Genomic DNA, 72089 nt, shown 5'->3' with positions numbered 1-72089 from the left:
TTGGAAAATCAACTAGTTTGTCCTCCATAGATGTTTAGATAAGAACATAGGATATTTTGGTTTGTAAGAGACCTCAGGAGGTTTCTAGTCTAGCCTCCCTCTCAAAGCAAGGTCAGCCCTGAGGGCCGCTCAGGGCTTTACCCAGCATGGTCTTGACAGCCTCTAAGGACCAGGTATTACACCAACTTTCTGGGCACCCTTCTCCACTGCTTGACTACCCTAATGGTGCTTTTCCTTATATCCAATTTAAAGGCCTCTCCTGTTTCAACTTGTGTCCATTGTCTCTCGTCCTCCCACCAGGCACTATTGTGAAGATCCTTGCAGCATCTTCTTGATGGCCTCCTTGTGGATATTGTGGGCTGCTTTGTAGGTCTCCCTGAAGCCATCTCTTCTCCAAGAGGAACAAACCCATTTCCTTCCATCTCTCCTCATAAGATGTTCTCCAGCCTCCTGTCTGTCTTGTGGGCCTCTTCTGAATCAGTTTACCTCTCTCCTTCCTATATTGGCAGCCCAAAACTGGACTGATGGGTAGAGGAGGATAATCATTTTACTTGATCTAAAGCCTATATTCCTCTTATTAGTACAGCTCAGGATGATGTTGACCTTCTTTGCTGTCAGGGCATGCTTCTGAATCATCTTCAGCTTGCTGTCCACCAAGATCCCTAGGTCCTTTTTAGCAGAGCTGCTCCCCAGCTGGTCATTCGTGAGCCTGTGTTGTCTCAAGGCGTTATTCCATTCAAGGGCAGGACTTTGCATTTGTCCTCGTTGAATTCAATGGAATTACAAAACCATTCAAAAAACCCAAAAAAAAGCCAAAGCAAAAAAAAAAAAAAAAAAATCCCAAGACCCAACCCCCCCACCTGGTGGACCTTCCTCTGGCAAAACACTCTGATGCCTTAAAAAAAAAAGTCTTAAAAAACAACACATATTGCTTAGGGCAAGTCATAGCTGCTGAATGTATCTTGCATTTGTGTTTAGAAACAAAAAGTTTTATCTATGAAATGTTAATTTTAACCACAGAAGGGCCTTTTTCATGCTATCAAAATTTCTGGTGTAGTTGGTTAGATATGGAGATGAGGTCAATTGCATGGAAATATAGCTGTAACATTTTTGGTGGAAGAAATGCTGCAGTCCTAGTTTGAAAGTAGATGCTTAATATTGCTATTTGTTGCTTCAGTGGAGCATTTTGACCATTAAAATTTAAATTACTACTTTGAAACTTGAGTAGTACTAATCTGTTAATTCTGTAAATGTGCCAAGGCCAGTATTAAAATAGCAGGAATTTAAAACCGAAATAAGCCAAGAAAGCAAAACCCCAAAAACTCAACATTAAATTTTATATGTGATATTAAATTCAAACAAAGCCATAAATCACCTTTCGTGCATGTTATGTTGGAATCTATTTTAATAAGAAATTGCTGCCCCTTCTTAAGTAGCTAAATTACTACTTTAGCTGATAATCCCCAGGTCCAGTTGCTTTTTCTTGGATTTCCACCTAAAAAACAGGGTTAAAAAGGTTTCTTGTGCACTCTGGAAAGTCAGTAGGTTGGGACTGGTTTATCCCAGAAATTCAGAGGTCACAATTTGGAGTTTGTCAAGAAAAATATCCTTCCAGCAATCTCCTTTCATAAATAGAAGCTGTGCAGCTGAAGAGAGCCCCAGCAGTGTGCAGAGGAGAGAGGCTTCCTGTGTTACAACCATATGAAGCCTTAACGTTGACCGGACAGACTCCTGGAGGAGCTGTGGAGTTGTGTTCTGTAAGATCTGCTGCCATCTGCTCTCTCAGTTCTAGGAATGAAGCTGCTGCCTGCTCTGAACAATGTACAAATCCAGAAGTGTATTGTTTGTTTAAGTGCATTATTCCAGACTGGGGTGGATAAAAAGGGTAAGGAAGAAAACAGTCATGTGAAGGATGCTTATGTGATGATTAAGCATTCAGCTTTTCAGTCAGCTTTGTTAAAATCTCTTCCCAACTCCACACACCCAGTCTTGTAACTAGTGTTCTGACCGACCTGCCCTCTGAAACATCCTCACTCCGTGGCAATCCTTTGTGGAACAAGGAGCAAGCTGCTGGGAAATGATGGGGCAGTATTGGCTTAGATGCTCCTCTGTTGGAGTAGATTTGTTCCGATGCTTTAAATGAGAAGCGGGCAAGCGACTCTGGCTGCTGCTACTTAAAATTTTGAGCACCTAATCAGCTGAATCAGTCCCATACTTATCTTTCACCCCCTCATCGTGACTAAAAGTGAAGCCAGATTCTTGTCTTAACCTAGTATTGCAACAAAGCAATTCAAGATGCTTTGTGTCATCGGTGGTTATGAGTGAGAAAAGAGCTGCCTTGCTACTGTTTGGAAATAGAAATTTTTCATAAAACATGAATAGTCTTGTGCAGAACACTTAATCTAATTAAAGACTCAACCCCAAGATAGTTGGGAGGGTAAGATCAGCCATTATAAAGTAGTAACTCAGTTCTTTTTTTTTTTTTTTTTTTTTGAACTTGGGCATATATCTCAGCTCCATTGTTTGAAAAATGAATGATGATCTCTGGCCGAATTCTTTTTGACAAAAAGTCGCTAAAGTGAGTCTTTGTGCTTGTACCAAATGATACATTTTTCTAGATTATTTATGCTCTTATGAAGAGAACTGCAAATGAAATGAGGAGCTTCCTATGTAATCAAGTGGTGCTGTTTCCTCCATCGGGAATAGCTTTGGTGATTACTCACAGTCGCTGCGTTCGCATTGTTGCCCTGAGCGTGGAATAAGAGACTGAAGCAGTAGGAGGGACAGAAAATACAGTGGCCGTGGCTGAAATACTGCAGTTACAGGGAGTGGCTAGCTTTTTCCTCCCGCAGTTATGAGGTGCTTTTGAGTGCTGCTTTGTTTCAGTGACTGGTGGCACAATTAAATGTTACATTTAGCAGGTTTAATTGAGCTTTTTTAAACATGTGTAACTCACCCTATCTCTGGACTGACTTTCTTAAGTAAGGCTGCTTCCTCAAATCTTGTGGTGTTTTAATAATTTTCTTTACTTTCCTCTTCTGGCTTGTTTTGTTGAAATGATGCTACTGTGATCTCTGCAGGACCTGGGAGACTCTCAGGACCATAAAACTCAGTTAACATCTGTGTGTGGACAACGTCTTGGACAACATCTGATGTAGTGTTTTGCAGAAGGTCTCCTGGCACCACTGAGTAATTCCTCCACCATTTGTGTCATTTTTACTTGAACTGAACCCTTTGTCAGTATTGTCTTTTTATGCCCAGGACATGAAAAATATTTCAGAGGCTAGTGTTAGCAGCAGGTGATTGTAGCTCTAACGTGCTCTGTACTCAGTTGCTATTTTCAGTAGAAAATAACATCACCTTGGTATTTGGTAACTTCAGTTATTATTTAGTTATTTTTGGTTGAAATAATAGAAAGCTGGATGTATTTTTTATGCAGTTCTACTCTCAGACAGTAGATGCTATGTCCTGTAGTATTATAAACAAAAATAGGACTTCTGTTCTCCTCAGTTCAAGGATTTACTAATTGAAATAAACCTGATTTCATTTTAATAGCCTTTCTTCAGCCTTTCATACTGAGTTTCAAATACTGTATTACTTTCATGATGTTTTCTTTATTGAGCCTTAGCCAAGTGAAATAGATGTCTAGATGGGGATGGTGAATTCCCCTAGATAACCAAGTTATCACCATTAGACGCTGTTAAAGCTAGCCTCTAACCTGCTACCAGTTTGTTGGGGTTCTGGATCTGCAGAGGTGTTCCTTGCTTCTCTAAATTATTGTTATTGGTTTTGAGTGCCAATAGCTCCGCAAGGGAAAAGTGTGAAGATGAGCTTTCATATTTACAGCTTAAGCTAGTAAAATGGCTTTCTAGCAGCTAAAGAGTTCTCCCCTCACCCCTTCTTCAGCTGAGCAGTTTTTTTAATCCCTCCTTTATGCTAGCATGGGGTTTCACGTGACTCCATGGTGAAGTTCTTAAGAAAGAAAGCTGGGAGCTAGGATTAATTCTCCTTGGGTTTTTCTCTCTGAACTAGCTCATTAGAGTTCACCTAAATGCTTGTGTTGAGGCAATTGAAATGACATGTAGCTGGAAGGGGGGGGTAAAGCCCCTTCAAATGTAACTGCTTGTTGCCTTTGGATTAGCTTAATGTCATTCTCTCCCTCACTGCCCCAAAAACACGACACGTGGAGTAATTTTTCTTTTGACGTAACTTTACCGTAATCTGTAGTTAGGGATTTTTGGGGAATTTATTTCTAGGTCTATGTGAATAGTGCATTTTCTGTTCTAATAATAATAACAACGTGGAGGATACATAAAAGAAGAAAACATTCAGGAATGGAGTTTTTCTTGTTAAATGAACCTGGTTAACACAGCAAGACCTCTCAGTCAATGAATTCGCTTCCAGTCTGGTGAAACAGAGAGTATGGTAGAGTGGAGTGAGTATGAACCCCTTAGGAGAACAGGAAACTGGCAGGGAAATGGGAAGGTGAAATGCTTAGTGAGAAGAAGGGTGCCAGCTGGAGTACAAAGCATTGAGGTGTGTTGTTATGTTGATAGCTACAGGGTATCTTTCTTTCAAATCTGAAAGTAAACAGAATAGTGAGAGAATAAAATCAGAACCAAAGCAATATTTTGGTTGTGGGAGTGCCTTAGTAAGAAATCTGTTTATATGTTCAGGACTCCTTTGAACTAGCTTTTGTGTTGGAATGGAGGAATTTGTTTGTAGTAAGAGAATAGTCAAAGCTTCACAGAACAGTGAATGCAAAATCACTCTGTCTGAAGATACTGTGGATAGTGTTACTGCAGAGAAAGCCCTTTTTAACTTGTCAGCAGTTGTTTGGAAATGCAACTAACTGAAGCTGAATGTCACTCGGCAAGCACAGCGCTTGATGAAATTGTTGCCAAAGATTATACAGCAGGATTAAGTAGACTTTGCAGAGAGAAGGCTATCAACAGATAAATTTTACCAAAGTATTACAGCTACTGTGAAGATTTTTTTTATCCGAGCTATCTGTACCCTTGATAGTCGTGTCAACCAACATAAAGATAACCAATGGCATAAATAAGATGCTGTGGCGGTTTTGAGAAATTACCTGATTCCTTTAAATAAACCAAACAAGTAATTCAAAACAATAATTCTGGAGGGATTTGTGAGTGATTTTAAAAAACCCCTCCCTCCAGTTTGGAAGTTGCAACACAGACCCAGTATTTCTTTTACGTGTTCAAAAAGGTTACAGTTAATGCTGCTGATCATGTCTAAAACTGTGCAGCGTTTTCATGTGTAAAAATCTGTTGTGATTGTATCTGTGGTGACTGAACATCCTTTTTCTGGATATATGGTGGAAGTAGATGGAAGGATGTCTGAACTGTGTGTATATACTCAAGGTGAAGCTGCATATAAGCGCTGTGGTTGTGCGTCTTTGGCTATGACACAGCTGGTCTTGCTCAGTTTCATTCAACAGTGCAGATTTTAGGTTTTGGAGGGTTTTTTTCAAACTAATACTGTAGATGTTGATGATTATATAGGCCACAGTATGGTTGTTCGCTTTGTTCTTAGGGTCAGTGTTTCAGGTAGAGAGGAAAAATAATAGTTCAAAAAGTGTTCCTTCTCCCTATTCCATTGTATTGTTACACCAAAGATTTCATCTAAGGCCCCATTTGGAAATGCTAGTATTCCTTCAAACCTGCTTGATGAACCTAGTTTACTTGGAAAATTTTTGAAATCCAGTCAGATGTTGGATTTGAATCAATGTGATCTGGAATGTGTGAATTTCATGATTGTAGAGTGAATTCCAAGACAGTGCAGCAATAATTGTACAACTGGAACAAACTTAAATAGTGCACATTAGTGTCTCTTGAGGTTGTAAAACGGGTAATAAGGTTCATAAAGCTGGCAAGAGACTGACAATATTCCTATGCTATCCCGTTGTTTTTTGGCAAGATCTTGACCTGCTATAAAACCTTTATCAATGTCAATTTGTCAACAAGGAAACACAGGTTGAGAAGGGACCCCTTTCACCCCAAATTTATGTGCACAATAATCCCTTGTAGGCCTGCCTGTTCTGCATTTTGCCAGGCAGCATCCTCTTGCATTTTGTTTGGCTGTATAATTCTTCGTATCCTAAGGTCTCCCAGAAAAGAAGTAAATTTTTTTCTCCTTTTAAAATATTTTTAGAGTGAGAGCACCCTATCTCAGAGGATAGAGTGGGACATTTGGGTCTAGTCAAGAACAGATTGTGTGTTAAAAGTGTAAGTGCAATTTGGTGTGTTTTTTTGTAAAGTCTTCAGGTTTTTTTTCCAGTAAATTCCCTGCTAACAGTTTCTCTGCTCCAGGAGAATCAGGTGCTTGTTTCCTATTATTCCTGCTTTCAACTCCTGACTAATGAGACTGGTTGCCAGAGCACTTGCATGCAGAGGATCAGGTAGCACCCCTGTTTTTCTGGTTCAGTCAGTGTAGCTGGGTGTCTTAACCCTGTATGGTGCAGATTATCCCACAGGACTGAGAAACTCATGAAACACCATCAAGTTTATCGTTACAGAGTAGAAGTTAGGTCGGTCTTTCCTGGCTGTGTCAGCAGAAAAATAAATATGATCTGACCCCTGGTTGCACTGTTGAAAAATGACCCTGTACTAGCTGTCAGTTTTGGTTTTTAGTTGATCTCGTGGTTGTTAGGCTGAACCTTCAGCCCACATCAGGAGCGTGAAGTTGCCGCAGTAAGTGCTCAGACAGGGACAAGCCATCATTTAGTGTATATATATATATATATATACACACTGTATAGTATGTGTACTTCTGGACACTAGAAAATCCGCATAGGAGGGAAATGTTAGGAATAATTTGCTTTGCGCCACGTGTAATAAAACAGAGATGAGCTTCCGGAAGGACAGCCACACGAAACTGGGCTTCATGAGCTTTGGTTGCTGGTGGAAATGCTTGTTTCAGTAATGCAGCTTTTTGTCATAAGTAGATTGGTGTTTCTGTTAGAGATCTGTTGCTTCTTGGGTGGAAGTTATCTTTTCAGTTTTTCGGAGTTTCACTGATTAATTTGAAGACTAGTTGTACTGTCATTTGTTATGGCTTTAAGATGATTTCTAATAAGTTCATCTATGGAAATTTATTCTAGAGAACACAATTTGATCTTTCTAAATTGGAGAGAAATAATTGTGTAACTCCAGTATCCGTATCCAACAACTCTTGCAGTCTGCCTGTTATGGAAATGCCCTTAAGACTACAGTATTCTAAACATTAGTTTGTAACTTTAAAAAATTGCTTATTTTTCTAAATGTCATGAGTTTGTGGAATGAGTCTTTAAAATGTTTGAGAGATTTGCCATTCCTGTAGCAGGCCAGAGTTTCCACTTAGCTCATCAGGACTAGGACACTGTTCCACCCCATCACTGTCAGCATCCTCAAGTAAACTTTTTTTGATGATAATACCACCTTATAAATGGGCTAGAACTACTTTTCCCTTGAAAAATGGCCATTCAGATCTTCACTTTTTACACGCAGCAGTTGAAATGTACCTCTGGAAAACCTGCTTGCCTCTAGCTTTAAAATTCCACTGTACGTAGAAACGACTTATTGCTGTGCTGTTATACTCTTAACTGTTCTTCAGAAATGTATAAGCACAGTGTGTCAGAAAACAAATACAATTAAGTGTAGTCTGGGGGCTGCCAGGTCAACCAGATGTGCTGGCTGCTGTATCCTGCTCCCTTCTTTGGCTTGGTGATTCTCTGACCTCTGCAAAGACTTCAGCCATGCCAAGCCAGCATAGCCTGAAAGAGAAAAAAGTAGTACCTGCTGGCTTATGATGGTGTAAAGTCATCCGGTGTGTCCCGATGCTAGTGCAGAAGCAGGAATAAAAAGTCTGGCTTGGCAGCGGTTGCAGCTTCATGGTTCCTTTAAGGTAGGACAAGGTGCCAGCAGAAGGACACACTCATCCGACTGCTGGCTCTGACAGCTTCCTCCACATTGAGTGGAGTGGGGGGGAAAAATAATACCTTCTGAGTTAGCTCTGTTCCAGCTGAAAGCAGGACTTTGTGTGAACCTGATCTGTGTACCTGTGGAGCTGCAGGATGCTCGTGCCTGGCATAAGGGAGGAGGTGGCAGTAAGCCTCTTGGTATGAGGAAGGGCTTTCTGCAGCAGCTGCAGTTTCTGTTGCCTGAACTGCATGCCTACGCTTGGGATGTTTAGGTGAGTAAGGGCAGTCTTCTTTCTGGCCTGATTGATGCCTGAAGATGCTTAAATGCAGGGGGTGCAGCTCTGCAGGTTGCTGGCGACTAGCAGTGCCGGTGAAAAATCAGACTTCTAGTGCCTGAACTTTCATTCTCCCCCTGACAGTTTTCCTGTTGTGTTCTGGTCTGAGGTGGATGCAATAATGTGTTCCTCTTCCTCCAAATCCAACTATTTAAAAGGAGGATTCTTTAACACAATAAATAGTGTGAAGAATTTGGATTAAATGAAATTTTTTTAAAGATGTATCTGAAATAAGCTGTAGTGGATTGTCTGTCCTATTTTTTTCTTCTCGTAAGTTTTCTGGAGTTGTTCATAAGCATCAAGTTGTTAGTTCTGCAGCAGCAACAGGTTGTAACTAAGTAGTAGAAAGGGAAGTGATGTTTTCTTGAGGGCCGTCACTATTTGTTACTTTTGTTCTTGCTTTGAAATATGTATGACTATTTCAAAGTAGGCTTTGTTTTGGTTTTGACTTTTTACCCAGTTTCAAATTGATTGTACTCTGCCTGTATCTCTGTTTTGTTGTTAGAGACTTCCAGGATAACACCAAGCATGTGTCAATTACTTTCCTTTTTTTTTTTTTTTGTCATGTCACCTCATTCAAACAATTTCCCAAAGTATAATTTTTTTAGTGGGTTTTTTTTTGTTTGTTTGTTTGTTTTTTTCTTTTTGGGGGCATGTTTTCAAAGTATCTCTTGGCAGTGACTACCAGACCCTTAGTGTTGTGGTACTGGGAGAGTCACCGAATGGCTGTTGCATCAGCATCGATATGGTTTATAAGGGGGGGTCTGATTTCATCTCCTGTAGCTTTATGTGTTGCATTTTGAATTTAAGCAACCTAGTTTAATGAATAAATAATAGTTGTAGAACTGTTGGTAGTCCTTATTGTGGAAAATATTTTTGTTTTTCAGTGAACTGTTGTAGATTTTATTTTGTAAGAACAATCTACATTTTCTCTGCTTAGTTGTGAAAGGTTAAATTATGCTGTTCACTGCAGCTTCACAAAAAGCATCTTGCAGGTGGCAGACAGTTGTAAGTGCTAGTAAGATTTTCCCAATCACTTGCAGTAGGTTTGAAAATTAAAGAGTTAGAAGGTTAAGCCCGTAATGCTTTTGGGGAGCATCCTTGGCAGACTTTTGTTTATTTTTAATGGTAGCTGCTTTCGGAGTTGTAAATTTTGCTTGAAGACACTTCGTGTTGCTTGTACAACAATGCCTTTTGTATAAGGTTATGAAAACTGAAGAGTCTTCAGCATGAAGCATAGGTCCTGGCTGCATGCTGAGTCTGGTGGCTTTGGCAAAATACACATCTGAAATCAACTTTTTTTTTTTTTTTTTGCTTTGAAGTAGGCAGGAAATATTCTGGTTCATCTGCCTCGCATAGGTGGGTCTGTTCTGAAGTTTAATTTTTGGAACTGTAAGGTGTAACTCACCAGGAAAATATCCAAGATTGCAGTAGCGTTGGTTTCATCCTGAGAGTTATTATAATAATCAATTTTAGTATGTTGGCGGATAAGTAATGGGAAGTAGGGAGAATACATATAAGGCAGAATATTTATATCAGTGATAATTTAAGGTTCACATGGGCATTCAAGCTGCATTTATGAAAGTAAATCTTTTTTTTAGAGTATGGTTTAGTTATGTTTATAGACATGAATTTTGGCCTTATTTTATTTGATTTGTGTAGCATTTGTCATGTACTGCAGTGAGGTTTACATTTCCTTCATTACATTATATTTGTATTATAAAAGTGTTTGTAGTATCTCTTGGTTTTGATCTTGAGGCTTTCCTTCCTGTTGTAGCGGGGCTGGTTCCTAAGATACCATTTTCTTCAGGAAAATAAACAGGATTTCATTTAGTTATGCCCCTTGAATTGTGGGTTATTGATAATACTCTCTGATAGAAAGCTCAGCTGTTGGTCCCACTTCTGTGAGCGTTATGGTGTGCAGAAATTGTTGGGGCAGAATGAGTCATTCTGGAGTGAAAAGTCTTTGTTGATCCAGGTGTCAAAACGTTTGGAAGAGGAAATAGAGCTGGCGAAAATTATTTTTATAGGAGCTGTTTTTCATCTGTATTGTTCTTCCCCTTTTGTCTTGGAACCTTTTAGGGTATTTGATCCTTAATCTTGAAGCTGCACTTTTTGAACATGTCGGAAAAACTGTAGCTTAGCAAGAATATTGCTTTTCTCCATTACATGGAAAACAGTTTAACAGTTAACAGGATTTTTTTTTTTTTAAGACTATCTGGAATTCCTTTTTAATAGTTGGCTGTAGAGTCTGTGTACAAAAATGTTGTCTATCCTTTAGTTTCAAATTGAGAATTCAGTGCTGGGAATGTATGCTGGAAACCTGACCCTCATGGAATTTCGATGTTTACTCCCTTAGTGATTTAATATGTTTGGGGTTTAGAATCTTGTAGGAATTCTTTTTTAATATGCATCTATTCATTAGAATTGCACGGATTTGTTGCACACTTATGGCTTTTGAGAAGCAAAGGAAGCAATTCCGTTTTACTCTGTAGACTGACAACGTGTCAGGTACAAAGACATTTGGTGGTGGTTCAGAATATCCTGCAGCGATAATACTGCTGTTATGCTGACCTGTTCTATCAATATTGTGACCTCAATTCATCTGAAAGCAACTCAGATTTGCTTTAATTCTAATTGTTGCACTGTGAATTGGTTTTATTGTGATTTCTATTCTATTAGCAAAACTCCCGAGCAACAAGTTCATGTATGCGAATAATAATCACAGCTTAGTTAGGAGTTAGTCTTCTGTAGGTTTTTGCCTGTAGAATTTGAATGGGACAGAAAGATAGATGGTACTTTCTTAATGCTGGTTTTTGGTATTTTCTCGATGCAGTCATGCAGAATGCTGCTTGCAAGGCAAACAGTGTTATCAGCGCAGCTAAAAGAGATCAAAGGTAGACTCTTGGAGGGGTTAGAGATGAGGATTTCTGGAGGGAAGTTTGTGTATTCTCTACTGCTCAAGAGATTGACTAGTTTGCGAAATGGATAGTGTGTAATATTCTTAAGTCTTGAAATATGTATTGCTTTGTGATTGATAATAGTTTAAAAGCCTACGAGTATTCTTTGCTTGCCTTGTGGGAACAGGGATCCTGATCTCATTCATTGCTGCGTCCTCCATCCTGGGATAACACTCCCTCATTGCCTCCTCGGACATGCTAAAGGAGGGGTTTCTGTTCTCATACGGGAGCATGGCTGCGGATTACTGCTGCTGGATGTTACTGCTTTGTTTGCAGAAGCCTCTCTGATTCTTCAGGAAGTCTGGGTTTCCCTGCTACAAATCCTACTGTGTCCCATTGCAGACTTTATCCATACCTTGCAGCACGTTCTTTTCGTCTCTTTCTACTTGTTCTTCATATTCCTTCTTGACTATGTTCTCCTTGTGTAAAGAGAATGGGATGGTTGGGAAAAAAAGGAGCTGCTTTTCTGTGGGGGTTTTTCAAATAACCAAACTATTAAATACCTCTGTCTTCCACAACTGTTAACACTTTTTGTGTATGTTACCAGCCTCCATAATCAGAGACCAAAGCTTGAAAGGCTCTTCTCTGCCTCTCTTACTTATTTGCACTTCTGTATAACATAACTTGAAAGGCGTGATTATCTTGATTATTACTGATTACTGCTTTAAAGCCGAAATACCCACTTGATAGTAAGCGGGAGCTAGCTTTATAGATCAAACAAACCATTGGAGAAACAGGAATCACTTTGCTGAAGCTTCATGGAAAGCTTTGATGATGACTGGTTTGAAATCTGGTCTAATGGAGAGTGTCCCTGCCCATGGCAGGGGTTGGAACTGGATGATCTTTAAGGTCCTTTCCAACCCAAACCATTCTGTGATTCTATGATTTTGTGAAATTTGTCACATTTTCAATTTGAAATGTGACTTAAGTGATCTGTGAGACTCTGGTATGTATTAAAGTTTGTTTGCTTCCTGCTTTTGTAGTGCTTTTTTTTCAGTTGATGATGGTCTGAGGTCACCGAGGAGGATGTTGGAGGAGGGTGACAGCACTGAGTACACAGATGTTTTCTAAGAGTGTTTCATCAAAGCTTTTCACAAGATTTTGTAGAATTTTGAAGTCTTTTACTATTGTGCATGTTGTTGTTTCAAGTCTGCCATTCTGATGCTTTAGTGTGGTTTTATTTTCTTTTTCTAAAGGCGCATTTTTGGAACATTTATCCTGTTGGTTTTGAAGCAGTTACTGTTGGTTATTGACATTATGCAAAAAGTCATAACCAAGTAGTTGAAGCACTTTTATTACCTTTTTTTTTGAGTAGGATAGACTTTTGGAAACTACTGTAAGTTCTTCTGATAGTAATAGAGAGGCATAACTAGGCTTTCTATTTACAGAAAATGTTCTTTATTTTTTGAAAGGCTTAAAAAGAACAGACTTTTGCCAGGTGCTTTGAAAATATATATTTTGCAGCTTAGATGATCAGAATTAGAATTTTGTGAAAGTTGACTGTACTTGTGTAGCCAAAGACTGTTCTGTACCCTCGCATTCCTTCCGAAAAAGCCATGGACTTGAGCAGCAGATACATAAAATATCTAAAATGTGATTAGATGAGAATGCTAAAATTGCTCATGATGCATGTAAAACTCCCAAGAGGAACTTAAAAGGCCTTTCATACACTTATGTAATTAGTCACTTTTGAAATCCAGAAAACATTTTGTCATTTTCTTGGTAATTTATAAATGGCAGTTCTTATCTTTAGAGAAAGATGGGTTTTAGAGATTGTAAATGTTTTGGGGGCATTTCTCCACTTAGAAGTGTATGTTAAGCAGTACAGATATTTGCATATCTACTTGATTAAGGGCAAGTGATTTTTCTTCTTTAGCCTCTTCTCTTGACACAAGTCTGTGTTACAAACTGCAGTGAACCTACCGGGCAGACTTGACAGAATCAGAAGTGAATGAGTTTGAGGTTGAAAAGTACCTCTTGAAAAGAAACACTTGAATGCAGAGTTAGAGAGTGGAAGTTTGTGTGATGCCCACCTTGTTGTCTTGGTGTGGGTGGTAGCGTTGGTCTGGTGTGGGTTTTGTTACAGAATCACAGAATCATTAAGGTTGGAAAAGAATTCAAGGATCATAAAGTCCAACCCAACACCACCTAACCCACTAACCCATGTCCCTGAGCACCACATCTACATGTTTCTTGAACCCCTCCAGGGATGGTGACTCCACCACTTCCCTGGGCAGCCTGGTCCAATGCCTGATCACTCTTGCAGTGAAGAAATTTTTTCTAATATCCAGCCTAAACCTCCCCTGGTGCAACTTGAGGCCATTTCCTCTTGTCCTAAAATCTTGATCTGCTAAGCTCATGGCCAGAAAGTTAAATGTGTCTTGAACTGGAACCATATATATACACATACACACATTTGATACACACACACACACATACACACATTTGATATATAATAATGATTAAGTGTCTGTGTGTGTGTTGGTTTTTTGATTTTGTTTTTTTTCCTTTTTGTCGTCTCTAGCTTTCCTGATTTTTTTGAAATGTGAAACGAATGACTTCCATATCACTGGGCATTTTGATTTAAATACTCTAGCAAGGAACAGTTTGGAACTTATTGCAAAAGGAACATAGAACTAGCTAGAACTTTACATTGGGAAGCAGCAGAGCCTTGAGATGCAGTTGTGCAGTCTTTTTTTTTTCATTGGAAAACTTTGGAAAATTGAGGCTGGGGTGGCCATGGGCTGTGGGGACAAAGAATGAGAAGCCGCCATAGAAGAGGGTGGGGGGAAATGGACATCCAGTTGTTGGTACATTCAGTTGTTTTCCCATCCAGATAGTCAAAGCAATGAAACAAAAAACAAGTGGATCAAAACCTAAAGTTGGCTATACAATGAGTAGTGACTGGTTTTTGAAGTATCATGGTTAAGGAATATTTAAAGACAATAATTTAAATCGGTCCAAAAGTCTGGAACGTGGCTCAAAGTGCTGCCTGCCAGAATGCTGTCTGTACTAGAGATCATAACATGCTTAGATTTAGTTTTCTTGCAGGAACTGCAAAATTTTCCAATTCAATTGGAAATACATCATAGCTACGCTAGGGAAGCTTGTTAAAGCTCAAAGAGGCAACTAGTAGGAAAGTGCTTGCCGCCTGCTGAGAATTAGAGATGCCATGCTGGAGATCCAGAGCAAAAGCATGACAGCTATCAAGAGAAGCGTGTCCTCGTATGAATAATTAGTCCCTGGAAGTGTTCAAGAAACGTGTAGATGTGGTGCTCAGGGACATGGTTTAGTGGGTTGGGTGGGGTTGGGTTGGACTTGATGATCCTTGAGGTCTTTTCCGACCTTAATGGTTCTATGATTCTAAACAGAGACAAGAAATGAAGTAGATAAGATGCTTTTCAAAGGTGAGTAGTAGAGAATGGGGAACAAAACAAAATTGTCCGTTGTCTAGAGACTCTGTGCATTTCCATTTAACTGCTGTATTGGCGCAGGCTCGGGAGCGCCCTGGGAAGAACAGTGCTTGCTTCTGTGTATATCTGTGTGGCTGAGATGTTTGTCTTAGTGGAGGTTAGAACACTTTTTTTTTGATTATTGAACTGTAGAGGAAACTCGGCAGTGTCAGCTAGGGCACTTGAACCTTCTTGATTCCCTGTGAGTGCAGGGCCCTGTGAGTGCTGGGGTTTATGCAAGGGCCAAGAGTCGACCACACAGAGACCGCTGGGGGGCTGAAATTTGAATTTGGAGTCCGCCTTCAGCCCAGGAGCAAAGCTGGGTGAGCAGCCGTTGCCCTCCTGCAGTTCAGTCGGCTGGAGTGGAGAATAGGACTCTGGTGGCTAAGGAAAATATTTCAGTACACGAATACAGAGTAGTTTGAACAGATTGATGTTGCAGATGTAGTATAGCCACCTGGCTAACAGTTGCAGTCCCTTTCTTCCCTCCCTTTTACCTTGTGTGGGGACTGGAGCTTTGCTTCCCTCCCAGAGTGTTCAGGGAGCTGTACCAAAGACTAACCTTTCTGAAAAATACGAAATAAATCAAATTATTTAGCTTCCTGAGCAGGCTGTTTCTGGGACAAACAGATGCCAATAGAAGAGAGAAGAATGCGTAAAGGGGAGGAAAGAGGAGAGAAAATATGATGTTCAGGGCTGCTGTGACAGAAGGCTGTTCTCTTTGAGACACGTTGCTGTTCTTCAGGGATGTCCAGCCTGCACTCCTACAGACATGCGATACAGGGACCTGCTCTGGGTCATCAAACACGTCGAGACTAGTCTCAAGCTGTGTTTCTGGACAATAGCTGTAAATTTGAATACTTAAAAACTCAAGTTTTAAATATTTCCAATAATATAGAGTACTTAATTTCTTTTTACAGAATATCTCTGTTTTTACAAGTTTATGGTCTCCTAGTTAGCCAATTCTACTGTCCGGAAAATTTTGAAAATCAGTGCGATTTTTGAATGTCTTCTCTCCATAATATATTTGTGACTAATAAATAATAAAAGAGCTCTGAAACTTGTAACTGTTAGCCAGCACTCAGGTTTGTGTTTTTATTTCTTCACAGGATCTAGAGTTTCATGGAGTAATGAGATTCTACTTTCAAGACAAAGCAGCTGGAAATTTTGCAACAAAATGTATCCGTGTCTCTAGTACTGCCACAACTCAAGATGTGATAGAAACCCTTGCAGAGAAGTTTCGACCAGACATGCGAATGTTGTCATCCCCTAAATACTCGCTTTACGAGGTGCATGTCAGCGGAGGTTAGTATCTATTCACGCAGTCTTTCCTGCATCCACACCACCTTCCTGTCCACCCCCAGCCAAAATATCTTCAGGTGTGCCCCTGCCTTCTGAACCACATCGGACTTGGCCCTTCTATTCCTAAGTACGTTGCTACTAATTGTTATGTGGTGGAGTGGTATTTCAGAATGTAAGTATGCATATTGTACCTGCAGTCTATGAAAGTTTTGATGATGATCTATTAAATTCTGTACTTGACATCCTGTTAATTTGTTGACGTTTGTGAGAGAGGTGCTATTTTTACAACTAGCAGGTAGAGACTAAATTTATAATGGGAGAATAGGAGTGTTAAATTGGAGCACTTAAGAGTACATCCCTAGTTCTTTGATGTTGTGGGCCTTTGATATAGGTAACCTTATAATGCATGTTCTTTTACTGCTAAATTGGGGAAAGTTCAACATAGTTTGAAGCCACTGTGTTTCTTAAACAGATCCTTTTGTGTTACCTGTGAAGAACTTGGGTATCTTAATAACTGCTGTGTTTCCCCACCCCAGCAGAAAACTTCAGGTTGGAAGGTGGCAGTGTGTGTGGTGGTGGTGGAGACAGGAATAGGAGAAACTGCCTTTTTGTCACGCTTTTTCTTTTTTTTGTACTTTGGAAGCGTACCCAAGTGGTTTAACTACCTTAAGTTCTGCTTTTGAAAGACTGAAAATAATTTGAGATAGAGAGTGGAAGTCTATTGGGATATGCGTCACTTTTCTTGGTCTGCGAATGATGACTTGATGTGAATTATATGGGATTAGGGGAAAGCACATGTGTCGTCACCAATTTGAGTAAGGAATATGGTGGTTTTTTTCTACTTTAGGTTTCTTTAAAAATGTGTTAGCAGTGTACCTGTAGTCAAAGTGAAATGACTTCCTTTATAGACCAAGTTCCTGGTGTTTTAAAACATGGCTCATAAGAGAGGCACTTGATTCACTAGGAGTGTTTCTCGTTAAATGAAATGTAACTGCAAAGACATTGGCTTGCTATGCATATAGAGTCTCTGACTTCTAGAAGGGAGATCAAATGGCAAAACTTGTTTAATTTTTTTGACCACTCTCTCATATTTTTTTCATATACTTAAAATACATATAATATACTAAATTAAATGTTGTCTAGTATATGTGCATAATGGATTATTTTTTTTTATTTCATAATCTGGTTTATTTTTGTAGAGTCTTTCCAGGATAGTAGTTCTTTTGCCACAATAAGAATTGTTAAATTTAAAATAAGGAAAATTATTATTTGGAAGTCTCATGAAGTTGTAAAGTTTGAAATATTATAACTGTAGTTGTACCTTCTCCTCTTGAGTGATAATATTGTGTTCCCAGACTTCAGTTCTGACTAAGGAGGTATTACTTTCTGTGGACCTTTAGCTTGTGTAGATAGAGAGAATACACTTAGGCTGATTGCTGGAAAGGGGACATATATTTCTGCCTCCCCAGGCTATCTGTCCCTATGCTTAACAGGGAAGCATCAACTGATGTCTACTGTTCAGCAAACCTTTTGTTTTTTTAAGAGCGTAGCTTGTTTCTGAATATTTTTGCTCTTGAAGTGCCAAGTAACTGTTACTGCTTTTCATTTTTTGAAGAAGAAAGAAGATTAGATGTAGATGAGAAGCCTCTTGTTGTACAATTAAACTGGAACAAAGATGATCGAGAGGGAAGATTTGTTCTCAAGAATGAAAATGATACGCTTCCTCCAAAGGTGAGTCTTTTGTTCTAATATGCTGAATTAAAAATTCCCTCAAATAGTATATGATGCCAAACACCTAGGTGGTAATACTGCCTCTTGCAGAGCCTTTAAAAGGGGATGCCAGATGGAGTTAAATGACTAAAAATTGTTACCTCCCTACCTTCCATTCTGTTTCTTAACAAAATTGATGGGAGGCTGTTTCCTTTTGGGGAGGTTTGTTGTTTGTTTTTTTTACCTTCTAAATGCAAAATGAGGGACATGCGAACATCAGCCGTGCAAAAGCTTTTTTTATATTAGTCATTTAAACATTACATTCAATCAGACTTTGTCTTCTGAAGTTATTTTCTCTACAGAAGGCAAATAAGCCTAGGATTACAGGTATCTTGTGTCTGCAAGGACCAGGGTTTGAAGAAGAGAACACTGGAAGGACAACTCAGAAAAACACACCATAAGGGAAATATCTTCTATAATGTTTTTCCTTCTGCAGTCTGTTCTTATCTGATGCTCCAACACAGTTGTCTTGAAAATAGATTATGTGCAGTGTTGTTTTGTGAAATATTTTTACTGGGAGGCAGAAATTTGTTTTGCAGCCTTCAGCTGCTGTTTGAGGCCAAGTAGATAGTAGGCATTATTCAAGGAAAATTCTGCTGTTTCTTCCCTCTCTTGAGTACAAGGTGCTTATTCATACCTGCTTTGCAATATGAAATTTATTTTTGCCTTCTTTGTTATTCCGGAGAGTATTAGTCCTATCTATTGCCTGGAGTATTGTTTTTGTGTTAGTGATACTATGTCTTAATCAGTTTTATCTGGAAAGTTAAAACCAATACTAACTTTTCATTGGACTAAAAATGATGGAAGTTGTTTTAAACTCATTTATTTCAGAAGGCTCAGAGTAATGGCCCTGAAAAACAAGAAAAAGAGGGAGTAATTCAAAATTTCAAACGAACTCTCTCAAAAAAAGAAAAAAAAGAAAAAAAGAGGCGTGAAAAAGAGGCATTGCGACAAGCATCAGATAAAGATGATAGACTTCTTCATGGGGATGATATGTAAGTGTTCTAAAATTTGATCAGTTCATAAAATCTACATCTTGAAAGGATTCCACCTCTCTACCAAATAAGTTGTTGTTTCTTTCAAAAGTAAGTAGTTGATGTGGGTGCAATATCATCATAAACCAAAATATGTGATGTTAATTTCTGTGGTTTGTTTGTACATTGGATGTGTAGATGTTTACATTTGACTTGCCACCTGAGTATCACTTTGTTTTTCTCTGAGATGTATTTTGGTAGCCAATCTTCAAATTCTTCAACTCTTGAACTCAAATCTTATTCTGCATCTTATTCTTTGAGACAGGGCAAGACGTACATTAATCCTTGTACAGAAAACTGTAACACAAGATTCAGACATGAATAACTGTATATAGAACTAGAAAGCTGAGAAAGTTCTACATTAAATTAAACTTTCTCTGCACTCGATTCTGTAGGTTTTGTATGTAATACACCAGAGGAAAAAAAAATAATTAGTGGTGGGTTTTTAACATACCCGGAAAGAAAATGAATGATGAAAACTTACTAATTGATAACAGATTCTCAGAGATGAAAGAAATTAGTTGACTGATTGACACATAATAGAGGATTTAGTTGCTCAGCTTGATTTTTTTTTTTCTTTTATTGAGTTCATGATTGTTTTTTATAGGTATAGTACTGTTCTGCATGGATATATTTGCAGTGTTCTTCAGATTTCGGCATGATCTTTCCAATATTCTGTACCATTACTTAAAATCATAGAATAGTTAGGGTTGGGAGGGACCTTAGAGATCATCTACTTCCAACCCCCTGCCATGGGCAGGGACACCTCCCACTAGCCCAGGTTGCTCAAAGCCTCATCCAGCCTGGCCTTGAACCCCTCCAGGGATGGGGCATCCACAGCTTCCCTGGGCAACCTGGGCCACTGCCTCACCACCCTCAGTGTCAAAAATTTTCTCCTAATATCTAGCCAAAATCTTCCCTCTTTCAGCTTTAAGCTGTTAGCCCTCGTCCTGTCACTACACCCCCTGATCCAGAGCCCCCCCATCTCTCCTGTAGCCCCCTTTCAGCACTGGAAGCTGCTCTGAGGTCTCCTCGGAGCCTTCTCTCCTCCAGGCTGAACAACCCCAACTCTCTCAGCCTGTCCTTGTATGGGAGGTGCTCCAGCCTCTGACCATCTTCATGGCCTTCCTTTATACTCACTCCAACAGCTCAGTGTCCTTCTTATGTTGTGGGAGCCTCAGAGCTGGATGCAGCACTCCAGGTGGGGTCTCATGAGAGCAGAGGAGGAGAATCACCTCCCTCGACCTGCTGCTAAGGCTTCTTTTGATGCAGCTCAGGACACGGTAGAAAGCCACCAAATTCATCAGGAACAACGATCAAGCTTGATCTTAATTTTCTTAAATTAAAATAGAATTGTATTTAAGCGCATTAGCAAAAGAAAAAGCATGAGCTGCAAGCATGTGCTCACTCCACTTCCATGTGATTTGCAATCTGCTGACTCAGAGTAAAGTTAGAGGTATAATTTAAAGTTACTTTAATGCCCTTTTTTTTTCCTTGAAAACTGGCAAGTATAAATACTTAAATTAGTTAATGTCTATTTCAGGTGAGCATTGATATATAAACAGTGTTAGTCCCAGCAAAAGTGAAGTTCATGGAGAAACCATTTGTTAATAACTTCATTGATCCCCTATGTGTATGGATTCTTCTATCCTTTATGAAGTGATGAGGATATATGTATTTTAATCTATTAATTAAATTTTTTTTTTCTTTTTATTTACATTAACTTGGCAGTGAGAATTCTCGCCTTGCAGCTGAGGTTTACAAAGATATGCCTGAGACCAGCTTCACTCGCACAATATCCAATCCCGAGGTGGTTATGAAACGGCGGCGGCAGCAAAAACTGGAGAAGAGAATGCAGGAATTCCGCAGTTCCGATGGCAGGCCAGACTCGGGTACTTAGATTTCTTCTGGTTGAGTTGTAAACAGTAAACTTTTTACCCAGAGAGTATTTTTAAGGCCAGCAACTCCTGTAAATTTGATTTAACTTTTGCTTTGTCCAACATTTTTTTGTACTTCATGGGTAATTTATCTATGGTGTGACTGAATGAAGGATTTGCAGAGGTCAGGAGTGTGTGATGAGTACGAGTCAAAGTTTTTAGTGATGGGCAAATTGATAGGAAAGAATACGGTCATCGATCTTGCTAACAGTGCTAAACAGGGAAAGAAGGAAGGACAAAATTAGACTTGTTAAACTGACAAACTGAGAAAGTCTTCTGAAATAAATGTCACTCATTTTAGTAAGAACGAGCTGAGTGACCTGAATATAAAAAGGCAATCGGGAGCACAAATATGGGATGGCAAAGAGTGATTGTTCAGATTGTTCAGGTCTGCACAAAGGGTTCTAGCAGATCTTGTGAATATCAATGATCAAGTATTTCACATTCTTGGGGGGGGATATACAACAGCGATTGTATAACGTCAGTGTTAAATGAACAAATGAAGCAATATCAGTACTAATAAAACCTCAAATGATGTATTCTGTCCATGGAAGAGAAGTGAAGGAGTTTGAGGTGTAGAAAACATTTACCTGAGGGAAATCTTAAATGGGCTTTTTAAAGAGAGGGGAGATTCTTCAAGGTCAGCACAAACTTGCTGTTTGTTCTTCAGGTCTTCATCCAGTCGTTGTCCCTGTTTCATTTTAACTTGAGTTAATATTAAGAATGGTGAAGCACTGGGGAAAAGTCTGGCTTAGAGACCTTAGGAAAGCATCACTGGAGGTTTTTACCAATGGCGGAGACAAATTTTTTCAGGGATGTTATGTAACCTTTCTTGTATTAGTGGATTGACTGAAGGGGTTCATTCTTATATTTTGTTAGAAATATAATAAATGGCTGTGTGTCTGTCTTTCTATTCTCTGCTAGCATTGTTAATTTTTTTTCCCAAGGTGGGACACTGAGGATTTATGCAGACAGTTTAAAACCAAATATACCGTACAAGACAATCCTGCTGTCCACTACAGATACTGCAGACTTCGCAGTTATTGAAGCACTGGAAAAATATGGTCTGGAGAAGGAAAATCCCAAGGATTATTGTATCGCTCGTGTAAGTGAAGTTACTAAATCACAGTTTTCATATGCTTCGTACTTGATTTTGTTCCTTGCAGTAGCTTTAAAACTAAATTGAAAGACTTGGGTAGTTTTGCAACTAATTTTTTTTTTTTTTTTTTAAACCTAACAGCCTCAGGAATTCTGAAGTGATTTGACAGGTTTTTTTTTAGAACCTGAATCTTCCAATCTTGATAAACAATTACTTGCTCCATAGAGAAACATTAATAAGGAAAGTAACATATTTCAGTATTTGGCACTGTGGTTTTATACCACTAAGCATGCTTATGGTTCACAGATGTATAAACTAAGAGTCCTGTGGGTACCTAAATTTGTTCTGTTTGTGCACAAAACTGTTCCCCCGAATGAAGTGTGGGTCTGCTCAGAGACAAAAGTGGGGAGTCCAAACTCCATTATAAAAGGTGTATGTTATGTGCTGTTGCCTTATGCTTTTCAGTGGTAGCTTACCCTCATTAGACATTAGAAAAGATATAAACATTTAAGTGAAACTTACACTTATTGTCAGAATTTAATTATTTTAGGAGTCCTAAATGAATTGTATAGAATTGCTGTTTCTTAGAGGTATGGCTTTATCAAAAAGTCCCCTGGGCAGGAATGATTAAAAGTTACAACCTTCTGTCCATATCATCTTCTGAAGAAGGAGAATAGTCGGACTTGAGAACATTTGATCCTTGTTTGAGTCAAATCTTTGATTACATTTCTGACTATGACTTGTCTAATAAACTTGGATTTTTTGCTCCTTGAAATGATGAAAGAAAGGGAAAATGTTTGTCATACTGGGCTCTCTTCCCCTGCCCCTTCTCCAGTGCCACTGGAATACAGTAAGGAAGCCTCTAGTATTTGCTATTCCCTGCACTTTCTAGCTGCTCTAAAGGACATGGATGTATCTAAAAAAATTGGAAAGCAAATTTTTTTTTTTTTAATGGTATCTTTGAGTAACCCAAGTGTCTACTTTCGCTGTGCTTACAGCCTCTGGTGGTCTCATCAGCTGGGAATTGACATGTTTGTTCTAAGTAGTAATAAGGAAAACATACAGTGGTAGTGCTTTTGTGGTTTTTTTAACAGTGGACTAATCTTAGTTTTTATTGCTTCAAAAGTTTTGTCTTAATTCTAGACATATTTTTAGTGAAGTTCTGGTCATTTTACCCTTGTATTCACTAACCTGTAATTGGGGTGCCAACTGTGAAAGTTAATTTTACTTCAGTAAAATTTTACCTAGGTTTTTATTACAGAGGGGAATAATTCTGTAAGTAATAGGCGTTTTTTTATTACACAGCATATTAAAAATTGATTCTCAGTTTTGGCTGCAAAGTGGGTTTTTTTATGTGTTGTTTTAATTATGAAAATTATCTTTGTATCGTGGGTTCTATAAATTAAATTAATGATTCTCAGTCACTGATCTTATTAAATAGGCTGCTGATTTGACACACTAATTTTTCTGCTGGTTTGAGAGAATTGTCGGCTACAGCAGAGACATTGTGACTGAATTTGGAGGATAGTTTTGCATCGGTCTGTTTAGTTCAGAGTTAGAGTATTACGAGGTATCATGAACTATTTATATTTTCAGGAATTTATTGAACTGATTGCAGACTGATGAGGGGAACTGTTGCGAGTCACTGTGGTGGTGTTCTCTCTCACCTTCCCTTTTTCTCTGATCTTGTGTGGGGATGTTTAATGTAGAAAATGGTCTGAGGAATGTTACTTTGATCTCAGGAAAGATTCACAGTCTTTACTGTGAAGCAAATCGATTGAAATTTTGTTTTCTGGAAAGCACTTCTGGAAAATATTTTGTCTTTTCTGAGCAACACATCTTTTTGTAGAAAGCTTCTATACTGACATTAATTGTGTGCTTATGTTTGTTTGAAATGCGTGAGTGGTCTTCATTAGCTAGTAGCAGATCTTTTTTTATTCCTTGAAGTGTAGAAGACCTTGCCATTTTGTGCACCGTAAGTCATTGTGGTTGGCTGCAATCTACTTGGCCTTTCTCAGTGCCTCTGCTAAATACAGTGGTTGGGTTTTAGATATGATCATCCTTCCTTTTTCGATAAAGTTGAGTATTTTTAACCTAACTTTAAAATCTATTTTTTGCCAAATATTTTATGAAATTGCTTTCCTTCCTTGAATGATTAAAATGTCCTAGCTTTAGCTTGATGAGGCTTTCATCACTGTTTTCTTTTTTGGAAGCTCACAAATCCAGGGCTGAACAGGGCTCGTAGCCATTGGTACTCCTTTACTCTCACAGCTGTTCTTTACCCCTGGTGGGCTTTTGCCCCTGTTCTTCTGACGCTTTGTAGTGTTCTGTGGAAGACAAATTTATCTTGCATATAACTTCAGTTTCTTAGTGGTTGGGATTTTTGAATGTTTTGTTCTCTTTGGGTGGCAAGTGAAGTGTTGTCAACGAAACCTTAAGTAGTTGACGTTTACTTCACTATGAAGGTGGATTTTAAGTTATATGACCTTTAGAACACTGCATAAGTACCTGTAATAAAGTTCACTCACTTCTGAAGTCTCAGCTGAGAGATGAACGTTTTAAGAATGTTTTCTAAACACTTCCCATTGACAGCTCCCATTGTAAATGGCAGTTTCATGTTAGTTGCTTGTTTTCACGCCCTGGTTTGTGGTGTATTGGGCTGTACCTTTGTGCCCACTTCTAAAGTGCTTTTCTGTGTAGTCAAATAAATACAAGTTTGTTTCAGTTTGCTTGGTTTGAGTTTCCCTGAATAATACGGGGTTCACTGCACATCTCTCAAGATGTCAGATTAATTAGACAGTCTTGCAAGCTACCTGCGATTATTCACTTAGGGCATAAGACTTGAGGCATGCAGCAAACCAGTTAACTCTTAAAAGCAGAATCATGCTTAGTCTTTTGTTTTAGCTTGCTCTTATATTTTACTCAATTTTAAGGCATGAATAACTTTTTTGTAATGTCAAGCAAAACCATACAGTTCATGGTGATTAGTTTTGGTTTTGGTTTTTTTTTTTAAGGAGACTTTAGAGATGTGAGGAATTAAACATTTTTTTGGGGGATTTCTGTTGTCTTGGTTTTTCTCAGGGACATGTAAAGAGCTTGTGTTCTCAACTTATAAGGAAAATGGAGAATTAATTCATTTGAGTAAGCAGGTATATTAAAACATAGAGCAGCTGTGTTATTTAAATTTTATTTAAAAAACATTAAAATTGCAAAAGAGCTTATTGAAGACCTATTATAGTATGGGGTTTTTTGTGTGAAACTTTTGCTGAGGATAGATCTGATAACTTCATCTATAGCTGTTACTTACCACGGGGGCTTAAATATTTGAGTATTATTTTCTCTTACCTGTTTATCCCCACAAATGCCTTGGAAGTGAAGTCCTAAGTTGCTGTGGACTTCATTTAAATTTCTTGGCTCGTATTTGCTGCATGTTTCACTGCATTCTAAACGAAGAAATATAGATTGGAATGACTTGATGATAATTTGTATATGCTTATGAATGCAATTATGAGGAAGCAGAGTATATTCTTCCTAATTATCTGTTAGGAATTTGTTTCAGTTCATAGGTTGTCAGCTGACAACTTGCTTCCAAGATGTGTGATCTTAAGCTGGTTTTACCCATCTCCATGTGCTATGCAGTTGCAGAAATCAGGGAAATGTCAGTGCCTGATCTCAGTAGTCTGTATGGATGAAAGGATATTTAACTGGATCTTCAGTTTTTCAAAATGAAAGCAAATCTCTACCCATTAGCCAAAACTCGGTCATCATATCAGCTTGTTTCCGTGTTTTTCTGTTCTTCTAAAGTGTAGGGATTTCAGCTTTGTGGGTCACGCTGAGGCAGCATTTGCCTAAAACATAGAGATGGTTTCTAAAATAGCTTCACCACGATTAGAAGCCTCGAGGCCTGTATGAAGGGTCTGGAGCACAGGACTGACGAGGAGCGGCTGAGGGAGCTGGGGGTGTTTAGTCTGGAGAAGAGGAGGCTGAGAGGAGACCTCATCACTCTCTACAGCTGCCTGAAAGGAGGGTGCAGTGAGGGGGGTGCTGGGCTCTGCTCTAAAGTAACAAGTGATGGGACAAGAGGAAATGGCCTCAAGTTGCGCCAGGGGAGGTCTAGGCTGGATATCAGAAAAATTTTCTTCACTGGAAGAGTGATGAGGCATTGGAACAGGCTGCCCAGGGCAGTGGTGGAGTCACCATCCCTGGAGGGGGTCAAGAAACGTGTAGATGTGGTGCTTGGGGACATGGGTTAGTGGGTTGGGTGGTGTTGGGTTGACGGTTGGACTTGATGATCCTTGAGGTCTTGTCCAGCCTTAGTGATTCTGTGATTCTATGAGCTCAGATGTGTTTTGTGTCTTTCTGTAGGTGAGGTTTCACACTCTTCAAGTGAGGTATGGCTGAGTTACTGGCTCACACTTCCTGGGGGACAAGAGGAATGGGAACTGGCTAGGAGGATGAGGGGATTAGTGCTTTTGTGACCCCTCTTCTCTAACTTGCCTAGATAACCATTGTTGCCGCTAAGTCCAATGCCAAGCACAGGTGCTCATCCAAGTTCCAAGGCACTAGTATTGGGGTCAAGTAGTTGCACCTATGTATTTATATCCCATCTGTCCTCTAACTTCACTCCATCTGGGTTTTCTTTGATTTGCTCCCCAGTGCAGTATTTGCCAGCCCCGATACTCCTGCTGCAGCGTGTAGTTCTTGTCTTGTAACTAGTTACCTTGTCTCTCGAGGGCTTTGGAATTTAAAAATTGCTGCTTGTTGAATAAGGCTTGAAGCGTGGTGTTACTTTAATTAGCTAATCAAAATCAGCCCTTAGGTATAATTGATTTTAAAATCTGAAATGTGAAATAGAAAAGAGTGGTTTGGCAAGATAAGATTTGAGTGCAGATGTGTTTGTTTCCCTTTGGTTTATACATTTTAATGTTTTCCTCATTTTATAATATCTTGTCTATTTGAAAATGTAATTAAAGGTAGTTGAATTAGTCCTATGTTTAGCTAGGTTTTGCATAGAAAATATTTTAAGTAAAGGCCAATGACTTGATTACATTCTTTTGATCTTAAGTGTACTTGTTTCCTGCTTGGAAGAAGATGAAAGGATATTTGAGGTGGATCTGTGAGAACTTAGTTAATACTGAAATGAGTGTGGAGAGGAGGCGACAAATGAGAGTGGAAAGCCTCTTGAGGGCTGCGCCATAGCAGGGTGCGGAAACCAATAGCTGCGTTACTTCAGAAGGTGTTGCCTGGGTCATAGTTCGGAGATGGGAATAATTTGGAATAGTTTGTTTAAAATAGAGCTGTCTATGAATTTAAATAACGTTGTCAGAATCACAAATGAGGGAGTGAAATGTATTGTATTTTATTTTCTTATTCAGACGTGTCTTTGAAAGACTTTAGAAGGTACTCAGGCACGGCAGTGCTGCCTGTCGTTGTTTTTTGTGCTTCATCACTGTGGGGAGCAGTAATGCAAATGTGCATGAAATCACAGACTCTGTCTCCTTTAGAGTCAGAACTCATGAATCACATCTTCCCCTTTCCTGTATCTTGGAACGATAGAGCTGTAAAAGTTACGAACAGTCTGTGGTTCTGTTCCCAAAGTGTACTTGGGTTTGGTTCTTCCTGAAAGCCAGACAGCATGAAGCAGTTGTGTGAAATGCTCCAGTCGTGCCCTTAGTCTCTGTGGAGACTGGGTAAAGGTCAGTAAGACAAGGATGCAGGAGGTATCTCAGCATTGTCTTTGGCAGCTTGTCTTGCCATTTCTGAAGGTACTTGCATGATGCGCTAACGGAATGGCATTAGCAAAATGGAAGGCTGATTCAAGTGTGTGAGATAATACAGGAAACTTCAGTTTTGTTTTTTTAACTCCACAGATAATTTTTTTTTCCCTGTCTGTTGAGAAATTGGAGTGATTTTGTTTAGTGGAAGATGGTCTTGTCTTCCTTAAGTGTAACTTGCTTTCCTTCGCTTTTTAAAATATATCCGGTGTTCTGGGATGTGCGATTCAACTCTTAATGAAGCAAAAAACAGAGTTGTAAAAAGCCATGGAAAGCAAAATGCATTTCAAATTACTGAATTATTTTGATTTATCTCTTGTTATGAAAAAAAAACCCAAAAACCAAACACAAGATATGCTCCCGAATCGTCTGTTCTAATTGTCCACTGACAGCTCTGAAAACTGATAATGGTTCTTTTCTAGGTCATGCTGCCTCCTGGTGCTCAGCACTGTGATGATAAAGGTGCTAAAGAAACTATTCTTGATGATGATGAGTGTCCACTGCAGATATTCAGGGAGTGGCCTAGTGATAAAGGTATGTCTAAAAAGCTTTAACAGATTCTTGTGCCTTGGGTGTTGTCAGCCATGGTGTGGACCCCCTGTAAAGTACAAAATTAGAACATCTACTATTAAGTGTTTTGTTTTCAGGCACTTTTAATACTAGGTGCTTTTAGGGTTATTTGCTATTTCAATCAGCACTGTTTGTAGTAATACATCTTGAGACAGTAGGAGGGTTTTACATTTTGTCTTAAAGTTTCTAAATTATCCACTTTGGAGAAGCATGCTGTTAACCTTTTAAATAGTTTTAACTTAAAAATAACTACATAAAGAGGTATCAGAAACTTAGTAAGCTGAAAGTATTCCCGTGGAACACTTACATATTAGTAGATGTTAGATGTGTGCTTGTTCACTGAAACCAAGACTCAAAAGATGTATAATACTGTGTTTTAGGAATACTAGTCTTTCAGTTGAAAAGGCGACCTCCTGATTATGTCCCAAAGAAATCCAAGAAAATAACTGACGGAAAGCCATTAAAGGGGAAGGACAGAGTTGACGGGTCTGGCTATGGCTCTTGCCTTCCTCCTGAGAAACTACCATACCTGGTAGAATTAAGTCCAGGTAAGAATTTCTGGTTGTCTAGTAATGTAAATAACTACAATACATTCCATATTAAGTAATGGTCATTTAGATTTTCCAAAAATAAGACTTTCATTGGAAGCACAAGAAAGTCTGTTGGCAATGTAAGTGAATGCTGCATCAGTTGTTCTTCTCGTGTCAGATTCTGAACTGGAGCTATCTAGAGGTAGGGCTGCATATCGCTATAATATCAAAATAGTAGTGGCAAATGTTTGAAGTAAAAAAAAAAAGGGGAGAAATGAGTGACTAAGACTTTGTCTCTATTAGCATGGTTGCAAGTATGAAGTGTTTAAAAAAAATCATTAAATCTTCAACTTCCTTTGGATTTTGCGGTTTAAAACTCAGTAATAAGGGAAATAGTTTAACATGTCGCTTTGTGATTTGGTGGAGGAACCAGAAAAACACCGCTTATGTCTGGTTTATTTTACACTCAGAAGTATACTGTAGCATACCTAGTAAGATACATTTGACAGTGCTGTACATGAAAAATACATTTTTTAGAAGGTCAAGAACACGAATTTTAAAATCAAACTTATTTGCTAAACATTTTTCAGCCTGTATGGAACCTTCAAATCACTAACAAGGCTGGGCTTTATTTTGTCATCATTCCAGCTCTCTGGGCTGCATTGTAATTTACTGTTAATTTTATGATCTAGGAACAGCCGGGGAGCTTGATTGTTTATAGCCCAACAACTGATCAAACACGTACAACTTCTACTTTTGAATTTTTATTGTCTTCATGTTTAAAGATTTGGATATGGACTTTCATTTTTGGTGGTTTAGTTACTGGCAGCTCTTTTTCCTGTCAAGTGTAACTTGGGTATACTCAGATATCCGAGCAAGTAATTTACAATTTAAAGTCTGGTTATTTACCTTTTGGGAAGCAAGGTTGGAAAATGGTGCTGAAAACTTTGACTAGAAGTCCAAGAAATGGTTAAATTCGTAGTCAAATAGTGTGGGGGCTTTGGATGGGGTTTTAGGGGTTTTTTTGTTTGTTTGTTTTTGTTTTTAAAAGCCAGATGAAATTAGAAGTACACAGAATATATCAAGTGTATTTTATATTGTGTTTTATATGATGAGGTTTGATTTGCCTATTAATATTTTTGGGTTCTTTTAATAGTACTTTCCATTTCTTTTTTTGTGCTCTAAACTCTTAGCTCTTCACGGAGCCTCATTGCTTTAGTATTAAAACATTGTGCTTGGGCAGTGGAGCAAGACATCCATTGACTGAGAGAGGAAAACCAGTCTGAAATGCCACAGGTGGCGATGCTGTGCCTTTGCACTTTGGGACTGACCTGTTCATGTATTTTTTCTAACAGCTTGTTGTCACTTCTCTAAACAATAAGGATTGTTTCATTCGGTAGCTTTGTAGTACTGATGTCTTTATATTCTACGCAATTTCTAAAAGTTTCTAAAGTTGAAAAAGTTTAGTTTAATGCACTTCATCCTTATAAATTGAAGAAGTGTTGTCTGGTTACAGTTTCACCCTTTCCTGTCTTTTCTTTTCCTGCCCTCTTCCGCATGTTCTGCATGGTATCTGTCCTGCTGGTGCTGCCTTCACCTGGGTCCTCTGCATGTGTTTCTAACCCCAGGGAGAAGGAATCACTTTGCCTACTACAACTATCACGCTTATGAAGGTAACGCTGTATTTAATACCGTTCTCTCATTAGTCACTAAAAACATTGCTGCCTGTAAATCTTTTGTTTCTTTTTGACAAGTGAAAGGCTGTCTTGCTTACCTTACTTTTTTTTCCAAGGGACTGCTTCTGTGAGTTAGTTATCTGTCTTGTCAGCTGCCATTTAATTATTCTGGGAACAAACATCAAACAGATCATGAATGTGCTACCGTCCAAAGAGTTCAACCTTCCAGCTAAGGTTAACAAGCCGTGTTGGGGTAGACAGAAAACTGTTCTTTGATCTTTCTGCTTGCAGAAATCATAGTTAAAAAGTGAATTGGGTAAATGGCATGGAACTTAACTGTGCTTTTCAGTGTTTGACCACATTGATGCAGTGCATGAAATCCATCATGATTTTTGCGTGAAACAGGGTTTGGACCCACTGGTAAAGTGTCCTCACTTTCTGCTATGTGGTGGTCCATAGCACCCTTGTGGCTGTCAGTGTGTCAATCAGCACTTGTTTCTGCCTTCCAAGTCATGTAAATGAACCAATAAACTGGGATGAATCTGACAGCAATAGAAATAGACTGGATAGACTGAAGTGAGATATATCAGCGCTTTGAACAGCTGATACTGTCTAGGTTATCTGTGAATATGTCTGCTGATGAGTTCAGGGGTGTTAGTAACTTCAGTTGTTCAATCATACTATTTAAAGACTGAGAAAAATTACAGAAAGCCATTTTTTTAGGATGTGAGCCTCTGGGATTTATCCTGCAAGCCTGAAATAAAAATTATAAAGCGTTTTAAAAAAAAAAAAGGGCAAAACCTTAAGGCTTTTCTCCCTGCTTCATCACAAAAAAAAGCAACCCTGAGCTGTAGAATTGGCAGTGATGGGAGATGCTGAGGATATGCGGGTATAACAACTCAGGAAGAATTACAGGAGGCTGGAGAAGCTCGAAAGCCTTGGCCAGGGTGGCTTCCCTGGGCAGCCTTCTTTCTGAGAACAGAGCTGCAGTGTGGTATGTGGTGACACATTAGTTTGAAGCAGTTTTATTGTCTGTCACATTCCTCACTGAATCTTCCTTCATCAAAAATGTTTACTGTTGGCTCTTTCTGCTGGAAGTGCACATCTTGTCTGAAATTTCATAGCAGAATTTTATCTCCTGAATTCAACGTGATATTTCGAATCTGCCAAACCAATCTTCTGCTGTCTAAACTCTTAGCACTTGTACAGGAAATCTGCTGCTTCCCAAATGTGGATTTAACTAATTTTAAAATCAATAGGCTCAGTCCCTTGTGTGGATGGTTTTGTTCAACTTTGGGCTTGTTTGTTTTCGATGATCAGATATTCATCATTTGGTTTAGTCTGGTTTTAAGTCAATACTGTTTCCCAGCATTGTCTCAAGCATTGAATTAGCGAAATCAATTTCAAATTATCGTCTCTGAAGTAGTGTAGGGTTCACCTTTTAGTGGTGAAGTAATGCATTTAAAATCCGTATCCATGAAGGGAGGCCTGTCTTGTCTTTTTCTGATGATCAGAAATGTCCACTGGTGTTATGAATCACTGAGTTGATGTGCTTACAGTGGCTGTTCACTTCACTACGCAGTTCTTTCTTAGAACATTGCTATTTGAAGTGTGAGTGTTGACTCCTAACTACATAACCCAGTCATGAAATCTATCCGGCTTGCATCCTGAGCATGGAAAGTGACAGCCACAGTTCTCACAGGTTTTACATCACCAGTTTCGCTAGAGGTGAATAGTAACATCCTGTGCATCTTCTCACTCTCCTCTGTGTGTTTTATAGTGGGTTTTACTGTACATTTACACGCTTTAGTGTTTTTGAAAAACCCTTTTTTCGAAATCGCTGTTTCCTGCCTGGTCTTTGGTGACAAGCTCTGCTTTCTGATGGAGGGTTACCTCTTGAAATCCAAGTTTTCAATCTGTGATAGGCAGAATACACAGATCTGCATGGATCTTTGGATGTGTACTTCTGTCGTGGGGGGAATGTCACTTGTCAAACTTATTTCAAGTACAAACCGTACCAAGTTTATCTGAACCCCTCATATGATATCGCTGGGAAGAGCTTTATCAGGTAATTCAAGTTTCATGTACGCGTTAGTGGCTAACTTGGTCTCTTGAATCCTAGTTCTTGCCTTTTCAGCTCGTGTCTCGGAGGCACGACTGGAAAGCAGCTTCCAGTTCATTTTTCCAATTCGTGGGTGTCATGACTAGAATACAGGCCATCTTTCTTCCATGCCATGTGTTTACTTATGCACGCATATAAAGTGAACACGTTTGTATGGTATTCATGCATCTTCCTTATGCCTCTTACTGCTTCTTCTGGATTGTTTATTAATGCCCATCTCTCTTGAGACCTTCAAATTTCTGAATTAAAAGAAAATTATTGTTGTGTTAGATAAAAATGCCAAATATATTACTCCCTTCTTCTCCCCCACAGATTCTGGACCTTAAGTCGTATGACTTAGATCATATGTACCACCTTTCTGAACCAGAGTTTGGTCCTTAGAGGCTAAGAACAGTCTTCTTGGACTGTCACAGTTTGGGGAGCAGGGAATTTGCCTTAGGTATGGCAGAATCCACATCCCGCTGTAGTGAGTCAGGAGGAATGCAAGCCAAACAGCATTTAGGTGAGCTTCCAGCTGTTGAAAAACAGGAAATACAAGAATTTACATTGTGGTATCACACAGCCTTCCTTCCTGCATCCCTCCCCTAGAACAAAAAGGCCTTTCAGCCCTTTCAGAATTGGTAGTAATTCTCCTCAAGATTAAGATAGCTTTTACTGGAGAAATTGGCTTTTACTGATGGATGATTGCATGTGTGCTCTGTATAATTTTCAGTAGCTCCTTGGAATTTTTCTTGTTTTCCTTGGGAACAAAAAAAAAAAAGAAGAAATGTATCTAGTCCTGTGGCTTTAAAGTAGGTGTTTTCTTGTTACATTGGATACTCCATTGAGACAGAACAGTCTTAATTTGCCTCAGCAGAAACATTGTGATACTAAAATGCATTTTGTATATGAAAGCACATTTTACATTACCTGCATCTGTATGGAGGATATGTGGTGGTGTGAGGTAAACGTTTATTAGCAGGAACGTGGAATTAATCGATCATCCACAAGTGCTGTACTCAGGACTGAGAAGCAGAAGTTACCTTAAATAAACACTTGAAAAACATGATATTTTGTCATGTAGTTTACAGACTGTTTCAGAAATATGGGGAAATATTTGAAAGTTTTTTTCTTTTTAAGATGTCAAAAATGAAAAAGTATGGGGCTGTGGGAAGTATAAAATCACTATACTGTAAAGCCTGTTCTCTAATCTGTATATGAAAGGCTTAGGAGAAAGTGCCATAAGAAATTAAGAACAAAAGCCCTAGATAACCAGCCCTGACTTTTATGCCCCTGACTTTTGAAATTGGAGGATTTTTGCAAGTTGAATAAGGGTCCTTGCTTCCAAAGTGAATCTTGTGTCTTTTGGGTGCCAGTTTTACCAAACCGGGGGATCTGGGTAGGAGGAGGAAATGTTTGACTTTTGGATTCATAAAAAAAAAATAAATTAAGGAGCTACTCCAGGTTTTGATGTGTAAGTTTGGGGAGACATAAGAACAATGCAGATAATTGGGTGTAAGCTGCCAGATGTACTCAGTAGTGTATTTATTACCTGTCTGCATTTGGTGACATGGAAGATGCAGCCATATAATTTCTGATCAGCATTGTTAAGTATTAAAAACTGCACGGAATTTAAATTGATGAAGATACTGCATTAACATTACTTTTTTTTTAGTGTACAGTGATAGTAAATGTATGTCACCATAGATTGAGATATTGGGATTTAATAAAAGGCTTATCCCTGTACATGAAATTGTTCAGAGGACTGAGTGCTCTTATGTTTAATACTGGTTTTGTGATGGATGACATACTGTTATTGCAATAGCGATTCTAAACATGTTCAATAACTGGATATTACTGTAGTACCAGCACTTAATGTTGTTATTTATAGTCCTAGTCTACGGACTGTCTCTGATACCATTTTTATGTCCCTGTAACACCCCAGGAGAAGCTTACTGTGAGGAGCACCCATTACACTTTTCCCTGTGTCAAAAATCATGTGAAGCTCTGTTGGTCTCATTCTTCATTGATAATGCAGCTTCTTCCCCCCACCACGTTCACTTTGTGTTTTCTGTTTTTTTTGTACTGTTGCCTTTCTTTCTTTGTATCTTCTGCTTTAGTCAGTGTATGGTTCTTAACTCTAAGGTTTCCCTGTGCTGTTGACTTTCAATTCCTTTAAATACTGTTCATTGAGGGTTTGATAGATGATTTCATAGATAATAGTGAAATTTTACAGTTAAATGCCTTGCATTCTGATTTTAATAAACAGATCCTGGTCGTAATGCTGGAAGTTTACAGTTAGATTTATGGAAGTTCTGTTTATATTGACTTTCATTTAAAATGTGAAGCTGACTAGTATCCCACTGAAGACAATATCACTGTCTGTGCCATGGCTTTAGTAGTGTTCTCTAATGCTTTTGGGGGATAACTTTGAAATCATTGCTCATGTCCATAGGTAAGACATTCTTTGTCTTGTAGCCTTCACTTTTTGCATCCTCTCTTTGGAGGAGAAATTGGAGAGAAGTGAGAAGTGACAGTATTAATTCAGTATCTGATAGTATTTAAAGTCTGAGTATTTTCTGGGAAGTGGGGAGGATTTATATGTACCCCAAAACCCATCTGTGTCAGCCTGTGAAGGCAGCAGCTAAATCCCTTGCTGCACCCAGTGTATCTTGCAAAATTTTATTCTCTTTGGACAATATGTTCTCCTGGGAGGAGGAGGAAGATGAACTTTATCTTTGACCTCATTTTGTGTAAGCTGAAAATATAAGTCAATTAAACTATAGAGATAGGGCCAGAAGCGCTGCAGTCCTGTATATCAAGATTAAAGCTGTCATAGGTAAACATTTTGTAAGATTCTCTTTTAATGTCATCCTAATACAGTATCTGATGAGTAGGAAACAGTTCGGCATGTTGGCCACCTGACAGTAGATGCTGCTGATAACCTGTACTTTCAGTAAGATCAATAAATCTATTATTATAGAGTTCTGCGGATATCTTATTTTCTAAATCTTTTAAACCCATATTGGTATACATCAAACTTAGAGATGAACGGAAATTGTATTGCTTAAACTACTGAGGAAATGGAGAAAGTTGTTCAAAGTATATTCAGAAGAGTAGTTCTTGATGACTTTGTTCTATCCCCGTGCAGTTAACAGCTGCTCTGAGTGGGCTGTGTCTACTTTCAGTGTTTGCACACTACAATGAACAACTGAGATCCCAACAAACCTTGAAAGAACGTCACTGAGTTAGTTTTTCTGGTGAACAGTGCTACTCTGAACTAAATTGCACTCATGTAGAAATATTGTGTGAGTATTTCAGCTTTAATAACTTGCACATTAATATTTGTCATTTGCTCTGCAGATGGTTCTGACTCCAGAGATAAGCCAAAGCTCTATCGTCTACAATTAAGTGTCACTGAAGTTGGAACTGAAAAATTTGATGACAATTCCATTCAGGTACGGAAAAAAAGCAGACTCAGATGGCAGAATTGATCCGATATCTGTGTAATTGTGGAAACTAGTAAAATATTCTGTGAATACCCTTTAAAGCTAGAAGGGTAGACTATTGCTACAATTTCATGCTAATAGTCATAACTCTTGATTTATTTCCTCTCTTGCTTTAAAAGAGAGGAAAGTAAGGGTTTCATTATTTAAACTGGGGTATTCTTTTTCATCACTGGATCAAATGGTACATATCGGTGTTATCCTGACTGCTTAATGGCTTTCAAGTCCTACTCTCAACCCCTTTGAGTTAGGTAGGATTTCTTAAATCTATAAAACAAGCATAGTTTCTTATGAAGTTCATTCCTCTTCTAGAACCCTGAGTCCACGTCAGTTGAATTGTAAATACTTGCATTGTGATTTCGTGTCAAAACAGCAAGTGGAAGAAAACAGTTCTGAACAGCATATGACCAAAAAAGCGAAAAACTTTTAAGGGATTTCTGCAACACATTTTAGTTAAATGTGTGCTTTATGATTTCTGTTGCAAGGAAAATTGAAGTGAAACTCAACTGATATTAGTACCGCTTATCTCTGCTAAATCCATACGCAAGCGAAGTTAATTTACTAGTCTGTAAATAGGGTAAGCGGCAGCTCAATCTTTTTGTTTCAGTTTCTGCTGCAGTATAATTCAGTTTATTCCATGTTATTAATTCTATTTCCAGTTATTTGGTCCAGGAATTCAGCCTCATCATTGTGACCTCACTAATATGGATGGAGTTGTTACTGTAACCCCGAGAAGCATTGATGCTGAAACCTACGTAGAAGGTCAGCGTATTTCAGAAACCACTATGCTGCAGAGTGGAATGAAGGTTCAGTTTGGGTCATCTCATGTATTTAAGTTTGTGGATCCCACTCAGGACCATATTATTCCTAAAAGACCTATTGATGCAAGTCTTATGGTCAAAGGTCCAAGACACAAAACTGGGTGAGTACAACCATTTATTCCCACTGAGGTGAAGGGAGGAGCCTGGAAAAATTAGACAATGAGAGGATTATAAATGGCCTGTGACTAGAGTATGACTTTAAATGAGTTCTGAGTAGCTGCTTTTAAGTGTTAGCTATTTAATAACTACTTTAATACTTGAGCTCCACCTTGTGATTTTTTTTAGGATTAGCACGTATCTTTCTCATTATGACATATTCAGACAAGTTCTCCTGACGCTCACTTCTGTGTTGAAAACAGTGGAATGCCTTATTTTAATGTATTTTAAAGTTCGTCTAGCCTCCAGGAAAAGTAAAGAATTAGATGAATGTTTTCAGAGAGCCTGTTTTGTTTTTTTCTGAGATAGTAAGATTTAAAATTCCACTAGAAGCATTTGGAAATTAAGTAGCGTAGTCACAAAATGAGACTATCAAGACAGGGAATTAAGTGTCTCAAAATACCAATCTTTTTTTACAGTGTGATTACTTATTTTTTAATTTCTGTGTTGCAAGTCCAGGAGTCCATCCTGTTATTTCTCTGTATATTCATATTTTTAATAGCTCCATAATAAAAATATTTATTATGGATTTAGTGACTTGTAGGGGCTCAGGTATTCTGTTCAGTGGCTAGAGAAATATCCAGGAAAAACAGTCTTAAAATCAGACTGTATAGCATGGAATAAAATACATCATATCTTTCATCCTCTCTGATCCAAATGAGAGTACTGTTGTAGTATACTGTGGTTTAGAAAACAAATTCACTTGGAGATGGACAAGAGGAAGATACCTAGGAAAAGAGGCTCTTCTGGCTAATCTGTCGAGTTGATATAGATGTACACTTTAAGCTTTATTATTTTTTCTCCGCTTAATGTGGAATTACACTGTGTGCTTGTTGTAGGACTTGTCTGCAGGAAGACTTCCGACATTTACATGTAACGTAATATTTTTGCTTAAGTCTTGAGTTCATTCTACATCTAGCCTGCAGATAACAAACAAATGCTCTCGCGGGTTTACATAGTCAACGCAAAGCACTGTTCTACTGCAGAGCTTTACGTGGACGGCAGAATCTTTGGCAAAAGGCTATTGCAGCTTGAACCATCAAATATTGTATAAATCTTTAAAATGAGCAGATAATAAAATGCATTACTATGATGTATAGATTATTTACATTTTCAAGATTGTTGTACACTTAGTACTGAAGAGCTTAGCAAAAAATTGTAGCAATTCACTGCTGCAGTGAGTTTTATATTACTTATGTTTGTGTGTAGTTATATTTTCTCACTTCACTGGGGAAAAAATGTAACTAAGAATGTTTTTCTGAAGGAAATGATCTGTATAAATATTTGTAGTGCTTATATATAAGGAGCTGAGACTGTTTTAAAAAGTGAATGTTAACTAGACTCATGGTATACCTCTTGCATTTTTATTTATTAATTTTAGCTGTTCTGTTCCTTGTTTGTTAAATGTTTAACAACATAATTTTTCAAAAGTACTTGAACTGTTATCTTGCTTTTAGAGCTGTTCAGGAAACCACTTTTGATCTGGAGGGAGATGTTCACAGTGGAACAGCACTACCAGCAAGCAAGGTATTATATTCCGACTAAATCAGCAATAGATAATAAAAGATCGGGTGCAGTGCGGCCAGTTCAGCATTCTCCCCAGACGTGTCCTGGTTTGGGTGGGCTTGGGTATCATCTGCATTTCCCCCCCTTCCCCACCCAAACTGTTCCGTTTAAGTTTGTGTTAGCGTTTGACATGCATTCCATGCCAGGAGTAGTAACTTTTTTTTTTTTTTTAGAAAGAGAAACTCCTTAAGCCTGGAATAGTTTCTCCCCAAACTGACCTATTAAAGGCAGCTTACATGCAGGCAGAGGTTCATATTAGAAATTATACAGTATTAGCTCGTGTGTTGTAGCATATGACTATTACCATCTGTGATAGGGTAAATAAATGTTTTATACAAAATGTGAAAGGCTATTCAATTTTAATTTAACTAGGCTTTTAAAATTTAATGGATGTGACTTTTGACTTTAATAGAGCTCCTGTACTCACATTGACTAAACAAATTGTCTCTGCAGTCATAAACATTTTATGAGGTGATACTATTTTCTTGCTTTGTTTCTGCACTGTCTTTCTGTTCATAAATTCTGTGCCGGAGTTGCATTTGCCAAGAGCAAACAAATAAAGTGGTGCAGTGGTTAATGCCTGCCTTAGTGCTGTGATCACACGCCTCGGATGAAGTGAGAGAACGAATTATTTCAACAGGATGAAATGCATTTCCTTTTATGTTTTGTTACCACTATTATGAAATTGGGATACTTGTAAAGAAATTCAGTGATAATGGTGTGGCAGCGTAAGTATTAACAATGATAGCTTTGGAGTATATTTGTTAGTCTTCAAATTTTTTTTTTCTTACCACAGACTTCTGGTTCGGTTTTTCTCCTTTCTTTGTAGCTTTGTTGATGACAATGCTTTCTTTTCTCTTGAATGCATTCTTTACCTCTGATAGGAATTTATTTAGTGACATTTTGGAAGGGAATAAAAGAAGAAACCTTGTAAACTGTTAAAATGCCTCAAAATTGCTCAGAATTGGAATTACTGACATTGTCACATAGCGTCCCTCATTCTTTTCACTCACTAGAAAAATAGTTTTAGTGGACCTAGGGAAGCTTGGGAAAATAAAAAATTTTTTGAGTTGTACTCCTTGAGAATGTGCATGGCATCTTGTTAAATCACTGGTGGATCACTGGTTTAACAGTTGCTCTTTTGAGTTTGCCTTTCTGTTTGGAAAAGGCGTAACAATAACTTTAATGAAAGTTCTCTGAGAGCTAGTGATGAAAAGTGATTCATGGATTGGCATGTCATACTGAAAAGAACTATTTTGTTCAAACTCTTGTTTTGAGATGCACTTTTTGATAGGTTTTCTAGTGTCAAAGCAAATTATTTAGTCCTAGAAATTTCTTAGGAAGTGTGGAAACACTACATAGTTTACGGATGTTTTGTTTCAGGTGTTTATACTGAAAAATAGTTGCTACATATTTTGCTGCTTAAAGCAACATGTTCTTCCTCTTTCTGATGCTGTTCGTCGTAATTGGAAATCATAAATTAAAATCTTCCTATTAAGGAGCTTGTGGCACTGACAGACAAAAAGTATGAAATTGTACATAAAAAATTGCATGGTTTGAATGGCCACTTCTTATCTTGGAAAATCCTGTACTGTCTAGCAGGTTAGACTTCCCTTACGAACAAAATAAATTACAGTGTGGATCAATAATGGAAGCACTTGGAGCTACTGCAGAAGAAGGATAGGGAGCATAGCCAGTTTTAAACCTGTTAATGTATTAACTTTGCCTCTTAGCTTCAGTTTTAACAAGGAATTCTTACTTTGTATTGATAATAAATAGATATGTTTGAAATTTTCCTTAGATGTTCTTGCAGTGCGTTAACAAATAGCTGCCCCTAGCTGGCTATTGTTGTCTTTTGAACTGCAAGTGTGCTCTTCGATGCTTTGTTGCGGTGAAAACATCTGCTGAGCTGCTGGATTCTGTGCTGTACTCTTCGCTTCTGTTTTGCCATCTCTTTTCAAATTGACATTTCATTTTAATACTGCCAAGCACAAATACTGGCTAATCCAATGTTTGCATGCTAAGCACCTGTCCCGCTGTTTTGAATTAGAGCACCAGCAGGCTTGATGGTGACAGGACATCCTCAGCATCCAGCACAGCCGAACGAGGAATGGTGAAGCCGATGATTAGAATAGAACAGCAGCAAGATTACCGCAGACAGGAAAGCAGGTAAGAAATGTATAATCCATTACTTCTTATAATGGAAAAAAACTGGATACATTTTTCTGCTAGATCAGGCAGTTTGTTAAAATATTTGAAACTACATAATATTCCCTATGGAAAATGAGATTTCCTTTGAGATCTCAGTCCAAAGAAAACCCAGGACTAACAACCAAAGCAAAAAACTAAAGAATATTAAAAAAAAATTATTCCTTTGCTTCAGTATTGTGTTATTTGTAGTTGTCTTTTTGTAAAGCCAAGGTGATAGTCATGTCACACCATTGTTGGCTTGTGTTTAGGTGTGTCCTGTGAAATGCCTTTAATAACAAAAGTACAGTTATTTGAAATTTTAATTTGTCAGTGGCGAGACAATGTGGTTTACTCTGGAGAGGGAAATAACCAGGTCATTCCTACTTCTACAGCAGTATTGTTGGCAAGTCTTGTGAGCAAGAATTTTAGCTGCCTCTGAAAGCTTGTCTTGTGAAGTGATGCAATTTCTAAATACGTATAACACCTCCTTCTTGATTTTTGCTTTTAAGATATAGTATCTGTTATTAGGTAGATAAATGCTATCCCATTTTGCTCATGGGCCCTTTTTCAAGTACAGAGTGATGCTTTTCATACCCTGCATATTCAGCTTGTTTCCAGAGTCATAGTGGAGAATGCTGACTTCAAATCCTATGGCATTTTCTTGCTCTTCAGTCTCCATGTAGTCATAATACCTTGTTCAGATTCAGTTAGTGCCCATCCAAAAGGACTCAACTCCTTGTTAGATAATATCTTTTAATATTAGTGTTGCTCCAAAAATTGCCTCCATTTTTCATCATGAATAGAAAAGACCTGATGGGATGTATCCAAAGATGCTGGGAGTTGGCTGACATTATTCAAAGCCACTGTGTCGTCTTTGAAAGCTGTGGAGATCAGAGGTACCAAATGACTGGAAAAGGGCAAATACTACACCCGTCTACAGAAAAGACAAAGTGGAAGATCCAGAAAGTACAGACCAGCCAGCATTAATTGAGGCCCTGGGAAAATTGTAGCACTAGCCCTTGTAGAAGCTATTTCAAGGCACACCAAAGGTCAAGAAAGTGGTTAAGAAAAGGCACCATGGATTTACTGAGGATAAATCATGCTTGACCAACCTGACTGGCTTCCATGGTGAAACAATTTGCATAGTTAATAAGGGGAGAGCTCTGGGTGTCATATCATCTACCTGATCCTAGCAAGCCATTGTCACAATCTCCCAGAACATCTTTGTTGATAAGATACGGGTCTGGATCAGTGGACCACAAGATGGATGGAAAACTGGCTAAACTGCCAGGCTGAAAGGGTGATGGTTAATGGCTCAAAATTGAACTTGGTAGCTGGTCATGAGTTTCTCAAGGTCAGTATTGGATCTGATACTAGTTGGTAACTGTATAAACAATCTGGGTGACAGAATGGAATGCATCGTCACCAAGTCTGTGTGCAATACCGAACTTGGAGGACAGCAGATAAGCCACAAAGAAGAGCCATTCTTCAAAGAGACCTATGCAACAAGTATTGCATTAAGTTTAACAAAAGCGAATGTGAAGTCCTGGATACAAGATAAAGTGCCGAGAGCAATATAGGCTGAAACCTGACCGTTTGGACTGTAGCTCTGCTGAAAACAGCCTGGGGTCTTGGCGTACAGCAAGCTGAGCTTGAGTCAGCACTGAAGGCAAACTATGTCCTGGGCTGCATCAGCAAGAACACAGCCAGCAGATCAAGAGATGTGATTTACCCCACTTTACCTGGCTCTTGCTAGGAATATTGTGTCCAGTTTCAGTGCCCTCAGTTCAAGAGAGAGATTGAAAAACCAGCAACAGTCCTGTGAAGGGACACCTCCACCAAGATGAACAGTGAACTCGATGTATGAAGAAACGTTGAAGGGATTGGGTTTTTTCAGTCTAAGAGAATGTGGCTTCTTGGTGGATCTCATCATGATCTTCCAATACCAAAAAGGGTAGTTGCAGAGCGGATGGAGGTCCTGTCATCACAAGGATGCTGGTTGACAGTTGAAGAGGCAATGAGCAGAAGCTGCTTCAGGGGAGAATTGTCCGGTTGTAGGGACCGGGGCAGGGAGGCATCTTCACTGTGAGACCCGAGTGAATACTGGGATATGTTGCCCAGAGAATTGGTAGAATCTCCCTCACTGGAAATTTTCAGGATTCTGTTTGACAAGGCTCTGGATAACCTTGGATAAAGCCCTGCTTTCAACAGAAGGTTGGAGCACGTGATCTCTAGAGGTCTCTTCTGTGTGATTGTTTTTTCTCTGGAACCCAATGTGTTGGTCAGTCCTGATAAAAAGAACATATTTATGGAAGAATTACATAGCCTTGATAACAAAAGGCTCAGGGCAGATCTTATCAGTGTGTGTAAGTACCTGATGGGAGGAACTTCTTCACTGTGAGAGTGATTGAACACTGGAACAGATTGCCCAGAGAGGGTCTGGAGTCTCCGTCCTTGAAGATACTCAAAACCTGACTGGCAAGGCTGTGAGCAGCTTCCTCTAGTTGACCCTGTTTTGAGCCAGATGATCTCCTGACACCCCTTCACACCCGAGCAATTCTGTGAAGATAATTTATTTCAAATCTTAAGAAAAATACCAGATTGCATTGCTGTCTACGTAAATCGGCTTTTAAATATAGATGAATTACTCTGATAAATGGATGAAAGGTAAGGTAAATATGTTGCAGAGTTAAAAAGTCCAGTGATCCAATTTGTAAAGCTTCTAGTGTGAAGCTTCTAGTACCTTTAGGTGGATTTATTATTCACTGGACGGAAGACAGAGTTCAGAGATGTGAGCGGAAAAAAAAAGGGGGGGTGGGGTGGTGTCAGTGCCGAAAATTGTGCTTCCCCCTGAACTGAATTCCTTATGTTCTAGAGTTTTGTGGCAGGAGCATCTTTTAAATGCTTTCAGTGAAGTTATAGTAGAATACAGATGGGTTCTACTCTGCATTCTCCCAACCAAGAGAGTGCCTGGGCATCTCCAGTGTCTTTTTCAGAACTGTTTGCATTAAGGTTGCTAAGGATTTAACTCCTTCTTGTTGAATTACTAGTGTTTTAACTATGGTTTTCCTCTCTCGTAAAAGATTGACAAAACTTCTTTGTGAATTTTTTATAACCCGTCAGAAGTTCTTGAGGCTTCTACTGTTAATGTTTCTTGAGTTCTAGCTGTGCGTTTATGTATGAAGGTTATTAAATTTCTGTATTTCTGCCTTTCAGCAAGAGCTGGATAAAGAGGATTATCTTGTGCTGTAGTTGTATATTTAAAAAATACAGAGCCATCTGTGAGCTGCATCTTGGCTTTATTTTGGTTTTTTAAACTTTTAAAATTCCTTCTGAAGAGAATACACATACTAGTCTTACTGTTACTATACACAGGGCTTTTTTCACCTTAGTACCTGTGTGCAGAAAATGTTTTTAGAGAGGCATCCAAGTTATACTTAGATTTGTGGTAGCTACAACCACAGATCTTTTTTTTTCATCAGCATTGACATTGGTATTTTATTTCTGAGTATATCTTATAGGTATATAGTACGTGTTGTGTAAGTACATTGAGAGTTATTTATCTAAATACAGCATTTCTGTCACATGGTCTTTCTCGGATATGTTCGCTGTGTTCAGATTAACAAATGAGCAAAATCAGGCTGTCAAATTAAGAAATGCCAGGTAATGAGTTGCTCAAGTAAACTGAATTCTTCCCTTTTGTGGATGTCTTTTGTGAATCTTTAGTTAGGCTTCCTCTGGGGTACTCTGGTCTCATTCTGTGAACTGTAAGGACAGGAATCATAGAATCATTAAGGTTGGAAAAGACCTCAAGGATCATCAAGTCCAACCCAACCCCACCCAACCCACTAACCCATGTCCCTGAGCACCACATCTACACGTTTCTTGAACCCCTCCAGGGATGGTGACTCCACCACTGATGGTGCCCCCACCCCCGCCCTGGCCAGCCTGTTCCAATGCCTCATCACTCTTCCAGTGAAGAAATTTTTTCTAATATCCAGCCTAAACCTCCCCTGGTGCAACTTGAGGCCATTTCCTCTTGTCCCATCACTTGTTACTTTAGAGCAGAGCCCAGCACCCCCCTCACTGCACCCTCCTTTCAGGCAGCTGTAGAGAGTGATGAGGTCTCCTCTCAGCCTCCTCTTCTCCAGACTGAACCCCCCCAGCTCCCTCAGCCGCTCCTCGTCAGCCCTGTGCTCCAGACCCTTCCCCAGCTCCGTTGCCCTTCTCTGGACCTGCTCCAGCCCCTCAATGTCCTTCTTGTGGGGAGGGGCCCAAAACTGACCCCAGGATTCAAGGTGCGGCCTCACCAGTGCCGAGTCCAGGGCACAATGGAGTGAAGTAATTGCTATGTTTGTTTGAAAAACCAAAAAAATCTTCACTGAGCAGTTTCAGGTTCTTGTTAGTGTAGAGCTATTCCACCTCTGTACTAAGTGACCTTGTCTGTTCTTTTTGTGTGTGTTCATCACTGCTGTGCAAAGATTAATTAGTAAGGCAAATAAGACTTTCTTCCAGTCCCTCACTGAACGGTTTGAAGACCAAAGATTAGCACTTGCCTGCCTTATTTTTTCATCTCTAGTCTCTAGAAAAAAAAAATAATTGAAATCTGAGCACATAACTCCAATTTACTTATTGGGTGTGGTTGTTCTGATTAAAATGTGATTCTGTGAAATAAAAGTTGATGCCTATGTAGTTAAGGATTATGTTCCTACATCCTTGTTAGGTAACTGACTTGAATTAGCATGAGCAAGCATAATTAATTTTTTTTTTTTTTTTTTGCCTTGGATACCCTTCAGGAGTTCTTAAAAATGTGTTTGGTTGGAAATGAGAATAGTGGTGTTAATGGCATGTAGATGTTTATCTGATTCCTAATTTTATTTTGGTGTACAAAATTCATACATGCTGGCTAAAACAACCGCACAAGCACAGAGGATTCTTTTTTTTCTTAATGCTGATTATTGTAGATAGTTAATGTAGGAGAACACAGAAATATCTGGAGAATGTTTTATTGTTTTAATGCAATTCTAAAATGTAACATTACCTGATGCTATACTTAGCGAGGAGGTGACCTCTAATCAATACTTTATGGCCTTGCTAGGCATACCCTAACTAGACTTTCAGACTGGTTTAGCTCAGAGAATTTCATCACCAGAGGATTTTTCTATAAAAGCAATAGCACAAAGACAATATAAACTTAAAATGCATCCAGTAAGAAAGCACGTTGGCTAGCTGCTATCATATCAGAACCACAGAGAGTTATTTTTAACTCAAATTTCCAATTTGCAAAGTTTAATTAGAGAGTGTTTCTTTTGTGTGTGCTTAGGGAAGACAGAAAATGGTACATTAGTTGAAGGAAACTCATATTAAGGTTGCTAAAAGAATTGACTTGCTGCATCTCTTCCTGGAGAACTAATTTATAGGTAAAACTAAATTAACATTTTTTTAAAGAAGTCTTTCCTCTTTCTACTTCATATTAATTTTTCTCTTAAGCCAATTTCCGAAATTCTGTAGGGAATCTTGCACTATTCTGTATCAATTATCACATCCCGTGCCGCTTTCTCTCCCATTGGAGGGAGGACTGAGAATCCTGTTCCTGCCTTTGTACTGAAAGGGGTCTCTATCTCTTTGTTCCAAAGGGAAGGAAATTAATCATCAGCTGAAATCTCACTGGTTTACCAGCCAGTTTCTTGAAACATTTCTTTCTTTTATTACCATTCCTATAATGGCAGATTAAAAATTTCTCTGGACTTGTCACTGTAGTTCTATTTTGATAGCGCTGTGTATTTGTTACTCTTCTACGGAAGTAATTAAGTTCTCAGTGAAGACGATGCACTTGTGACAGTGTGGAGGTAGGAAGAAATTAGTTCATCTTAAATTTAGAGCAATAAAAACAGAGGAAATGCTGCAGTTTACACACCACTGAGTGCTCTTTGTAAAGAAATCATGCTGTCATGTTTGAAATGTAACTGAACTGACAAATTTATGTACATATTGCACTGCTGTGCCTGCTGTTCCTTCACTTGCAGCTTCCCAGAATTTGTTTTGCTGGGCTCTGCTTGTAGTAAAGCATTATCTAAATGGCATAACTGAGTTCTCTGGTGGTTTAAGTTTTTGCAAGTTTAAAAAACAAACAAAAAAAATCCACCAAAAACCCAAAGATACACTTATTTTTTTGACTGAATATGTTAAAATTTAGATCTTTTGACATCAGCATTCAAAGTTGTCTTGTGGATTTTTCCTGCAGGAGATAGCTGAATAAAGGCCGTTGGTGTCCAGTCTCTGCCTTGTGGCATAACTAAAATTTCTCAGGAGAGTGAGGCTTGTATAATCACGTTACATTCCTTTCTTTATCAAAGTTCCTGGCTACCTATTGTGTAACGTGGTTAAAAATGGCTCTTACGTGCAGAAGATGTTAAGCTTTTACATATTTCCTAAAAATAGGTACCTGACTCGAGCGAACAGCTCAGTTAATGGTTTTGCTTAAGGGAGGAATGAAATATGTGCTTAACTTTTTGTAGACAGCAGAAAAATAAATGTTCTGTTCATTTTTCTCCTCTGTGAATTCTCTGATAGGTACTGATCAGAAAGAGCGCTGCAGTTGGTTTAAGGGAGGACAGAGGTAGTTGTGGGGCTCATAGAATGACTGCTGCTCCTTAACATGGCATAGCAACAGCCAGATGAGGGTAGGGGCTAGATTCTACCTCCTTTTCCTCCCTAGCAGAGGAAAGGACACATCAGTTGACCAAGTTCTCGTTGGTTTTGAGGACATTAAAGATGACAAAGTATATTTGTTGTAACCAAGGTGATGTTTCAGGTGAAGCTTCATTCACTTTCTTTCACGTGTCCATGAATAATTTGTTGTTTGAATCCTGTCCGTGGCAGATGGCAAACTGATCCCATCCATCTGCCGTACGGCGCAGAGGAGCATGTTCATTAATATCGCAGGCTCCGCAGCAAGTCTGTATTCTGATCAGTTGTGTTGCAGGCAATTATAGCTTGAATGATTCTAGAGGAAGGGTAAAACAAGGATCATTTTGGGGAAGGATGCTTATTTGGAGAAATGTGGCATTTTTACAGTGGAATTAATATCACCTGTGTGGATTGACTGTTTCAATTTTTTCTCTTCTTTCTGTAGAGCTCAGGATACCCACGGACCAGAACTGATACTACCTGCCAGTATTGAATTCAGGGAAAGCTGTGAGTAAATTGCAAAGTTATAACACTGACTTACTGATGCATTTTTCTATAGTGTAATATTTCAGTCAGTTTGAAAAGTTAAGGGTAACTTAAGTAAACATTGAAAAGAATAATTGACAATCAGATGATAGCTAACCCAATAATATAGTTTATTTTGTTGGAGAGGGTGACCAGACACTTTGGATATTGAGGCAGGTTCATTCATATCTAATCCTAATTGCATTCCATCTCTTTATCTTCAGATATTCAAATTGAACTGTGAAAAAATTGTTAATTCCAACTCCTCAGCAGTACTTTGAAATAATTCTTTTCTGTACAGTTCTCCATGCCTTGGATAATCAATTGCATCTTGGTCAAAATCCATTTTTTGTAAGATCTGACTAAATTTTCATTTAGAATTTATTCTTTTGCTATCTTGGTCCCCATGTTTTTAAGGTGTCAGATCTGGTAGAAAAATATCATCCCGGAGATTGTCCAGACTTCAAATATTTGAAACTAAATAGGTTTATGAGCAAGCAAAGATAGATTTTTCTTAGTATAAAATCCCCTACAATAAGGGAGCTTTGTAGGGATAGAATTGACACGACAAACCTTGCATTTTTCTGTTCCCTAGAAGACGTAAATTTTCAGCAAAGATAAGAAATAGTACAGAAATGTTTCTTGATGATGAGGTTTTCTAGCTTTTATATAGTAGTGTGTTGTTATTGTGCCTAAGTAACAAACATAATAATAAACAATTCATAATAAACATTTTAGAGTTCAAGTTCTTGTAAGTTGCTCCCCTATCCTCTCTCCCCCCGCTTCCTCGAAAAATAAATCCTATATGCCCCAAATTATTAAATTTATTTCATTTTCTTTCTCTTTGTCTTTATGACATGTTTTTTTCCTCTTTCTCTACAGCTGAAGATGCCTTCTTATCTGCCATTATCAATTACACCAATAGCTCAACGGTTCATTTTAAGCTGTCACCTACGTATGTTTTGTATATGACATGTCGGTATGTATTGTCAAGCCAGTACAGACCTGACATCACTCCTACTGAGCGTACTCACAAAGTCATTGCAATAGTCAACAAGATGGTGAACATGATGGAAGGAGTTATACAGGTGAGTTTCCCTGCAGAAACATGTCAAGGGATTATCTAGTAACCTCCTTAGTGTTTAACCAACTGTTGTTAAGCATCAGACTAATACCTGCATTGAGTGCCCAGATGAAGGTTTGCTTTTGTGTCAGTGAATAATGTGAGTGGTAAGAAACTCTCCTGAGGAAAGGGGGAGGTTAGGGAGGGGCTGCTGCTCTGAAGGTATGCTCTCTGACAAGGAGTTACTCTTCTGTTCTCTGGAAGGTAAGATCTTTGCAAGCATTTCTGGCTGTGAGTCTGGTAAAACAAGTTGGATGTGTTTATTAAAGAATATCATCTCGATAGCAGTTTCTTCCACTGATTGATGCTTGAAGTGAACATAATAAAAAAACCCATGACTTTTAAATTTTGATCCTGTCACTTTTACAACTTCTGTAACCACAAAAATGGTAATAAAACTAGACTTTCTGAACCAAGCTGACCCAGTTGTTTTATAAAGCACAGTATAAGTTCTCAAATGTTCCAACATCTTATATGTAGCCTGATGCTATTACTGTTACGTGTGCAAGGCTTCTACAGAAGCACAGGGGATTTCATTTAGTGTAGGAATGCAGGATAAGATCCACTGGGTTGTCTGTGAAATTACAGTCCCTTGCATTGTGTAACTGGTGATAAAATGTAATGGTCATTTAATGAAAAAGGAATGCTAGTTCAGGTATCCTCATTAACTAATTAATTATTGTAACCCCTTTGTCTGCAGGTTTTTCTCAGAGGCAATACTGAAATTTATTTCTCTGTGTATTAAAACATACACTTGTTGCAAAAAGTGCTGCCGTAGTAGCCTGTATAGAGTAGGGACCCTGCTGCGCTAGGCACTGTGCAAACATGGCAAACATATCAGTTCTGTCTTAGAGAATTTACGAAGCAAGTGTTATACAGCAGGTTGATAAAGGGAGAAGAGGAAAGTAAACAGCAAGAGAGTGGCATAAAGGTCAGAAACAAAAACTGTTCAGCTTCTGTTCAGGTGCTGGAAAGATTTAGTGGAGTTTTCAGTAGGGAGAATGTTCTGTGAAAAGTTACAACAGGTTCCCATCTTTCACGAGAAGATGCCAGTGTTGAAGACACTTGACAGTAAGAAAAGAGTAGCCTTTCATGCACATTCTGAAGCTGATGAGAGGTTGAAAAGTGCTTTGAATCTGCAGTACATCGCTTTGAGTCTTGGTGCTGTGGTAAATGGATATTTGATAGAATTGATATGGTATCAAAAGTTAAATATTCAGGTTCTGCTATTAAAAAAAAAATTCTGGCTGTGGAAGATTGAATTTGTTAAAGTCAGAGGGGAGGCTGTGGCCATAGTGGAGAACATGAAATGCGAAGAGCCTGAACATAAGCAATTTAGTTGGGAGAATGGCAAGTAAACAGTGAAAGAGTAAGCTTCAAATACAATCTGGAAATTACAGGGGTGAATCAAAGGAAGTCACTAGGTTTATATAACTAATGGAAACTAGTAACAGTGGCCCCCAAAAGACTTGGGGTGACAGGGATGGGTACAGTGGGAAAGCAAAGATCAAGTTGTTCTGCATTCTTTGTGTTGTACTAAAATGGATAACCATGTACCTGCTAGAACATACTAGAGAGGTGGGCACAAACATCAGTTTGGTTTGAAAAGAAATCAAAGCTAGAAAATAGATTATCCAGTGAAAACATTCATTTACGGCACTGAGAAGGGATTCCAAAATCAAGTCCTGCCTCCTGGTTGCAAACAAGTGTATTTTATTTAATCCTGCTAATAGTATTACAAAAAATTGTTAAAACCAAGTGTTCGTCTAGACTGTCCTTTGTGAAAGGTAATTTCTGCAGCTTTGCGGCTCTTATTGTTGCAATCTAATCTGCAACCTAAAATTTAAGGAAGACATCAACAAGGAAACGGTAGCTGCATTTGTGGTTTGTGAAAGGTGTTGTCTCTTTGCAAGAAATCAACTGAAAAGAGTTGGAGGTTGAAGAAAATGGGGGAACAGGTTCTTCCAAATGTCATGCTGAAGAAGCTGGAGGAAAGGGGGAAGATTACAAATGAAAGAGTAGAACTCCAGTGAATTTGAAGGTTAATGGGCTGGAGGCAAATGCATTGATTCTAATAACTCTTGACCAGGAAAATGTCATGAGCTTGGATGTGTCTTACTGGAATATAAACAGTACTAGCTAAGCCAAGTCAAATGACTTACCTAAGCTGTAGAATGAGTGGTTATATTGATGGTTAAGCTACTATTTAATAAGTTGCTGTATCACAATAGCTTTTTTTGTGTGTCTCGACTGTAAAGCATGCATGCGCTGAAATGATCTGAGGGTGTGAAAGACAGAGAAGACAGATGAGAGGCACCCGAAACAGAAGTAGAGGGAATGTGCACAAACTCTTGTGCTGTTCCGTGGGAGTTGAATAAATTGTTTCAATCCTAATTTTGCCTGCCTAGATCATAAGGAGACTTGATAGCTTTCTGAAGTTCCTCAGGAAGTACTTGCTAACAAGTTAAGTCTGTGACTTTATGTAGTCTTTGCATTAGGGTAGGCAAATATTATAGAAGATTTCATAGGAGATAGGGATAAAATGGGAGAGATCTATGAGAAGGCTCAGTACTTTCAATAAAAATCTACAAGGAGAAACTGAATTCATAAAAAACCCCAAATTTTTTGTATCCTGATTTTCTTTTTTTTCATAACATTCTGTGGCATTTCTGGTCCCCTGCAAATTTTCACATTTGTTTGTAGAAGGAGCATCTCCTTTCATTCTGTGCCAACACATCTTCAGTCAGTTCAGAGTGGGGGGAAGGAACAAGCAAGCAGCAGCAAATTGGTTTTTTTGAGCTCTAACTAAAAGTATAATAGTAACAGCAAATGATACCTCCAATTTTTGTATCGAAGCTCACTGTGTTGCAGGAGGGGGAGAGTGGGTCTGAATAGAAAGCCAGAAAGAATTAAGTAAGAGCTCAGTTTTCAATAATCAGACAAACGTATCTGGTGGGGTTTTGTTGGTCACTTAACTCAGTGTAGCTTTTATGTACCAGCATTTAAGCAGCTTAGTATGGTATTTCTATTGACTTTTTGTTATTTAAAAGTTTTTTTGTTCTTTAATTGAAAAGCCATTTATTAAATCTGTCCTAGGTGTTTCATGTTTTTCATTTTGTTTTGTTTGGTTGTTTTCTGGTGGGGATTTTCTGTCCCCCTTTGTGTTTGTTTGTACATTGTCTTCATTGCAGCAGTGTGGGCAGAATAGCTCCCTGGATCTGTTACTTCGATGGCTAGTTACCCCGTTGCCTGCAAAAAGTTAGGCGGGGCTTCTGTGGTACACTGAGCGTGGAATAAACGACTAGTCTGGGATGTCAACTAGTACAGGGCATTCCTTGAACTAATCGTGACATGTGGGCACTTCGGTTCTGGCTGTTGTGCTACTAGTCCTGTTAATTCATTTTTTTAAAAGGGACTCAGTTGCATCATAGCTACTGATTAATGCATCTGTATGTAACAGTGAACATAAGTGTTGTACCTTCATATTTAGTGTTTGATTTCTAAAGCTGTCATGATTGTTCACAAGTTTCTTTCTTCTATTCTGTTTGATTTCCTTCGTCCGTTTTTCTCCAGGAGGTAGACCAGGTTGATCAGGTAGGATATATTGCTGGGAACTGATCCTAGCTATGTTGGCTTAGCTCAGTTTCTCATGCTGCTTCCATACCAAAATACAATACTCAAACAGCTGGACTTGAACGGTTCATAACACTCATTCAGCAACTGGAACATGCAGTACTAAAATCCTTTTTTGACTTTGCAACTTTTACGGCATTCCATAATTTCTGCTTAACGCACTTCAATGTGGATATTAAATGACCAAAGTTCTTTTTTCTTCCCTTTATTTTCTGGTTTTTTTTTGTGTTGTTGTTTGTGGTTCCTATTCTTTGGATTTCATCTGAGGTTGCCTGGCCTGGCATTTGTGGTCGGGAGATGGTGAGATAGATCAGTACTTGATACTGGATCACCTGGTATCAAAGCCAGTGAGCGCAGTATCAGGGTGGCAGCGGGCAGTAGTGAATACGCGCTTACAAGTGCACAGATTACCAGATACTGCATTCTGCTAAGCTCTTAGCGCTGTATAACCAGATGCTTATGCCGTGGCTTTATTGATACTGCTATCGGCAATTTAACAGAATTTTGTATGTTCAGTGAACGGGTTGAAATTGAACTTAACAGTTGTGGCAATTGCAATGATAAATATAAAATATTTTGCAAATATCTGGTATCTGAGATATGTTTGGTGAAATGGGAAAAGGTACTGGTCTATCTTTTGGAGCCTTTTTTAAGCTGCCGTGCTTTAGCAGAAAGCTATTTCTGTGTATTATTTCTTGCTTCTTTCTACTTCCAGAAACAGAAGAATATCGCTGGGGCACTTGCCTTTTGGATGGCAAATGCGTCTGAATTGCTGAATTTCATAAAGCAAGACAGAGATCTTAGCCGAATTACTGTGGATGCACAAGATGTTTTGGCACACTTGGTTCAAATGGCGTTCAAGTAAGGCTATCAAACTTCTGGTTCTCTTAAAATACCCTGTGTTTCTGTGAGTTTTAGAATAACGCCATGTTTTTGACAAATTTTAGGTATAGCAATGATGTCTTTGATGTATTGTTAACTGAGAGGAGGACTTCTAAGAGAGGCTAGACTTACTTTGTTAGATTTTTTGCTGTATGAGTATGGATCAGTGGGCTGCACAAGGAGTTTCATTTGTTAGCTCTTTTTGTGATAGTTGAGGCTGTCAAATGAAAATTTTAGGGAAATGTTATTTAAACCGAGTTTATGTTGATTTCTTTCAATTTAAGGTTTTGAGAGATATGTTATTTGGAATATTTTTATGGATATGTTTTATAGAAAGCCTATGCTGTTAATACATAGGCTTAAATATTTATGGCTCTCTAATGAGCCTTGTGCTTTTTAAGCTCTTCTAATTATATTCATAACCTACTCCTTTCATAATTTGCATAAATGGCAATTTGCACAGTGTTGTTTTTTGCACAGTTGTTTTTTAAAACCATAAAGACAGGTTTTGGCTTGGTGTAAAATCAACCTACGCTAGTCAGCTCAGGTAATTACAATACTGATTAAAAGAAAAACGGAATAAAGTATCCCATGGGAAGGAAAGTCCTTTGAGGAAAGGTTCCTTGAACAAAGATAACAACATTGAGTGAGCACAGTGTTAATCAACAGGAAAGGCTTAATTTTTGTACATATTTAGATTATATTTTTTTCCCCCAGGCCAGTATTGAACAAGTTTTTTTTTCAGCAAATTTGTGTGTCTGAAACTAACATTTAGAGAAGTCCCAGTGTACCTTGGGTGGCTTATACCCAGCCTTCCCACACTTGTACGATGTCTGTGTTAAGTGTAGTCTTTTCATACTTCTGTAATAGCACAAAATAGAATATCTCTTCTTTTTACACCGTGGCAGGATTGGGAGACCTAACCGTGGTTTAACTGTTTAGCTTTAACGGCGGCTGTGTGGCTCTAAAGAGCAATATGTAGTTATGTGAAACCTTATAAATGCTTTCGGAACTTTTGAAAGGTATGAGAGAAGCACCAAACCAGTTTGTATGTACTCCCATAGACTATTTTTTTCCTGTTGCTGAGTAGAGTGTAGCAAGTAGCTATTTTGACCAAGTCAATTTTTATAGCACCTCTAAATTACTAACTGTTGATGAAGCTATGCCTTTTTGCTGCAGGGCAGTGTTTTGGATTGGTGTCTTGAAACAACTCTTTGCTACTTCAATTTGCTAGATAGTGGTTGAAGACAGAGCATTTCTACGGCTAGGAAGGAGTTGCACTGTTTGCATGTTTCCCTGTACGTGATGAGCAGGCTCCATGCGAGAGGATATTGCTGAATTTTAGCTCATGTGTGAACTCTCCCCTAAGTACACTGTAACATGGAAGATTTCAAATGCATATATTAAACTTTTGGAGACCTGAACTGTGGAATACATGTTTAGAAGGGAAATAAAAAAAGCACAACAGAAGCATGAAAAGAAAAAAATCTGATGTGAAAATGTTATTTTATGGTAACAACTGGCATACACCAGAATTGGTTGAAATTGCTGTGGCTTTTATTTCCTAGCAATTGAGAGTATTTCATTACAGCTGTTACTGGTGAAACAGAAAGAAGGGGAGTAGTAGAAAGCCATGAAATGTTTTCCTTTATATATGTTATTACAATTTCGTTCTCTTTTAGTTTTACTTTTTAACAGAAAATGTATAAATGAATTTTCAAAAACAGTGTTAAGATGTTTAATTATTAGAAGAGAAAGAATACTGGAACAGGCTTTTAATTTCACTGTAGTTAAAGAGATATACAAGAATCGAAATATTGTTTACACAGAACACTGGGGCCATTTCAGGATCTTGTGCGCTGGCTCTGAATACGAAAACTGTTATTTTTTAATGCTCTTCTCGCTAGATTTTGAAATGGACGAAAGTGTATCTGTTTGGAAAAAATAGGTTTTGCAATTGTACAGAACCAAAGTTTGGCCTAACAGCATCTCTTTATGTAGCATATATTGGCTTAGTGGGTTGGGTGGTGTTGGATTGACGGTTGGACTTGATGATCCTTGAGGTCTTTTCCAACCTTAATGATTCGATGATTCTATGTGACCTTCGCTTACAAATGTATTACCAATATTGCATTTAAGTGGCTGTGTTTGTTCTATGACAACCTAATCCTTTTTTCAACATTTCTAGGAAAGGTATGGAAGAACTGATCTCTCTCTCTTTACAAAAAGTATTATTTGGTTCCCTACGGTCACATACATGACACTGTGATTTCAGGAGTCTTGTAATTGGATAGATCTCTTTTCTTTAGAAGCATTTATAATGAACACATACAGAATTTTAATTAGGTTTTTTTTTTTTTCCTCCATCCCTTCCAGGTACCTGGTTCATTGTCTGCAGTCAGAGCTTAATAACTACATGCCAGCATTCCTTGATGATCCAGAGGAAAATAATCTTCAGAGGCCTAAAATAGGTTAGACTACTTGATCTTTCTTGTGTCTTCTAAAGCATGCAATTAATTAGTAATTAATATAATTTCTCTTAACAGTGATATGACATTTACAGGTTGCCCTAACCCCTGAGAGTTATTTGTGTCGATTTTTGTGTTGATGATGAGAAGGGACAGTAGTGACCTTCAAATCATCTATTTTGGGTTTAAAAATCATGGAATAATTTAGTTTGGAGGGGAAGCTCTGGGTGTCATCTACTCCAGTGTCTTGCTCAAGGGAGGTGCAACTGGATCAGGTTGGTCAGAGTACTGCCCGTTGAGTTTTGAATCTCCACTGAAGGATGGAGATGCCACAACATCTCTGAGTAACCTGTTCCAACATTTGACCACCCTTATGGTGAAAATACTTTTCCTGTGTCTAATTGGAGTTTCCCATGTTGCAATTTTTGTGTTGGTTTGTCTGTTTTTCTGTGCTGTTACTGTGCATCCTTCAGAGGGATTGTGTTCTGAACCCATCCGTTAGGTAGATGAAGAGGGCAATAAGCTCTGCCCGTAGCGTTCTCTTCCCCAGGATGAACCAAATCCACTTCCCTGTCCCTCTTTCATGTCCTTTTCTGCAGCCACCTAATCATCTTGGTGGCTCTCTGTTGAATTTGCTCCATTAAATCGGTATCTTCCTTGGGCTGGGGAGTCGAAAACTGGATGCTGTCCTCCAGATGTAGTCTCACAAAGGCTAAATGCATAGGTGGGATTGCTTCCCTCCCTTCTGCTAGCTTCACTGCGGCTAACTTAACAGCTTAGTGTGCAACTGGCTTCCTTTCAAGCAAGGACACCCCGCTCAATCACCTTCAACTTGATGTTTACCAGGATCTCTACCTCATTTTCAGCAGGGCTGCTTTCTGTCCAGATGGCACCCACCTTATACAGTTGCAGAGACTTCTTCGTTCCCAGATGCGGGACTTGGCAGTTGCCTTTGAACTTCTTGAAGTCCCAGTCAGCCCATTTCTCCAGCCTCCTGAGGCCCTTCTGAAAAATACTGCCGCCCTTCAGTGCATTGATATTTCCCCCCAGTGTATCATCTGTGAATTTGCTGAGAATGCACTCTACTCAATCAACTGTGTAATTTATTAATTAAAATCTAAAAAAAAATAAAATTAATTAATTAAATTATTAAACAGTATAGGTGTTGTATGATAGTGCTTCGCAGCAACGTCAGCCTTCCTCGGCTGTTCCGGTCCGTGAGAGTATTCTGGGGATGCGTGCTGTCCCACTATGTCTGTAATCCTGGCTCAGTGACTGTGCTCAGACTTCTAACTCCTCTCCTTGTTTTCCACGCTGAATTCATTCACTCACAGGTCCCTGAGATAGGACCCCCTGTTGTGCTTTTCATGGGGAAAGTGTGAAACCCTCCTACATTATGTAGGCTGACAACTACAAAAGAAAATGGAAAACGTAAAAAATGAACTGAATTTTGGAGAGATTCACTGGGGATAAAAGGCTAGGAAGAGTTGAGAAGATAGTGACATTCTGAATAATTGAAGTAAAGATGATCTGCAGAGCTATTAAGTACTGTCATTCTGTTCAGCTACAAAGAGTATTTATACAAAATTCATATATACTTCCTGGTCTTTTGGGTGTTAAGCTTGCTGCAGTTGCTTTTTTCCTGTGTTGAACATTGAAGGAAGAATATAAAGATGTACTGCTTTTGGTTTAGTTTTAGTACTGTAAGAAAGAACTTTCTGGGAAAAGAACCCTGAAAAAGAACTGACATTGGAATAAAGGCAGATGATGTTCATTATTTTAGTTATTTTTGAGCTGCTTTACAGACTTCTGTCTTATACAGATAATTTTTTTTTTTCAGTCACAGTCCTCTGGTTTCAATGCTAAAGAAGTTTATTTTGTGGTCTGTTCAATACAGATTTCAGACTAAAGTATTGCTTTGGAAGAAGGCTTGGAGTTAAATGTTCTGTTTGCATTAATATACTCTACGAGGAAGCATATAAGGATGCTTACTTTCTGTGAAGCTAACAGGAAGGCTCTCTTACATAATATTGCAGTGAAGTACTGGGCAAAAGGAAATTTGAATAATATTTTCAAAAACAAATGTGTAAACAGGAAATGCATTCTGCAGTTTAAGTACATCATGCAAAGCAAATGGGTTTTACTGAAATGTTGGAATACAGTTTGATATTTAACTGCAAGGAGCTATGGAATAATTCCTATATGCATTTGAAACAGTAGGATATAAAGTTTTTAACTTGTTATTAAAAGTATCAGAAAATTTACTTTGCTCAAGTGAGGACATGATTTAAGTGTCAGATATAACCAATGATATACTTGTATACTAAATACTTCCCCCAGAATAATTTATTTTCATTTCGGGAGTTAAAAACTATTTCAGCTGTCAGCTTAATATTGCACCGTCTTGAAAACCATCAAGTGGGAAATTTCTTTCTGAAAGTCTTTATAACTTAAATACATGTAGGTTCCACCTAGCATTCACTAACCTGGCTTGGGTGTGCCTGTATGATTAATTCTGACCTAAACCAGTTGTACATTGCATGATGTGACTGGGCTTTACTTTTTGTTTTCTTTCTGTAGATGATGTGCTGCATACATTGACTGGAGCGATGTCCCTCTTGCGACGATGTAGAGTGAATGCTGCTCTGACTATACAGCTCTTCTCCCAGCTGTTTCATTTTATCAACATGTGGCTTTTTAACAGATTAGTTACAGCCCCAGATTCAGGGTTATGTTCCCATTATTGGGGAGCTATTGTTCGTCAGCAGTTGGGCCATATTGAAGCCTGGGCAGAAAAACAGGGTTTAGAATTGGCTGCTGATTGCCACCTGAGCAGGATAGTGCAGGTGAGTGTGATTCTGATGAACACTGTGTATTCAAAGAGAATATTTGTATATTCTGTGTTCCTAGAGAATAGCATGTGGACAAGTGTAGTTTGTGTGAATCAGTCCTGGAACACTGAGGTGGGATGCAAAGACAAAAAAGATGTTTTCAACATCATTAATATTAAAGCTACAAGTGGAATTAATAATTAGTGATTTTAGCCAACACGCTGTCCAGTTTCTGTTTCCAAGACTGAGCTATAACTACGCTGAAGAAGAGTATAACTTTGCTGACAAGAAGAGCAGCTGAAAAATGGATATGCCTCCTTTGTGATAGGTTTAGTATCAATTCATCCTGTAGGTAGAGGAGATATATTTAGCAGTTGTTCTGTTACAAGTCTGGCTTCTTGCTTTGTCTTGTCCTGTCTCTTACCTAAAGAAAACTCAGAAACAAGGCTTAAGTTTTCATTCTGGTTTGGATTTGTCTCCTGTGACCTTTTTTTTTTCCTCTCCTAGGCAACCACATTACTTACCATGGATAAATATTCCCATGCAGACGTTCCAAATATTAACAGTACTTGCTTTAAGCTGAATTCTCTGCAGCTGCAAGCTTTGTTGCAGAATTATCACTGTGCTCCAGATGAACCACTCATCCCAACAGTAAGTGTCTTCTATCACATACTGTGCCGTTTAACATATCTGACGAGTATAGACCTCAAGTACAAACAGTGGCTGAAAATAGCAATCTTATTGTTGGTTGGTTTGGAATTGTTAGGAGAAGAGTCCGAATGGGCAATCTGCTCTCCATACAGTAAGAAGTATTGGTGGTATCAGCCTGCTTTTGGCCACCAGCTTTGGTGGGTGTACTTCACTGCAACTTGAGCTGTGTATTACCAAAAATATCTCTTACACCGAGTTGAAGTGTAAGGTAATGCTGTGTGTTGAGCGTATGCAGGGTACTGCACCTTACACCGTTTGGGGGTGAAATCCAGTAACACGGTAGAGAGGAGGTACATCGAGCACTCCCAAAAACTAGTTTTATGTAAAACCAGAAGAAACAGAGATTGAAGTTTTAACTATAGAAAACAAATGAAAGAAGCAGGAACACTAAGCTTTCTTACATGTGGGATGTAAAAATCCATCAATCTTTAATCCCTTCATGTAGGAAGCGGACAGATTCAGATTGACACACGGAACATGTATGTAGATATATCTTGTTTTCAGAACTGGTTTTTATCTTGATGTTTAAGACATAACTGATTACTCTTAAGTTTTATCCATGGGAAACATCTTTTTGGCAAATGTCAAAGAGGTTTTGTGTTCCTTGCGGAATTATAATCATATATGGACGAAAACTCTTAAGGTAAACCCTGGTTATAGGGTGGTTGACTAATCTCAAACATCTTAAAAGGTGAAGAGAATCTAATATTTATAGAACTCAATACATTGTCTACAAAGTCTATTTTTTAATAACTTTGGACACATCTGTTTATTAAATCAAAGACACTAATACAATGGTTCTAAAGGTCTTAAGGGGGACTTGTAACTTGGGTATAGTTTTATATGTTGGCTACCAAACCAAAAAGAAGAGCTTGTATTTCCTGTTTACACATAGGTAGAATTCCACAGTTCATTATTACTGTTCTTTAGGGGCCTCCAAAGAAATGTAACAGTAGATTTGAGAGGTAGTCTTTGTGTCAGAGGGAGGATTACAATATGGCTAGTTGTGCTGTTGCGGTGGAGTGCTTTTTGGGACTTCTTTGCTCCTTGCTATGAAGAAGACTTGCATAACTCGAACTCTTGACTCACTGCTCCTAAATCTGAAAAATGTCAAGGCTTGGAATTTGTTCGAAGGAATAGAAATGTATTTACTTCTACATACTTGAGTTTGATGTAATTCTTTTAAGAATTAGCACCTTTTATGGTAAAAAGTCCTTTCTCGAAGACTGCTTTTAAAGACAGGCTGGATCTGTCTGACTTCTGCCTGGGAATTAGCTGAAACTGAGCGTTCAGATGAGAAAGCTTACATGGTTTTGTCTGAATTGTGTTCTGCACTGTGCTCCCGTAATAAAATTTTTGTATCAGTCTTGGAGATTCTGAGTTGCACATGAGTGTAACTTGGGTGAGATGAAGACTAAACTGGTCTTGGGAGCTGAGTAGAAGCTGTAGAAAGAGGCAGGAAATCACATCTGAATCTTTGGTAAAGCAAACATGTGTAGCAAAGGAATCTGTATGTAATATTTGTAGCAGCTTCTGATAAATTAATGGTAGTAATTCTCTCTTGGTGCCAGCAAAATCGCGTGTCTCTGGGGTGAGTTCTCTTCCAGAAGGACTGCCGGTTAGTTAGTGCTAAAGATATTTTTAAGTATTGATTCTGCCTGCTCATCCAAACGTGGTGATGAGTCACACCTGGCATGGTTTCTTAGTTCCTCAGGCACGTGCAACTTGGAAGAGGTGCTCCTCTTGGAAGAGGGATCCTTCACGTTATACTGAGCTTCCAGGAAGTGTAGAATTCAATTAGTTGTACGAAACTTCCAAAGTAGGGAATTGTATATGCCACTGGTGGGTATCTGTGTCCTGATGGACCTGAACATTCTGGTTTACACAAGCTGTCTGTTTCGTTTCTATATATTTAGTCTTACAGAAGTATGTATACATTCAACAAAGTATCAGAATTTTAAAGCTGCTTGTGATTCCACAGCTGCGGATGGGTAGTCTTTGCTATATATTTTTAAATACAGCTCTCACATCAAGTAAAAACATGCACCACAAGTTTTGAAAATATTGGACGTAAAAATAAATGCTTCTGTTACATTCTCTAACTACCTAGTCTATGGGATTTCACCAAATAAAGCGGTGCAGCATACTGACTGTATGTAGTAGAGCCAAAAAAGTTTTAGATCTGATAATTTATTTTCCAAATTCCTTTTTCTTACAATCTTAGTATTTTCTTAATGTTAGGGGGTTTTTTTCCTTAATGAAAATTATCCCTTTATAGTAACAGTGTCTTTCTGCCTTCTGTCCAGGAATTGATAGAGAATGTAGTAACTGTTGCAGAAAATACGGCTGATGAACTTGCTCGCAGCGATGGCCGAGAAGTCCAGCTGGAAGAGGATCCTGACTTACAGCTACCTTTTCTTTTACCAGAAGATGGCTATTCCTGCGATGTTGTCAGAAATGTTCCAAGTGGTTTACAAGAATTTTTAGATCCGCTCTGTCAGAGAGGTTAGTTTTTTGTTGTTTTACAATTATCTTCCTTCTTTTTTGTTTTGGTGTAGTGAACACAGAATGCGATATATATTTTGGTAAAATGTAAACCACTTTATATTTCTTTAGGTGTGTTTCAATCTTTTTATACTGTGTTCTTAACTGTTTACTTTCACAGCCCGTAAGAAGTACGCAAGATTTTTTAATCCTTACCCTTTCTCCTTGTCCCTTTCATTTACTGTCGAGGTTCTAAATAAGCAGTGCTCAGTTACTATTGCCTGCTGAAACTTTGGTTTGCCTTTGCTCCAGAGCTTTTTTGGATTTTGGTGCTAGAGCAGCAAAAATTTACATAAATGTAAATTTTGTAATACTGCAACAACTTCACAATCAACTTACTTTTAAAGCTAATGTGAATTAAGTAGTCACTTTTTTTTAGTCATCAGCTGCTTCCATATAACATTAAAATCCCGTGAGCTTAAAATAGTTCTTTTAATGTTCGTCAGTGTAAGAATTTATAGTTTAGACATTTGTAGTTCAACAACATTTCAGATGGTGAAGCTTTTGTGGTTGGATGAAAGTGACCTAAGCTTGAGAAGGTAAAGCAGGGGGTCTGTCAGAGCATTTACAGTGAATGAACAAGTTATGATCCTTATCTTGTGCTACTCCTTTTTATTAGAAGCGTTTTTGTTATGTAATTTCTTAATAAATTGTTACTTTAAAAGCACTTGTTTAAAAATTTCTACAGGAATATCATGGTAGGTAGGAAGGACAGCAAAGGAGGCTTTTGACAAAGCAGATTTACTCTGTCCTGCAGTTAAGTTTTGCAATTGTTGGTTCCAACTTAGTTTATAGAAAAGCTATTTCTTGCATTACAAAAAAAAAAAAAAAAGTAGGAAACTGACTGTTTTGAAAGTACAGTGAGGAAACTACAGAGGATGTAGTCTTGAGACTAAAGAAGGCTAGTAGCATAAATTCATTAATAAATAGAATTAATTTGCCATACAAATGTCTGTATAGTTACTACAAGTAAGGCATTTTAATGCATGCATTCGAAATTGTACTTTTTAGGTATCCCTTAGATTATGCTGAGGGACTGGTTGGCAGTAAATCAGTGTACACTGAATTGCTGAAAGATGGTTTTTGTGAGGAGGAGAATATCTCCTATTTGGACAGAGTAATTTCTCCTGTGATGTGGATTCTCACTGTCCCTGATGTAGGAGAGAACGTTGGATACCTCTGAGCTGCTGTCACTCACTTTTTCAAAATTCTAGAAATTGCTCAATTAACAAAAAACAGATCAAACAAAACCCCACTTTGAATTACATAGCTGCATTTAAAAATGTAATGAGTCCAGGCAAAGCTTCTGCTCTGCCAAATCTGTGCTGAGGCTGGTTAGCTAGACTCTGCAAAGCTGATTTCTGTGGTGCTGTCTTGCTCAGAGGGCTGGTGGCTCGTATTCTAAAACACGACTTGGTGTTTCATGTCTCTTTTGAGTCTGGTTGGTACAAGCAATATTCTGCAGCCCCTGTATGTTTCCCAGAAGCACCAGTTATAGACTGTAGGATTTTGTAGATACCATAACATTTCTGTGAAGCACAGAATGGCATGTAAGATGTAAGATTCAACATACCAATGAATATAAAAAGATCAATACTGCTATTTCGTATTTCCTTGTGGCAGCCTATTTGGTTGTAATCCATTGAGATACTATCATGACAATGCTGATGTTACTTTCTCTTGTAGGTTTTTGTAGACTAACACCTCATCCACGGTCGCCAGGCACGTGGACGATATACTTTGAAGGTGCAGACTATGAAAGTCACCTGTCACATGAGAATGCTGAGCTAGTAAGTATTAATTCAGTGAATAATCATCAAAACTGATACCTTGGCAAGCCATTGTGTTTTACGGGATGAGTTCTAATCCTTATTAGGAAGAACAGCCTTCATTGTTAAACTTGTAGTTCATCGGTGGTTCGGTGAATTTAAGGACCTATTTGCAGATTTTTTTGTAAGCCAGTGTTCTTCTTGGCCGTGACATGATATGATTGCCATGTAAGCCAACCTTGTCATGTGCCCCCATGTGTAAACAGTGAAGAAATTCCTTTTAAACACAGGCAAAAATGGATATGGACATGCATCTGTAAATAACATGTAATGTGAATGGAGCTGTAGGCTGCTTTTATTTTTCAACTGTCAGTTGCCAACTAAATATTTAGTATTAAGTTTTAATCTGGTACTTTTTTTTTCTGCTAGGTTTTCAGGAAAATTTATTTTTCCTTTTCATTATATTTATTAAAGAAGGGTTTCACTTCAGTGTGAGGTGGCTTTTTTCTGTTGTTTTGTGTTAGGGTTTTTTTGTGGTGGGGTTTTTGTTTGTTTGAATAGGTGATCATCAAGAGTATCAAAGTTCCAGAACAACTTGGTTTTGGAAAGATGGTACCTTTATGTGAAATAATGTTTGGAGCAGAAATTGCTTCATGTTTATAATTAATATTTAGGTGAAATCAGGAGGGCCAACGTGAAACTAGAATAAAGTTCCTAAGGCCTTCTCTGAAAAATACTCATTATTCAGGGGGACTTGAAAGCTTTATTTACCCTGTTCAGAACCCAGTGTTTCTTAGATGACGTTATGCAGTCTTGCTGTGTTGCTCTAAAGAAGTGAATTTTTAGAGTTAGTGGAGACAAAACTAATCTGAAGTGATACTAGGTGCTTGCTGTTCCTCATACTAAGAAAAAGGTGAATGCAGGATGAATGCAGTAAAGAACTGCAGGATGAGTGGATGCTGCTATTTCATTCATCCATGGCAATCAATACTGTGTAAGGGTGTTTGTATAACCTGATCTAATCATCCTTCTCTCTGGCGCATGGATGCTAATTGAATCTGCTGGCCTTGAGAGTTGGAAAAATCTTTAGTCCTGGTTTCTGAGCAGTGCTCTGAGCTCTAGGTAAATGTTCCATTTTATAGCTGTCAGGTCTTCTATCCCTCCACTCCCCCCGCAAGCCAAAACTATTTTCCCGATTCTGCTTCTGGTGGGAGTCCGGGGCATTGCCCAGGCTAGGCAGTCCTCCTCAGATTTTCACTGAAGACCTTCTTTTATTGTTAGACCAAGAGAGAAATTCAGTATAGAGTAATGACAAAGTTCTGTTCCTAGTAGCTTACCTTTCCAGTGTGTATGGGGTTTTTTTGTTACATTAGTTTAATAATGTTTCTATTTAAATTAATGGAAAAAATACTAAATAAAGTAGGAACTTATTCTTCTGTTCTTTTGCCACCCTTGGCACAAGAGTGCTAGAATACTTCTAGTTTAAAAACTACTTGCTTTTCTAATACTGGAACTTAATCAGAAAGTGTTATTTTTTTTTTTAATTAATTTATTTTTCTTATATTTTTACTTTGTCATGGGACTTGTGGAACTTGCAGTTACCAGGTTTACGTATGAACACAAGCTGGGGAGCTTTAACTTACATGCTTCAGCTGATGAAGACTGGCAAGTTTTTTAGTAGAGGGAACTGGCAATGTTGCAAAGATATCAAAAAAATTACTGAACATGTTGGGGGTCTCAGGCTGTATTCGAGTTAGGGAGTTTTCAGAAGTACAAATCTTTGGACCTTTCTTTCAAGGCTTTAACTCTGCCTTTGAAATTAAATGGCCTCTTAGTATCTTTGTAGAATTATCTTCTGGATGCAGCACTAAAAACTGAGCTCTGTGGATCACCCTCACCTTTCTGATAGGTGCCTACTGAGGCTGACCTTCAGTTTTCATTAAAAGTGACTATGTTTTTATAGACCTGTTACATTTCCAGTTCTGAATCATTAATAATCTCTCCACTGAATTTGAGAAGGAGAAACAACAGGTAAACTTCCAAGCTTCGACAGCGTTCATAACACAAGTGTCGTACTTGATAATGTGAATCCACATTAATCAAATGTTAGAGATTCTACCTTTCAAACAGAGTACCAGACATATTGCTTAGGGTGTGAGATCTTCTGCTGCACTAACAACTTCGTTGTGATTGTAGATGAACTCTTTTGCACAGTAATTTTGCTAGCCTGGCAATGAATATGAACTCTTGTCTTTTTGTTTTTTTTTCTTCTTTCTCCTTCCCTATTTGATAGGCTCAGCCTTTGAGAAAAGAACCTGAAATTATCACTGTAACACTAAAAAAACAAAATGGAATGGGCCTGAGCATTGTTGCTGCCAAGGTATGGAAGTCAGTTTGTGTGTTATTGAAAAAAACTTTTTGTTTTTTGTCTTTGTCAGCCTACTGTGGAAAATTAATGGAAAAATCTATTTCCCTTAAGGTTGTTGTGCACATTATGTTGATCATGCTTTTATTGTGGTAGAGGAATATTCTGTAAAATACACAGGTGTGACTAATACAAGAGGAGCCATAATATGGAAGCAGTGATCATGACATTTAAGCCTTTACTACAAGCTTATTCATTTTTCAGAGCCCCCAATTGGCAGTGTTATTAAATGGAATTAATAAACAGGCTTATTTAGCACTTCTGCTGAGAAGTAGCAGAAGTATCTAGGAAAGAAAAGCAGTAAATATAAATAATGAAATGAGTGTGGGTTTTTTAATTTGGTGGATAAATAAAATAATTCAAATATATACCTTAAAGTTTGTATATTTTCTGCTATGAAGACAACACCTTATCTTTTGCACAGTGTACAAATGCACATATGACTTCGGTTTTGCTTCTTTATCATGGAGAGCTACAGCATGTTAGTAGCTTGGTGAAGGAAGTTGTAGCACTTGCCCTGACTTGCTGAAACTGCGGGCGGATGCTGCTCGTAGTAGCAGTAGTAGGAACGTATAGAACGCACATACAGCTCCAGCCACCAGGTGGAGGACTCCACTAGTTGATTGGTTTTGCTTTATTAACTGGGTCACATAGCAGACATCATCTTTGAGTTTTATACTTGTTATAAATTATGCAACGGTGATAGCCAAAAGTCCTTGTTGTAATTGTGGCGTACGACAGGTGGAACAAGTCTTCCTTAGTGTCTCTTCATGTACATGAAGCTTCAGAATGCTGCAGTCCTCCTTGGCACTTGGTGCATGGGCTGAAAACGTGATTGTTTTACTGCTTTTAAGCTATATCTCACATAGTTAATTGCTCCTACACAGCGCTATATATTTTTTTTCCTCCAGCTTTGCTCATTTCATAGGCTGTTCTTGAAATGGTAATCTTGCATGGTATCAGCTTTTACATTTATTTCTGACACCTGCAGAGGAATACCAGGTGTCGGGTATATGTTGCTAACAAACAGCAGTTACTGAACAAACTCTTTCAGAGATGAAAAATATAACTCAGTATTCTGCCCTTATGTTGGTGGAGTGGATTAATAATTTGAGAAGCAAATACTAGATTTTGAGATACGCCAGATTAAAAATGTATCAGACTCCTGACCGCCATCTGCGTTTCTGTTGAATGTTTCAAAATGTGCAGTGGAAATTTTTTTTTCTTCACTTTATACTGTGAAATCTGATTTCTCATGTAGAGAGAAGCAGGATGTAACAGGGGAAAACATTGCTCTTTTCACTAGAGCTGGCTGGCTTCTATACGTTGTTTTAACAGCTGCCACTCTTAACTTCCATGAGCAGTATGTAATAGTGCTACTGGTCAGTGTGTAAGCTTGATTTGGAAGTTTTTTACACGTTATTTAACCAATGTGAGGATTTCTTCAATGTGATCTGTGATGGAAGCAGTGGTCTTCATCTCAGCCCAGGTGCAGAAATGCTCACTGGTTCAGGCAGCAATTGCATTTCATCCTGTCTGCTGCAATATTGGAATTCTGATTTTCAAATGGTTATGTCTTAAATCTGCATTTGAAATAAGGAGGAGGCAGATTTTTGTTTTTAGTTTCAGTGCTTAATTTGAAGTCAGCAGAATGTTCATTGGATAGAAACAAATCATCATGCATGAAGTGTTGAAACAAGTTGCTGTAGTAGTTAAATAGGATTATTTTCAAGGGTTTTAAAGTTGCTTATCATCAGTAATTAGTAGCATGTTTTTCCTGTAATAGGCTTCATAATAACAACAGAGTAAGGAAGAATACACAGACATTCATTTTCTCAATCTGTCCAGGGCAGAATAGATTAGAGAATTGAGGGAGTGTGACTGAGAAGCTAGCAGTAGTGAGTAGATTTTTTTTTTCTTTCTATTCCTATCTTGTTGACTTTTACGAATAATTTTTCCAATGTGTCTCAAGTCATGTATCTTTTACCAGTATAAAAATTAAAATTATCTTTTTTTTTTCATTTGTCTGAAGAACATGGGAGGAGGAAGTCCAGCAGACTATTTGTAAAAAGTTTTCTAAACATTAACTGGATAGAATACCTGAAATGAGAGGGAAAGCCAAGTGTGAGAGTAGATGTAGATTTTTCTATCTCTTTTACTATTAAATGCTTGGCTATCACATGCTCATATAAAAGAAGAAAGGAAAGCTTGTATTCAGTTTCAGAAATACACAGTTCCTGCTGCTGTGCCCAAGATCCCGGTTTGATTGGTGACTCAATTACATTTATGGAACTATTGGGTTCTCGAGTACTTCGAAAGTGCTGTAACAAAGGGAAATGCAGCGGCTGATCGACACACCACGGTATTGCTCCAACTAGTGAAAGACAACCCTGAAAATATTAGGAAAACAGTTAGATTTTTCCTGTGATGGGACAATATATGTGCTTTCAGTAGCATGCTGTGGGAATGCCTTTGCATGTCAGTGCTGACCTGCCTTTGTTATGTCTTAACGGACTCCTCATGGATGGGTTTGGATGAAGTTGGTTAAAATGTAGGTTGGTGATATCCTAGAGATGTATGAAATGGGCAGGTGGTCAGAGATGGTCAAGTAAAATCATAGTGACTGATGGTTTTTCTTCCTTTCACCCATTGCAAAAAAAAAAAAAAAAAGGCTTTCCGTAAGCTGTGCTCATCTCTGAGGAACATCTAACAAATGTCTCGTTTGATAATTCTTTGAGTTTTTACTAGTTTGTAGGATTTTCTAGGGAAATAAGAGTCTGGAAAAATTAGATACCATGCCTTACGTGCCCCTTCCACGCCAGATGTTCTTCATTACTGAGCGATTGTCACACCTTCTCTGCTGCAGTCAAAAGACTGGGGTTGAAGCTAAGGTTCTACAAGCAGAGGAGTGATGCAGCTTGTATGGACATGCTGTGCACCTGTTTGTTCTTACCATGGGTGGTTTCAGTTTGTGATACCAGGTGATCGCAAACACGGGGATATTAATGTAAAAACAAAACCAAAGGATGGGAGTTGAGTATATGAAAGCGTTAGGTCCCTGGTGAACCCAGTATTTGATCCGTTTTCCACCTAATGACAGGTAAAATGTTTAAGTGCGTTGCTTGTAATTAAAAAAAAAAAAGAAATAAAATATGAATAGATGTGAAACAGAAGTTTCACAGGCCTGCCGGGAGTGCTGCAGAGAGCAGCGATGCTGTGCATCCCCTGGGTCACCTCGCTTTGCCCTAAGGGTGTTTTCTCAGGCGGGACAACCCCTTTGAGCAACCGTGTAGTAAGCACGTATGCTATATACCAGAGAAAAGGAGTGGAGTTGTGAAACAACTGTTAGCTGCCAGAGCACTGTAAACAGTGTTGTGTTGGTTTGGGTTTTCTTTTGGGTTTTTTTTTTTTCAGATCAGGAAAATAACCTAACAGCATTTCTTAAACTGAATACACAGATTGTTATTTCAAGTTAAATCGTTATAGCTTCAGATAGGATCCAAAAAGTGACCTTCTTGTTCTCCCGTTCGGTAGGTGTTGCATGTTTTCTTACAGTAGTACTTGCGTAGCTTTCTTTGCAATAGCTTTTGCAATAGGTGTATGGAAATGTCGTTGGTAGGAGTGGTCGGGCGTAGGGAACAGAAATTGCTTTTTTTGAGGTCGTGTGCAGAATTTGGTTGCTCTAACCCTGCAAGACGTTTTGATGTTAAAAGCTGCCTGACTCCCAGCCACATTGTGGTGAAGTTTTTTTATGAAATCCAGATGATTTGGAAGCAGCGCGTGCATGCAGTTTACTTTAAAAATATAGCGCTTTGGGGGGGGCTTTTGCATGGGAGTTCTTAGCCATCTGTGTGGGTTAGCACATTGCTTCCTGTTTAATTTGGAGAGGGTTTTTTGTCTTTTGTACAAAAGGGCTCCCCTTTTGGGTTTTTTTTTTTTAAAGCAGTTTTCAAAGTTTAATAAAGCCTCTAAAGTAAATGGAAGTGGGAACGGCATAAGGGATTACGTAAGAGTCTGAATATTGTATTGGTTATAGCTGGTGTTGATAAACGTTACACTGTGTCATAGCATCCAGCTCCCAGTTATCTTGATGGGCGTCTTGGAAAATCCAGCAGACTAGAGCGGTGGTTGCTGTTGAGGGCTGAAAGAGAAGTGGAGAATTGTTTTTTTTCTTTCAAGGATCTGTAGTCCTGGAGATCAAAATGTGGTTTTCTGTTGTTGGAAGAACAGAATCCATGGTAAGTCTGTTCAGGTTTCTGTTGGGACTGTTTTTCTCTGAAGTTTTAAAATACTATCCCTGTACTTTTTCCTGCTCTCTTGCTTGTTTAAACCTGCCAGTAGTTATTTGTTCGTGTAGCAACAACGTAATACAGCATGCAGTTAAATCTAGTCAGATTTTCGTAGCTAACTTTCTAAAATCTAGAAACAAAAAAACTAATTTTTTAGCTTGTTCTTCATATGCACTTCTCAAATTTGTGGAAGTGACTATTAATATGTAAAGTTTCAGGTGTGGTAACGACTGTTTTACTATAGCAGAGCATGAACTGCATGACCTGTGGTCTGTTTACTTGTCATATTAGTTGGCTTTAATCCAGGTTCCTCTGAAAGTCTGTTTTCCCCTTATAAAGTCTTGATAGAATAATTCAAATTGACATCCCAAACAGTATATGTACGATTTCTAATACTCTGTAGACCCTTCTGAAAAGACCAGAACATGCCAATACATTGTAGTTAAGATATCTTCTGTTCGACACATTCCCAGAGTGGAGGCGTTTAAATTCTGGCTAGATTGCTCCTGCACAAAAGAAAGGATTCCTGTGTTCTGCAAGGACGGCAGAGCAAGCTTTGTTGATTAATCTTCTCATTCTGTTTATATTCATTAGGATGCTACGATTTAGTTCTTGAAAATGTGGCACACTTCTGCTTCTTGCTCTGTCATCTTTTATTAGTATAATAGAAAAAGTTACATTAAAATACACACAAGCACCTTAAAATACCTACATACGTGCTGCTACCAGCATATAAATCAGAGTATATTTTCTAGGATTTTTTTAAAAGGTAGCCGGATTAAATCTTTTCATAGCACTTACTCAAATAGGATGAGATGGTGATGATGGTGGTTGGTTTTTTTAATAGAAGCTTTTCAAACCCTGAGTGTGACAGTTCCTCAATAAATATTCTGGGGAAGGGGCTTGCTTTTCTGAAAATAAGTGTGTGGCATCTTAACCATAAATAATTTGCATTATTCTGCAACCTTGTTAGTTCTTAAGGTTTAATTAAATAATTCTAAGTTGCTGTGGTTTTTTCTGAGCAGTTGTTTGTCATTTTGTATTTAGCAGCCAGTTTAAGTATTCAATTTAACAAAGGTTTGAGACTACCAGCAATATTAATTTTGATGTAAAATTTTTCAGGAAGTTTGTTCTACAACTCTTGTAGGTGATATGTAGAAGGAACAGGCTTAATTGTTCATTTAAAACCTTAACTTTTTTTTTTTTCACAGAAATTGAAAAATTAGCATGATAGTTGCAAATAATACTGATAATATAGAAATTTGATTCTCACTACTCTGAGTTTGCAAGTACAGACAGTTGATGGGATTTTTTTTAACTGTTTGTTAGATCTTTTGTTGTGTTCCAGGTCTTAAGATTTCAGATACCTCTGTATCTGAAGTCTTGCGTCTGTGCTTTCTACATATTTAAAGAAAATCTTTACCTTTTCCTTCTAGCATGAATAATGAAAATATTTGAGTAAGAAGATTTAGAAGACCTTTTTTTTTTTTTTTCCCAGT

At 38.4% G+C, this 72089-nt stretch overlaps 1 protein-coding gene across 1 annotated transcript; it reads left to right on the top strand.

Annotated features, from left to right (window-relative positions):
- Positions 1-15777: 15777 nt before the first annotated feature.
- On the top strand, positions 15778-66256 carry MLLT4 (myeloid/lymphoid or mixed-lineage leukemia (trithorax homolog, Drosophila); translocated to, 4; the record flags this gene model as incomplete). Its single annotated transcript, XM_010076287.1, has 22 exons — positions 15778-15973; positions 17589-17701; positions 18572-18735; positions 20506-20666; positions 21659-21816; positions 28007-28118; positions 28535-28702; positions 30313-30357; positions 35825-35919; positions 36627-36889; positions 38402-38471; positions 40561-40679; positions 47836-47897; positions 48798-49003; positions 52612-52632; positions 53387-53532; positions 55930-56024; positions 58602-58867; positions 59360-59503; positions 61870-62068; positions 63794-63897; positions 66170-66256. Coding segments are annotated over exons 1-22 (2973 nt in total), but the record flags the coding sequence as incomplete, so codon positions are not given.
- Positions 66257-72089: the final 5833 nt, after the last annotated feature.

The sequence above is a fragment of the Pterocles gutturalis genome, unplaced genomic scaffold (genome assembly GCF_000699245.1).
Source record: "Pterocles gutturalis isolate BGI_N339 unplaced genomic scaffold, ASM69924v1 scaffold19803, whole genome shotgun sequence".
NCBI classification, from domain to species: domain Eukaryota; kingdom Metazoa; phylum Chordata; class Aves; order Pterocliformes; family Pteroclidae; genus Pterocles; species Pterocles gutturalis.
Note: the sequence above shows the minus strand (reverse complement) of the source record. Positions and strands in the feature narration are given on the sequence as shown.